Genomic DNA, 72,089 nt, shown 5'->3' with positions numbered 1-72,089 from the left:
TAGGGTGGGCGAGGACAGGTACACAGAGAATGACAAAGAGGTGTGTGAAGAACTCAACAAAAGGTTCCAGGAGGTCTTTTCAATAGAACAGGGAGAAGTCACGGCGCTAGGAGAGGTGGCAGCAAACCAGGTGACCTTGGATAGGTTCGAAATTACAAGAGATCAGGTCAAGAAGCACCTATTGGAGCTGGCTGTGATAAAAGCTGTTGGGCCAGACGGAATCTCACCATGGGTATTGAAAGAGTGTGCAGGAGCACTTTGCTTACCACTCTCCATAGTGAATAGTAGGTCACTGGAAACGGGAGACCTACCAGAGATATGGAAGACTGCTAATGTGATAGGAGCTGGTCGGCCGAGCGGACAGCACAATGGACTTGTGATCCTGTGGTCCCGGGTTCGATCCCAGGCGCCAGCGAGAAACGATGGGCAGAGTTTCTTTCACCCTATGCCCCTGTTACCTAGCAGTAAATAGGTTCCTGGGTGTTAGTCAGCTGTCACGGGCTGCTTCCTGGGGGTGGAGGCCTGGTCAAGGACCAGGCCGTGGGGACACTAAAAAAGCCCCGAAATCAACTCAAGATAATCTCAAGATAGGACCAATATACAAAAAGCGTGACAGACAAGAGGCACTGAACTACAGGCCAGTGTCCGTAACTTGTATACCATGCAAGGTGATCGAGAAGATTGTGAGAAAAAACCTAGTAACACATCTAGAGAGAAAAGACTTCGTGACAACCCATCAACATGGGTTCAGGGAGGGTAAATCTTGCCTTACAGGCTTGATAGAATTCTACGATCAGATGACAAAGATTAAGCAAGAAAGAGAAGGATGGGCGGACAGCATTTTTTGGGACTGTCGGAAAGCCTTTGACACAATACCCCATAAAAGGTTGATGCAAAAGCTGGAGAAACAGGCAGGAGTAACTGGTAGGGCGCTCCAGTGGATAAGGGAGTACCTAAGCAATAGGAAGCAGAGAGTTACAGTGAGGGGTGAGACCTCAGAATGGCGTGAAGTCACCAGTGGAGTCCCACAGGGCTGTGTACTTGGACCTATCCTGTTTCTGATATACGTAAATGATCTCCAAGAGGGTATAAACTCATTCCTCTCAATGTTTGCTGACGACGCCAAAATTATGAGAAGGATTAAGACAGAGGAGGACAGCTTGAGGCTTCAAGAAGACCTGGACAAGCTGCAGGAATGGTCGAACAAATTGCTGTTAGAGTTTAACCCAAGCAAATGTAATGTAATGAAGATAGGGGTAGGAAGCAGGAGACCAGATACAAGGTATCATTTGGGAGATGAAATACTTCAAGAGTCACAGAGAATGACCTGGGGGTTGATATCACGCTAGACCTGTCCCCTGAAGCTCATATCAAGAGGATAACATCAGCAGCATATGCCAGGTTGGCTAACATAAGAACGGCCTTTAGAAACTTGTGTAAGGAATCTTTCAGAACATTATATACCACATATGTTAGACTAATCCTGCAGTATTCGGCTCCAGAATGAATTCCATATCTAGTCAAGCATAAGACTAAACTGGAAAAAGTTCAAAGGTTTGCCACAGGACTAGTACCCGGACTGAGAGGTATGAGCTACGAGGAGAGACTACGGGAAATAAATCTCACTTCGTTGGAAGACAGAAGAGTTAGAGGGGACATGATCACCACATTCAAGATTCTCAAGGGAATCGACAGGGTTGATAAAGACAGGCTATTTAACACAAGGGGCACACGCACTAGGGGACACAGGTGGAAACTGAGTGCTCAAATGAGCCAGAGATATTAGAAAGAACTTTTTTAGTGTCAGAGTGGTTGACAAATGCAATGCATTAGGAAGTAATGTGGTGGAGGCTGACTCCATACATTGTTTCAAATGTAGATATGATAGAGCCCAATAGGCTCAGGAACCTGTACACCTGTTGATTGACGGTTGCAAGGCGGGACCTAAGAGCCAGAGCTCAATCCCCGCAAGCACAACTAGGTGAGAACAACTAGGTGAGTACACACACACACAGAAACTGCAAAAAGTCCAAAGGTATGCCACTAGACTAGTTCCAGAACTACGAGGCATGAGTTATGAGGAAAGGCTGCGGGAAATGCGCCTTACGACACTGGAAGACAGAAGAGTAAGGGGAGACATGATCACAACCTATAAAATTCTCAAAGGAATCGATCATGTAAACAAGGATAAACTATTCAACACTGGTCGAACGCGATCAAGGGGACACAGGTGGAAACTGAGTACCCATATGAGCCACAGGGACTGTTTTAGTGTCAGAGTAGTTAATGGATGGAATGCATTAGGCAGTGATGTGGTGGAGGCTGCCTCCATACACAGTTTTAAATGTAGATATGATAGCGCCCAGTAGGCTCAGGAATCTGTACACCAGTTGATTGACAGTTGAGAGGCGGGACCAAAGAGCCAAAACTCAACCCCCGCAAGCACAAATAGGTGAGTACAAATAGGTGAGCACACACACACACAAACACACACACACACACACACACACACACACACACACACACACACACACACACACACACACACACACACACACACACACACACACACACACACACACACACACACACACACGAGAAGATTCAGCAGTATGCTACCAGACTCGTCGCGGAACTGAGAGGAATGAGCTACGAGGAAAGGCTAAAGGAGGTGAAATTCACGTCCCTGGAAAACAGAATAGACATGGGTGACATGATAGCCACCTACAAAATTCTCAGTGGAATTGACAGGGTGGACAAAGACAAACTCTTCAGCACGGGTGGAACACGAACAACGGGACACAGGTTGAAACTTGGTACCCAGATGAGCCACAGAGACGTTAGAAAGAATTATTTAAGTGTAAGAGTTGTTAATAAATGGAATGCATTAGGAAGTGATGTGGTGAAGGCAGACGCCACACACAGTTTCAAATATAGATATGATAGAGCCCAATAGGCTCAGGAATCTGTACACCAGTTGATTGACAGTTGAGAGGCGGGACCAAAGAGACAAATCTCAACCCCCGTAAGCACAACTATGTGAGTACAACTAGGTGAGTACACACACACACACATAGTGTCGTTTCCAGGTGATAGATGTTAGCGAGTGGGGGGGGGGGGGACCTGTTAGGGTCTAATGATGACTGAGAGTCCTAGTTCCACGCTCGGAGACTGCTTCAACAGTCTCAAAAACAGGCTCGCCATGAGACCCGCCTGTTTTTAAATGTTTTAAATAAAACATTTACAAAAATATAACATAGTAGTATATTACAAAATATTAAAGCAATATAACATATACAAAATAATAATAATATTAATAGATTACAAAATATTCATTGAAAAGAACATTTACAAAATATTAATTCAATAGGACATTTACAAAATATTCATCCAATAGGACATTTACAAACTCATAATAGAATAGTATTGTATTTACATAAGAATCCCAGAGGAGGAGATGCAAGTAAATGATTCAGTACATAAACACAAGGAACTCACAATAAAGTGATATATCTATGAGAACTTCGTTGGAGGAGAACGGGTATCGACCCAGCGTGCTGGGTAGCCCCAGACGCACGCCTTAACCCATGGACAACGACATGTTAAAAGTTATTTAACCTGCCATCCGCCCGAATCCCTTAGGAGTCAGTCCCGGAATGACACCAGTGATAAGTCAAACTACCTGACCCATCCAGCTAAGGACAGTCTCACACTACCAGGTCGCCTCACTCTACCTGAGCGCCTCACTCTACCTGGGCGCCTCACACTAATTCGGCGCCTCACAGTAACTTGAGGGAGGAGGGAAAGGAAACGGGAGAGTGTGTTTACCAAAAATGCTTCGTGTATTGTTTCCTGGTCCTTTTGCAATCTTGGTAGTAAAAGTGCATTGAAGGTGCACTTTAGGTCGATATTCTTACAGGGAATAATTTCAACTGTCTGTTAGCGAGCGCTTTCCAGTCTCCTAAATTCTCCAGTGGCTTAGATTTCTCAGGAGGCAGGGAGGGAGAAGACTCCTCCACATCCTGGAAAGATCACTGACCAAGTCCATTTACGGGAACCACCCACATGTTGAAAGGATTTCCTTCCCTCGCTACCAGGAGCTCAAGCACCATTACTATGCTCCAAAGCCAAATAAACATCGATCGACAAACATTGCTTGCGTTTGCGAGAGTCTGAAGGAAGATGTTTCGATGTTTCAGGCCAACATTTCTAGGTATTTTAAATAAGAACTTTGTGGAATTTATTATAAGTCATCCTTGGTATTTCAAGCAAATTTTTGAGTCATTAAGTGTTTCACTTTCTAAGTATTTAAATACAAAATATTTGAGTATTTCGATATTTAATAAATATGTTCCATATGTAACATTTTGTATTTTTTTATGATTATTCTATTTTGCTTTGGGTAATTGACATAATATGTCAATTGCAGACGAGGAGTCACAATAACGTGGCTGAAATATGTTGACCAGACCATACACTAGAAAGTGAACAGACGAAGACGTTTCGGTCCGTCCTGGACCATTCTCAAGTCGATTCCCATTCTCACAATCAACTTGAAAATGGTCCAGGATGGGCCGAAACATCGTCTTCTGTTCACTTTCTAGTGTGTGGTTTGGTCAACATATATTTCACTCACTATATTCCAGGCGTTTCAGGCAGTGTGGTAAGGCGTTTCGTGCACCATATCCCAATTGTTTCAGACCATATTCCCCAGTAAATTCAGGCATTCTACCCCAATCATTCTAAGTACAATGTCACATACTTTTTTCGACACAATATCCCAAGTATATCAGGTATTAAAAGTTATAATGAAATTATAATTCATTAGTATTAAAAATCCTTAAGATTACCATCATCCCTCTGGGTACAAGTCTCAGGTCAGGCAAAATTCTTTACGTGCTTCAGGTACGACCTCCCCCCCCCCCCAGAGCTTCAGAAATTACCCCAAGTATTAATCTTAATATGTTCCTAGTAAATCGGGAAATAATAGCATGTTATGAAGGCATTATAAATAAGTTGTTTTGGGCATAATTCCGCAAATGAGAGAAGTCATATTCAAAGGGTGGTTACAGGCACTATTCCCAGTATGTTTCAGGCATCATACTCTATGTCTCTGGAGCACTATACCCCGAACATTCAGGCAATTAAACCCAGATGCTTTAGGCACTATACACAAGGTTTTTCAGGCAATAAATTCCACGTGTTTCAGACAATGTTTCTTCGATGTTTCAGACAATGTTTCTTCGATGTTTCAGACAATGTTTCCTCGATGCTTCAGACAATGTTTCCTCGATGCTTCAGACAATGTTCCCTCGATGTTTCAGATAATGTTCCCTCGATGTTTCAGACAATGTTCCCTCGATGTTTCAGTCAATGTTCCCTCGATGTTTCAGACAATGTTCCCTCGATGTTTCAGACAATGTTCCCTCGATGTTTCAGACAATGTTCCCTCGATATTTCAGACAATGTTCCCTCGATGTTTCAGACAATGTTCCCTCGATGTTTCAGACAATGCTCCCTCGATGTTTCAGACAATGTTCCCTCGATGTTTCAGTCAATATCTAGCAGGTGTCTGAAGCACTACACCCAAGAGGTTTTACATACTATTTCCCATGTGTGTACCAGGCAAGACACCTCAGTTCTTCCAGGATATACACCTACAATATGTCAGACACTATTAGCCACATCTTTCAGGCGCTATAACCAAGATGTTCCAGGAAATATCAGTAATTTGTTTTAGGTCACAACATCCGACGTGTTTCAGGTACTATATATGAAATGTTTCAGGCACAATATCCATGGGGTTTCAGGCACTGAACCCCAGGCGTTTAATGCACCATACCTCAGGTGTTTCAGGCACTATTCCACATATGTATTTGGTACTATCCCCCAGGAATTTCGGACACTTAACCACAGATGTTCCAGGCACAATAATCCAGGTGTTTCATGTACTATGATCCACAGGTGTTTTAAGCGCAATGCATATCCTATATCATTCACTCTCCCCCATGTGATTTAGGCACATATGCCAAGTATTTCAGGCACTATATCCCAGGTGTTTCGAACCCTAAAGTCATGTGTTTCAGTGAAAACGTTCTGGGTATTTTGGGCAATATTTTCAGGTATTTGGTAAAATACCAGAAAATATTAGTTCCTTCAGACTACACTCTGTGGGGGTAGTCAGGGAGGCGACAACTCCCCGCCAGGAGGTACGTTATGGGGCCGCGTACCTCTCCCGCCTCGATTCCAGTGTCTTCCAGCCCAGAATTGCAGATGTCTGGCAACATTTGTGGAGGATCTTCTCGTCTCCTCGTTCCACAGTTATTTTGACGGTGAACCTTATTGAAAACTGGAGCGCTCCGTCCACCATTTAGGCCAGTATATCAACTTGGCGCGCGGGGTGCGAGGTTGCATGTTTGGCTTGTAAGATTACACACAAAAAACACGTTTGTGTGTGCATACACTGGGAGTCACATGTATACACTGGGAGTCACATGTATGTCCCTATTTAGGATGAGATTTTTTTTTTTGTCCACGAAGACGCCGCAAAATTCTAAGGCAATAATTGTAGAGTTAAGTTGTAGTTACCTTGTGGTGGTTCCGGGGATCACTGTCCTCGGGGCTCGGTCTCTGACTAGGCCTCCTGGTTGTTGGTCTGGCCAACTACGCTGTTGAACGCAGCTGCTCACAGTCTGACCATGAATCACAGCCCACTTGATCAGGTATCTCTTGATGGTGTTTACAAGCTCTCACTTGAACTGTGGGCTATTTATGACCAGGATGGGTAGAGAGAGTGTTGACTAGTCTTGGGTCCTTGACGAAGGTAGAGGGAGAGTGTTGACCAGTCTTGGGCCCTTGACGAAGGTAGAGGGAGAGTGTTGACCAGTCTTGGGCCCTTGACGAAGGTAGAGGGAGAGTGTTGACCAGTCTTGGGCCCTTGACGAAGGTAGAGGGAGAGTGTTGACCAGTCTTGGGCCCTTGACGATGGTAGAGGGAGAGTGTTGACCAGTCTTGGACCCTTGACGAAGGTAGAGGGAGTGTTGACTAGTCTTGGGCCCTTGACGAAGGTAGAGGGAGTGTTGACCAGTCTTGGGCCTTAGACGAAGGTAGAGGGAGAGTGTTGACCAGTCTTGGGCCCTTGACGAAGGTAGAGGGAGTGTTGACTAGTCTTGGGCCCTTGACGAAGGTAGAGGGAGTGTTGACCAGTCTTGGGCCCTTGACGAAGGTAGAGGGAGTGTTGACCAGTCTTGGGCCTTAGACGAAGGTAGAGGGAGAGTGTTGACCAGTCTTGGGCCCTTGACAAAGGTAGAGGGAGTGTTGACTAGTCTTGGGACCTTGACGAAGGTAGAGGGAGTGTTGACTAGTCTTGGGCCCTTGACGAAGGTAGAGGGAGTGTTGACCAGTCTTGGGCCTTAGACGAAGGTAGAGGGAGAGTGTTGACCAGTCTTGGGCCCTTGACGAAGGTAGAGGGAGTGTTGACCAGTCTTGGGCCCTAGACGAAGGTAGAGAGAGTGTTGACCAGTCTTGGGCCCTTGACGAAGGTAGAGGGAGTGTTGACCAGTCTTGGGCCCTAGATGAAGGTAGAGGGAGAGTGTTGATCAGTCTTGGGCCCTTGACGAAGGTAGAGGGAGAGTGTTGACCAGTCTTGGGCCCTTGACGAAGGTAGAGGGAGAGTGTTGACCAGTCTTGGGCCCTTGACGTGGGTAGAGGAAGTGTTGACCAGTCTTGGCCCTAGATGTGCGTAGAGGGAGATTGATGACCAGTCCTGGATTCTAGATATGAGTAGAGGGAGTGTTGACCAGTCTTTGGCCCTTGATGTGGGTAGAGGGAGTGTTGACCAGTCTTTGGCCCTTGATGTGGGTAGAGGGAGATTGATGACCAGTCCTGGATTCTAGATGTGGGTAGAGGGAGTGTTGACCAGTCTTTTGCCCTTGATGTGGGTAGAGGGAGATTGATGACCAGTCCTGGATTCTATATGTGGGTAGATGGAGTGTTGACCAGTCTTTGGCCCTTGATGTGGGTAGAGGGAGATTGATGACCAGTCCTGGATTCTAGATGTGGGTAGAGGGAGTGTTGACCAGTCTTTGGCTCTTGATGTGGGTAGAGGGAGATTGATGACCAGTCCTGGATTCTAGATGTGGGTAGAGGGAGTGTTGACCAGTCTTTGGCCCTTGATTTGGGTAGAGGGAGATTGATGACCAGTCCTGGATTCTAGATGTGGGTAGAGGGAGTGTTGACCAGTCTTTGGCCCTTAATGTGGGTAGAGGGAGTGTTGACCAGTCTTTGGCCCTTGATGTGGGTAGAGGGAGATTGATAACCAGTCCTGTACCCTCTATGTCGGTAGAGGGAGTATTGACCAGTCTTTGGCCCGAAATGTGGGTAGAGGGAGAGTGTTGACTAATCTTGGACCCTTGATGTGGATACAGGGAGTATTGACCGGTCTTTGGCCCTAAATGTGGGTAGAGGGGATATTGATGACCAATCCTGGACCCTTGATGTGTATGGAGGGACTGTTGACCAATCTTGGGCCCTTGATGTGGGTAGAGGGAGTGTTGACCAGTCTTGGACCTTTGATGTGGGTAGAGGGAGTGTTGACCAGTCTTGGGCCTTAGACGAAGGTAGAGGGAGAGTGTTGACCAGTCTTGGGCCCTTGACGAAGGTAGAGGGAGTGTTGACTAGTCTTGGGCCCTTGACGAAGGTAGATGGAGTGTTTACTAGTCTTGGGCCCTTGACGAAGATAGAGGGAGTGTTGACCAGTCTTGGGCCTTAGATGAAGGTAGAGGGAGAGTGTTGACCAGTCTTGGGCCCTTGACGAAGGTAGAGGGAGAGTGATGACCAGTCTTGGGCCCTTGACGAAGGTAGAGGGAGAGTGTTGACCAGTCTTGGGCCCTTGACGTGGGTAGAGGAAGTGTTGACCAGTCTTGGGCCCTAGATGTGCGTAGAGGGAGATTGATGGCCAGTCCTGGATTCTAGATATGAGTAGAGGGAGTGTTGACCAGTCTTTGGCCCTTGATGTGGGTAGAGGGAGATTGATGACCAGTCCTGGATTCTAGATGTGGGTAGAGGGAGTGTTGACCAGTCTTTGGCCCTTGATGTGGGTAGAGGGAGATTGATGACCAGTCCTGGATTCTAGATGTGGGTAGAGGGAGTGTTGACCAGTCTTTGGCCCTTGATGTGGGTTGAGGGAGATTGATGACCAGTCCTGGATTCTAGATGTGGGTAGAGGGAGTGTTGACCAGTCTTTGGCCCTTGATGTGGGTAGAGGGAGATTGATGACCAGTCCTGGATTCTAGATATGGGTAGAGGGAGTGTTGAGCAGTCTTTGGCCCTTGATGTGGGTAGAGGGAGATTGATGACCAGTCCTGGATTCTAGATGTGGGTAGAGGGAGTGTTGACCAGTCTTTGGCCCTTGATGTGGGTAGAGGGAGATTGATGACCAGTCCTGGATTCTAGATGTGGGTAGAGGGAGTGTTGACCAGTCTTTGGCCCTTAATGTGGGTAGAGGGAGTGTTGACCATTCTTTGGCCCTTGATGTGGGTAGAGGGAGATTGATAACCAGTCCTGTACCCTCTATGTGGGTAGAGGGAGTATTGACCAGTCTTTGGCCCGAAATGTGGGTAGAGGGAGAGTGTTGACTAATCTTGGACCCTTGATGTGGATACAGGGAGTGTTGACCAGTCTTTGGCCCTAAATGTGGGTAGAGGGGATATTGATGACCAATCCTGGACCCTTGATGTGTATGGAGGGACTGTTGACCAATCTTGGGCCCTTGATGTGGGTAGAGGGAGTGTTGACCAGTCTTGGACCTTTGATGTGGGTAGAGGGAGTGTTGACCAGTCTTGGACTGGATATCGTCAGAGCCGGTAAGTGACCCAGAAACACGGGTACCACGAGCCGAAGGAACCGACGTCAGGACGGCAGCAGCCTCTACCACAGGGGGAACCGGGCCACACACAGCAGGGGGCTCCGCAGCCACCCCAGCACCAAGCACATCCGGGACCCGAGTCACGGACACAGGGCCAGGCGCAGCATCAGAAGACGAGGGAGAAGACAGCGACGTCACACAGGGAGCTTCAGGAAGGCCCACGGGAGCAGCTGGGACAGCGACAGGATCAGGCAGACCAACCGACAGTACCTCAAGAACCGGAGGAGGGACGGCAACAACCGGAGGAACGGCAGGCGCCGCCGGGGAAGCTGCAGCAGCAGACGGGACGCGCACCACCTTATCAACATCACCGGAGACTGCCTCCAGAGGGAGCAAGAGGAAATCCTCGTTGCGGAACAAGTTGACAGGAGCAGCAGGGGCCGCAGAGCACCCGGCAGCCTGATGCCCCAACAGGCCACACCGGAAACAGGTACGAGGCTGCCGGGCATAATACACCCGGACGTAGTACCCCATAAGCCGGACAGAAGAAGGTATATCCGACCGCAGGCGCATCCCCAACGTGCGAATGTTTGTACGCCTCCCAGCATACCGCCCCGAGGAGAGCGTGTTCACCCGCACGCTGACAACAGTACCAAAACCCCCGAAGTAACGCCGGAGGAGGTTATCAGGGAATTCCAAGGGCGCACCATGGATACTGACATGTCAGGGCACCGCTGCGGTCCGAAATCGCCACAGAGCCGGCATCGTCTGGCAACGGCAACGTACGCCCCCCGTACCGACGGAGAAAGTCCCGGTACTCGTCCTCCCCCACGAACTTAATAACAACCCGATGGGCCGTAACTAGCTCCACACTGTAAACAGCTTCCACCGGGACACGAAGCATGTCACACATCACCATCTCGATGGTCGGATAACCAGCCTTACAAGTGAACTCCAGGCCCACGGAGTTCACACGCTGAACAGGAGGAAGACGGCCCCCCATGTCAGAACTGCCACGTCAACGCAGCCAGGCAGGCAGCAAAATTGGTAGGGCAGGGACGCCCACACCACCTGCCGACCAAAACAGCAAGCAACTCCAACAGCCACGGAGGGTCGAGAAACGTCCTCACTCCACGGCTGCTAGCCGTCGACCTTCTTCAAAGATTGCTTTGAAGTTCTGACACAACGTTCCATTCGAATATGCACATGTTTGTATATATCTACTATATAGATGCCACACCTGTGACAGATAAAACATTTTTTTTTCAAAAACAGCGCCATCTGTTACAAGTAATAGCAACACATTTGCAATACTAAATATGGTATGAATTCCATTTCAATGTTTCCGATTGCATTTATTAATTTAATTTTCATAGATTTCGATATATTTTAAATTGTATTGAATTATTTTGTGTGACATTTTGCTGGAATTGAGCTGTGTTGTTTAACATACCGTTCATTTCATAAGTAACTGTATAAATGCCACACCTGTGAAAGGTAAAAATATTCTCCTTTTGTATGTTCTCCTTAAAAATATGTTCCTTAATGGAGCCCTGTTGCTTATGCATCGTTAAACGCCTAGAAAGAGATGTTGTTGTCTTGCCTATATACTGGGTTTTTTGGAGCTTACAGTCCCCAAGTGGGCATTTGAAGGCATAGACGACGTTAGTCTCTTTTAAAGCGTTCTGTTTTGTGTCTGGAGAGTTTCTCATGAGTAGGCTGGCCGTTTTTCTGGTTTTATAGTAAATCGTCAGTTGTATCCTCTGATTTTTGTCTGTAGGGATAACGTTTCTATTAACAATATCTTTCAGGACCCTTTCCTCCGTTTTATGAGCTGTGGAAAAGAAGTTCCTGTAAAATAGTCTAATAGGGGGTATAGGTGTTGTTAACACCTATACCTAACTAAAGTCTTTGAAAATGTAACAAGTTTTACGAAACGCGCTCAAGTGTCACGTCAGACTAGAAATAAAAATGAAATTTGGAGAATTGATTTTTGAATTACCACCAACAGTGAAAAGAAATGTACGAAAGATCGAGAAAATTCGTGTTAGAATTATTAATCTTACTTTTTCGGTCATATTTAATAATATATGTCTACAGGAAAGACTGCTATCAAAATATACTAATATTTAAACGCACGAACCAGCAGCAAGGAATCAAGCCTTCACGATAAAATATCGCCAGGATCTGATTCGTGATCAGAAATACAAGGCGGAAAATGAAATCAAAGACAACAAAACGCAACTACTTCATGCTACAAACGAACGGAGAAATAGCAACATCGACGAAAGTCTCCGTACCCGCATTGAACAACACCTCGACATCCTCACAGACCGACATCACCTCAGCACTGAAACAAAGGATTATCAAGAAACTAACAACGTTATATGGAGGACCTATGGCAATTCCACGACAAAGAGATGGCTTCCTGAACGTTGCAGGAATTAACCTCACTGAAGACCAAATCACTCTCCTAAATCTGGGTATAAACTGTCACGTTATGTCCAGACCGAGTGAGATGGCCCGGAAAGTGGAGTTGGAAATTCTGTTGGACAACATATTCGACCTCGAGACACAAAAGGTCACTACCAAAGATACCTTACAAGCAGAACTTATTGCGGAAGGAGGAAAGAATCGAGACAACTACAGAAGCACCATGCTGTCCCCCGAGCTCAAAGCGGCAGCTAAGAGCCTTCGTGAGAACAAGGAAATAGTGTTCAGGAGATGTGACAAGTCGGCAATATACGTCATTCTTAAAAAAGACGAATATCTGGCGAAAATGAACCTACTCTCTGACCAAACTAAATTCCAAAGGGTAACGAAGGACACTACAGCCGAATTGAAAGCAAAGGTCAACAAATGGATCGAAACTGTGAACGCCAAGAAATCTGGACTCCACCTGCCAAAGATTATTGGGGAATATAAACCTGGATATGCGTATGGAAATGTCAAGACACACAAGCCTGGAAACCCACTTCGGCCAATCATTAGCCAGATACCCACACCCACGTACAGACTGGCGAAGTGACTCAACGGCCTGCTGACTCCTTATGTCCCTTGGGCCTTCAGCCTGAAGTCTCCAAAGGAATTTGTTGACTTACTGTGGGGCACACGGTCCACAGGGATAAGAGCCTCGTTGGACGTAGAATCACTGTTTACCAACGTACCTGTGGACGAGACAATCGGGATGATAGCTGACAGAGTGTATCGTGATCCAGCCTGTACTCCTCTTGACATACCCGAAAATATTCTAAGGAAACTACTCCAAGCTTGTACTAAAGAGGCACCCTTCTTGAGCCCGAATGGGCACATGTATAAGCAAGTAGATGGGGTCGCCATGGGTTCTCCCCTAGGTGTCCTGTTTGCAAACTTCTACATGGGTACCATCGAGCAGAAAGTCTTAGTCGACATGAACTTGAAACCAGCCATATACTGCAGGTATGTTGACGACATTTTTACACAGGTACCTGATGTCAGACATCTGCAGGAGCTGAAGGAGGCATTTGAGAGGAGTTCCGTGCTGCGTTTCACTTACGAGATGGAAAAGGATGGGAAGCTGCCCTTTCTAGATGTAACAGTCATGGAAAAGAGCGGAGGTTTCCACACTGCAGTCTACACTAAGGAAACGAACATAGGAATGTGCCTAAATGCCAACAGCGACTGCCCAGACAGGTACAAGAGGAGTGTTGTTAACGCATATGTCGACCGTGCTCTCAGCCACAGCTCAGAATGGAAGCAAGTCGACGATGAACTCTGTAGGGTAAGGCAGGTCCTAGTCAATAACGGCTTCTCCAATGGTTTCGTCGAAGACATCATAAGAAGGAAAGTGAAAAGCCATGCAACCTCTGAAGAGACAACTAACACAACACCTATACCCCCTATTAGACTATTTTACAGGAACTTCTTTTCCACAGCTCATAAAACGGAAGAAAGGGTCCTGAAAGATATTGTTAATAGAAACGTTATCCCTACAGACAAAAATCAGAGGATACAACTGACGATTTACTATAAAACCAGAAAAACGGCCAGCCTACTCATGAGAAACTTTCCAGACACAAAGCAGAACGCTTTAAAAGAGACCAACGTCGTCTATACCTTCAAATGCCCTCTTGGGGACTGTAAGCTCCAAAAAACCCAGTATATAGGCAAGACAACAACATCTCTTTCTAGGCGTTTAACGATGCATAAGCAACAGGGCTCCATTAAGGAACATATAATCTCTTCCCACAACCAAACCATCGCCAGAGAAATCCTAGTAAACAACACAGAAATCATCGATAGATACAGCGATTGCAGGCGGCTTGACGTTTGCGAGGCAATACACATTAAAAAGTCAACACCAGCAATCAACAGCCAATTAATGCACAACTATATTCTACCCACCTCAAGACTCCGCTCCAATATAGAAGCATCAAGAAATATGGACCAATAGGCTTTCTACAATCACTTGCATTCAATACCCATTGTTTCATGGTCTGTCTTGTGTTGATGAATTTAATACCATATTAATACCACCTCACCCCATCCACCTCACTCAAATGTAGATATAAACAAATTGGAGATGTGTGAGTTCTATTTAGTTGGTATGTGTAAACTAAAGTCTTTGAAAATGTAACAAGTTTTACGAAACGCGCTCAAGTGTCGCGTCAGACTAGAAATAAAAATGAATTTTGTAGAATTGATTTTTGAATTACCACCAACAGTGAAAAGAAATGTACGAAAGATCGAGAAAATTCGTGTAAAATTATATATATATATATATATATATATATATATATATATATATATATATATATATATATATATATATATATATATATATATATATATATGTCGTACCTAGTAGCCAGAACGTCGCACTCGGCCTACTATGCAAGGCCCGATTTGCCTAATAAGCCAAGTTTTCCTGAATTATTATATTTTCTTAATGTTTTTTCTTATGAAATGATAAAGCTACCCATTTCACTATGTATGAGGTCAATTATTTTTTATTGGAGTTAAAATTAACGTAGATATATGACCGAACCTAACCAATCCTACCTAACCTAACCTAACCTATCTTTATAGGTTAGGTTAGGTTAGGTAGCCGAAAAAGTTAGGTTAGGTTAGGTTAGGTAGGTTAGGTAGTCGAAAAAACATTAATTCATGAAAACTTGGCTTATTAGGCAAATCGGGCCTTGCATAGTAGGCTGAGAAGTGCGTTCTGGCTATTAGGTACGACATATATATATATATATATATATATATATATATATATATATATATATATATATATATATATATATATATATATATATATATAAATATATATATATTATTAAATATGACCGAAAAAGTAAGATTAATAATTCTAACACGAATTTTCTCAATCTTTCGTACATTTCGTTTCACTGTTGGAGGTAAATCAAAAATCAATTCTCCAAAAATCCTTTTTATTTCTTGTCTGACGCGACACGAGCGCGTTTCGTAAAACTTATTACATTTTCAAAGACTTTAGTTCACAAATACACAACTGAATAGAACTTACGCATCTCCGTTTTTATATCTACATTTGAGTGAGGTGGAAGGGGTGATGTGGCATTAACACAAGACAGAACAAGATGTGGTATTAATAGGGTATTAATTTCATCAACACAAGACAGAACAAGAGTATTAATAGGGTATTAATTTCATCAACACAAGACAGAACACGAAACAATGGATATTGAATAGAAGTGTTTGTAGAAAGCCTCTTGGTCCATATTTCTTGATGCTTCTATATTGGAGCGGAGTCTTGAGGTGGGTAGAATATAGTTGTGCAATAATTGGCTGTTGATTGCTGGTGTTGACTTCTTGATGTGTAGTGCCTTGCAAACGTCAAGCCGCCTGCTATCGCTGTATCTATCGATGATTTCTGTGTTGTTTACTAGGATTTCTCTGGCGATGGTTTGGTTGTGGGAAGAGATTATATGTTCCTTAATGGAGCCCTGTTGCTAATGCATCGTTAAACGCCTAGAAAGAGATGTTGTTGTCTTGCCTATATACTGGGTTTTTTGGAGCTTACAGTCCCCAAGAGGGCATTTGAAGGCATAGACGACGTTAGTCTCTTTTAAAGCATTCTGTTTTGTGTCTGGAGAGTTTCTCATGAGTAGGCTGGCCGTTTTTCTGGTTTTATAGTAGATCGTCAGTTGCATCCTCTGATTTTTGTCTGTAGGGATAACGTTTCTATTAACAATATCTTTCAGGACCCTTTCCTCCGTTTTATGAGCTGTGGAAAAGAAGTTCCTGTAAAATAGTCTAATTGGGGGTATAGGTGTTGTGTTAGTTGTCTCTTCAGAGGTTGCATGGCTTTTCACTTTCCTTCTTATGATGTCTTCGACGAAACCATTGGAGAAGCCGTTATTGACTAGGACCTGCCTTACCCTACAGAGTTCTTCGTCGACTTGCTTCCATTCTGAGCTGTGGCTGAGAGCACGGTCGACATATGCGTTAACAACACTCCTCTTGTACCTGTCTGGGCAGTCGCTGTTGGCATTTAGGCACATTCCTATGTTTGTTTCCTTAGTGTAGACTGCAGTGTGGAAACCTCCGCCCTTTTCCATGACTGTTACATCTAGAAAGGGCAGCTTCCCATCCTTTTCCATCTCATAAGTGAAACGCAGCACGGAACTCTGCTCAAATGCCTCCTTGAGCTCCTGCAGATGTCTAACATCAGGTACCTGTGTAAAAATGTCGTCAACATACCTGCAGTATATGGCCGGTTTCAAGTTCATGTCGAGTAAGACTTTTTGCTCGATGGTACCCATGTAGAAGTTTGCAAACAGGACACCTAGGGGAGAACCCATGGCGACCCCATCTACTTGCTTATACATGTGCCCATCCGGGCTCAAGAACGGTGCCTCTTTAGTACAAGCTTGGAGTAGTTTTCTCAGAATATTTTCTGGTATGTCAAGAGGAGTACAGGCTGGATCACGATACACTCTGTCGGCTATCATTCTGATTGTCTCGTCCACAGGTACGTTGGTAAACAGCGATTCTACGTCCAACGAGGCTCTTATCTCTGTGGCCCGTGTGCCCCGCAGTAAGTCAACAAATTCCTTTGGAGACTTCAGGCTGAAGGCGCAAGGAACATAAGGAGTCAGCAGGCCGTTGAGTCGCTTCGCCAGTCTGTACGTGGGTGTGGGTATCTGGCTAATGATTGGCCGAAGTGGGTTTCCAGGCTTGTGCGTCTTGACATTTCCATACGCATATCCAGCTTTATATTCCCCAATGATCTTTGGCAGGTGGAGTCCGGATTTCTTGGCGTTCACAGTTTCGATCAGTTTGTTGACCTTTGCTTTCAATTCGGCTGTAGTGTCCTTCGTTACCCTTTGGAACTTAGTTTAGGAACAGGGATAAGAGCCTCGTTGGACGTAGAATCGCTGTTTACCAACGTACCTGTGGACGAGACAATCGGAATGATAGCCGACAGAGTGTATCGTGATCCAGCCTGTACTCCTCTTGACATACCAGAAAATATTCTGAGGAAACTACTCCAAGCTTGTACTAAAGAGGCACCCTTCTTGAGCCCGGATGGGCACATGTATAAGCAAGTAGATGGGGTCGCCATGGGTTTTCCCCTAGGTGTCCTGTTTGCAAACTTCTACATGGGTACCATCGAGCAAAAAGTCTTAGTCGACATGAACTTGAAACCGGCCATATACTGCAGGTATGTTGACGACATTTTTACACAGGTACCTGATGTTAGACATCTGCCGGAGCTGAAGGAGGCATTTGAGCAGAGTTCCGTGCTGCGTTTCACTTATAAGGATGGGAAGCTGCCCTTTCTAGATGTAACAGTCATGGAAAAGGGCGGAGGTTTCCACACTGCAGTCTACACTAACATAGGAATGTGCCTAAATGCCAACAGCGACTGCCCAGACAGGTACAAGAGGAGTGTTGTTAACGCATATGTCGACCGTGCTCTCAGCCACAGCTCAGAATGGAAGCAAGTCGACGAAGAACTCTGTAGGGTAAGGCAGGTCCTAGTCAATAACGGCTTCTCCAATGGTTTCGTCGAAGACATCATAAGAAGGAAAGTGAAAAGCCATGCAACCTCTGAAGAGACAACTAACACAACACCTATACCCCCTATTAGACTATTTTACAGGAACTTCTTTTCCACAGCTCATAAAACGGAGGAAAGGGTCCTGAAAGATATTGTTAATAAAAACGTTATCCCTACAGACAAAAATCAGAGGATACAACTGACGATTTACTATAAAACCAGAAAAACGGCCAGCCTACTCATGAGAAACTCTCCAGACACAAAACAGAACGCTTTAAAAGAGACTAACGTCGTCTATGCCTTCAAATGCCCACTTGGGGACTGTAAGCTCCAAAAAACCCAGTATATAGGCAAGACAACAACATCTCTTTCTAGGCGTTTAACGATGCATAAGCAACAGGGCTCCATTAAGGAACATATAATCTCTTCCCACAACCAAACCATCGCCAGAGAAATCCTAGTAAACAACACAGAAATCATCGATAGATACAGCGATAGCAGGCGGCTTGACGTTTGCGAGGCACTACACATCAAGAAGTCAACACCAGCAATCAACAGCCAATTATTGCACAACTATATTCTACCCACCTCAAGACTCCGCTCCAATATAGAAGCATCAAGAAATATGGACCAAGAGGCTTTCTACAAACACTTCTATTCAATATCCATTGTTTCGTGTTCTGTCTTGTGTTGATGAAATTAATACCCTATTAATACTCTTGTTCTGTCTTGTGTTGATGAAATTAATACCCTATTAATACCACATCTTGTTCTGTCTTGTGTTAATGCCACATCACCCCTTCCACCTCACTCAAATGTAGATATAAAAACGGAGATGCGTAAGTTCTATTCAGTTGTGTATTTGTGAACTAAAGTCTTTGAAAATGTAATAAGTTTTACGAAACGCGCTCGTATCGCGTCAGACTAGAAATAAAAATGAATTTTGGAGAATTGATTTTTGATTTACCTCCAACAGTGAAACGAAATGTACGAAAAATTGAGAAAATTCGTGTTAGAATTATTAATCTTACTTTTTCGGTCATATTTAATAATATATGTCTACAGGAAAGACTGCTACCAAAATATACTAATATATATATATATATATATATATATATATATATATATATATATATATATATATATATATATATATATATATATCATGCATTATAGAGTATTATTTCCTATTAAGCATATATTTCCGGAAAAGTAGGAGTGGCCAGTAATAAGTGAGTACCTGAAAAAAAGAGAGCTGAGTGGGTTAAATGTTTGGGTGATTTTAGACACAAATAATTTTATTAGCTTATGAATTATTTTCTCAAGTGTGAGTGCGAACATCAAGCCGCATAGAAGATTGCAATGAGTGCGGGGAGGGACACTCACGATATGTCTAGAGCATTTCCTCCACTCAAAATGAAGCTTGCCAAGGTCAACATCTTGCAGGCTTCATAGTACACAGCCATTCAAGCGTAGACATTGTTCAATAACTTTACTTTCGACCAGGTATCACAATGACCAAATTCACTAATGCAATTTGTTCTGACCTTCAGATTTTTAACTGCATCAGAAAAATGGACAAGTGGTCTCTTCGCAGATATAATATGCCCCAGACACATTTCAGAAGATTGCTAGAATCGACTTAACAATAGAATCAACAATCAATAGAAGCTGCTTAACTAGAATATGCCGATAAAGTGATTGATTGGGATCTCGATAAAACTACTCCTCTGAGTTAAAGGCAAACACAGAATTTTCTTCACAGCGGACATTACTTCATTTCAAAGCTAACTCGCCTACCAAATATGAAATACATAAATATCTAACGATAACAGAAAATAATTTTCTGCTTGGCATGTCTCTTAAAAAGTTTGGGCTGTTCTTCTCTGTTGATGCTTCTAAAGTTTTTGATTGAGAAAACAGAAGTACCTTGTGAGTTATAGCACTGAATAGTTTACGGCACCACGAAACTACAGAGTGGTGGGAAATAATCAGTTTTGTATGTTAACTAAAACTCAGAGGTGTCCAGTTCGTCAGCTAGTAAGTCATTAAGTACATAATTAAATACAATGTTTAATAGTGTGTTTAGGGCAAAAGCTCCACGGTTATCAGAGGAGGATATAGAAGGTCTTTGGTATGGGAGTAAGTTCAGAGGTGTTTATTACAGATGGCGTGGGAGAGACACACCGTAAGGCACATAGAGATATAGGTGTTGTAGCATGGGAGAGACAGTCTGTAAGGCACATACACATACAGGTGATGTACCATGGGAGAGACAGTTTGTAAGGTACATAAACATACAAGTGATGTACCATGGGAGAGACAGCCTGTAAGGCACATAAACACACAGGTGATGTACCATGGGAGAGACAGTCTGTTAGGCACATAAACACACAGGTGATGTACCATGGGAGAGACAGTCTGTAAGGCACATAAACACACAGGTGATGTACCATGGGAGAGACAGACTGTAAGGCACATAGACATACATGTGATATACCATGGGAGTTCCAAGGGGTTGTCATAACCAGCGGGTGGTAATGGGGGACGAGCTCCCATGACCTTTAAAAAGCTCCCGTACGGCGTGCGTCTCAAATAGCTCTGACAACCAAGTCCAATGCTAATGTCTTTAAGTCCGGTGGAACTGCTTTTACCAACAGGAGAAATGCAGGGAACTGAAGCAGCCACTCTTCGTAGCCTTCATAGATCTGACGAAGGCCATCGACCTTGTCAGAAGGGATAGCTTGTTCAAGATCCTCCCCAAAACCGGATGCCCACCCAGGCTCCTCAGCTTCATCAGATCCTTCCACAAGAACATGAAGGGCACCGTGATCTTTCATAGCTTAACTTCAAATGCCTTTGACATCCGAAGTGGAGTAGAGCAGGGCTGCGTCCTGGCTCGAACCCTATTCGGGATTTTCTTCGCAGTTATCCTGCGGCACGCCTTCGGATCTGCCACGGAAGACATTTACCTCTAGACCAGGTCGGATGGAAAGATCTTTAACTTCGCCAGGCTGAGAGCTAAGACGGAGGTACGGCGGAAGTGTCTGCGTGACTTCCTTTTTGCCGACGACGCAGCAGTCACTGCCCACTCAACCGAAGATCTCCAACGACTCATGACCCACTTCAGCGAGGCTTGTTAGACTTTCGGACTCGCCATCAGCTTGAAGAAAACTCAGGTCATGGGACAAGGAGAGGACTCCCCACCTGACATCGGCATCTTCGATTCCAAACTGGAAGTTATTATAGACTGTGGGTTGGTTGGTGTTGTCGTCGTTGATCCTTCTCTATGGACAACCCAACCCACAACTCGGTAGAGTGCTTATACTAGGAGATCACCCTTGGCGCTTCTGGCTCTTGGAGAGGGGCTCAACGTCACACGTTTAGGGGATGCGGCTCCAACACTTAGCCTCGTTGTCACGTGCACACACCCACTCGAGCCGCTGTGACTCCCCACTCTCTCCTTATGAGATATGATCTCCTCACTCCCCTATGACTTACTAGTATTACCTCCTACCCTGTCCACAGCAGTGGTTCTTGGTTCTTTCTCTCTCTCTCTCCTTCTTTACTACTTCCTGGGAAGCCTCACTAGGACAAGGGCAAACACCAGCAAATTGGGATACATTTACTGGACAAAGCACATACACGATACATACACACATATAATAATAATGAATCCTATACTCTATAATATTACAATCAGGTTGCACTCCAACACCATCAGAACTCTATCACCAGCTTATCAAGTGGTATCCTATCTCTTGGTTCACCACCTGATACTATCAACCTCCTCAAGTTGATCAAGTCTACATACACTGTTGCACCATCAGCAAGATAATATATATATATATAGAATATCAGCATTTAAATGCAATAACATATATCAGTATAAATGTTCATTGATACACAACAATGATTAATCGATCACTGTCAGTCCTCGAGCACATACATCTGTAGGTAATCAAGCCTACGACTGCAACTCTAAGCTTCAGAATAAATCACTCCTTGACATAAGAATGCAAACAGTCACTCACCTCTCACTGCGTCTTGCACGCTAATGACAACCAAACACTATCAACTCCCTACTAGTAATCCACCAGAACTTCCCCTTCCACCTCTGGAAGTTCACTACCCTAATATCCTTAGGTTCTTCCGGGCTTCACTACCAGGATCCTCTGCAGCTCCTCCAGGCTGCTATCATGAAGTTTCCTTGAGCAACTACGGTGCTTCACCCTTCTGCTAGGGTCCTCCACAGCTCTCTTGGCTGCTACACCATGAAGTTTCCCCGAGCAACTATGGTGCTTCTCCACCTCTACAGAAGCACGTGACACTCCTCTTCACTGCTGCTTCTCCTCACAGCTCGAGGTCATCTGCTCCACTACCTTGGAGTCTCATCAGCTACTTCATCTGCTGGCTTCGAAGTTCTCAGCAACTTCTTCCCCAAAGACAAACCTGCAACCCATCGACACTCCAATAAAATGTTCCCCTTTAACACATAAACAAAAATAACCACACAATATGCTTGCCTCAAACCTCTATCTGTCCTCTACATACAGTGAGAGTGGACTCCCCCGCTTTGGGCGGGTCCATACTCCACCTCGCCTGGCGGCGGTCCTCACTCGCTGGGAGGGTCTTCCTCCCTCAGTCGTCCGTCAGAGCTCAGAGAGGACGGACGTCGCTCCGTGTTCCTCCCTCTTCACTCTCCTATTTCAGGCCTTCTGCCTTATTAAAACATGTCTAACTTATAAATAAACATTGCTACTGTCGCTGGGCACACGACCAACTACAAGCAATCACTATGAACTGGCGTATATCGTGCTTACCACAGATTAACTGATCGAGGGCGCTTTCCCTCTGACGGCGTCTGGTCAGGGCGCTCCACACAGCCCACGAAAATGCCTCTGAGTAGCTTATTAAACTCTGCTCGTCGACCAGGACTTGATACCACAACGTTCCCAGCTCGGTTCCACAGCTGGCACGTCTACACACTTCTCTTCTCTTCGAGATATATCACTAGGGGTTCCCTTCTGACGGGAGCTCAAACGAAGCGCGGCTTCCCCCTGCGATGTCTGGCACTCAAGTGAGGTCAAGGTCCTCCGGAAGCGAGCCTCACGCCTCCAGCAAAATGTCCACATCTCCTCGCCAGTCATTTATCTGTTTTCTTCTTCATTGCCCATAATCTCAAACTGTTACACATATCCAAGCAACTATTTTACATATGCGTTATCACCTCAATATTCGCTAGACCTTCTAATCAGGTCAGGCTTGACGAATAACTCTCAAGGAGGGAGACTCGTTTCTCCTGTAGGCTGAGATCATAACAAAGTCGTTCACGACTTCGTGTACCTGGGCTCCACAATCTCTGACTCCCTCTCTCTTGATACGGAGCTAAACAAACGCATCGTTAAGGCATCTACTACCATGTCCAGACTGACAAAGAGAGTGTAGGCCAACACTAGGCTGACTGAGTATATTTATGATGTTGCTGATGTTGGTTATCCATCCTTCCTTTCAGACAACACAACCCAATACCCGGAAAGTGCTTATTTTGACCAGGAGATCACCCTGGGCGCTTCTGGCACATGGAGAGGGGTTCAACGTCACACGTTAAAGGGGTTGCGGCTCCAATTCTGACCTCGTTGTCACGTGCACACACCCACTCGAGCCGCCGTAACTCCCCACTCTCTCCTTATTTGGTATGATCTCCTCAATCCCTTTTCTGATATATTACTCTGTACTACCCTGTCCACAGCTATGGTTCTTGGTTCTTTCCCCCTCTCTCTCTCTCTCTCTCTCTCTCTCTCTCTCTCTCTCTCTCTCTCTCTCTCTCTCTCTCTCTCTCTCTCTCTCTCTCTCTCTCTCTCTCTCTCTCTCTCTCTCTCTCTCTCTCTCTCTCTCTCTCTCTCTCTCTCTCTCTCTCTCTCTCTCTCTCTCTCTCTCTCTCTCTCTCTCTCTCTCTCTCTCTCTCTCTCTCTCTCTCTCTCTCTCTCTCTCTTTCTCTCTCTCTTCTACTTTCTGGGAAACCTCACTAGGACAAGGGCAAACACCTTCTAGTTTTAAACATTTAATATACAGAGAACATATACAACCATACACAAGATACAATAATAACTCCAACACTCTATGCTATTGCAATCAGGATGCATCCAATCCCATCGAGACTCTATCTGCTGTTTATCTCAAGTGATAGTCTAACTGCTGTCTCACCACTTATACCACCAACCTCACCAAGTAGGTAAAGTCTCATAGGACAATATTGCACTATCAGCAAGAAAATATATATACATATATATTTGGGAGCCGGTCGGCCGAGCGGACAGCACGCTGGACACGTGATCCTGTGGTCCCGGGTTCGATCCCGGGCGCTGGCGAAAAACAATGAGTTTCTTTCACCCTATGCCCCTTTTACCTAGCAGTAAAATTGGTACCTGGGAGTTAGTCAGCTGTCACGGGCTGCTTCCTGTGGGGGGGAGGTGGAGGCCTGGTCGAGGATCGGGCCACGGGGACACTAAAGCCCCGAAATTATCTCAAGAATATAAGACATAAACACATACAAGGAAAACCAGCCTATGACTGCAATAACATAAATATCAGTATAAATATTCCTTGATACACAGTTGTAACTCTATACTTTAGTATAAGTACTCCTTGGCACAAAAATGGTAATCAATCACCTACCTTTCACTGCATCTTGCACGCTAATGACATCCAAACACTCTACCAACTCCCTACAAGTGGTCAATAAGATCTTCCTTTCCACATCTCGAAATTCACTACCATGACATCTTCAGGTTTTCTTAAAATCGTCTACCAGGGTCCTGCACAGCTCTCCCGGCTGCTACACCATGAAATCTTCCTTGAGCAACAATGGTGCTTTACCACTGATATCACAGAAGCATATGAAACTTCATTCCACTGCTCCTCTTCTCACAGCTTGAGCTCCTGCTCCTCACTGTATGGCTGCTCTTTCACAGCGCTCGGTACCTTCCACAATCTTGGAGTCTCATCCACTACTCCCTCTCTTCTGGCTTCGAAGTTCTCAGCAACTTCTTCTCCAGACAAACCTGCAACCCATCCATATGCCAATAAAAAATGTTCCTCTTCAAACACATAACGTAAATGAATCACACACAAATAAATGTTTCACTTGACATCTTCCTGCTTTCTACATGCTGTGAGGACGGACACCCCCATCCAGGACTAATCCATCTTCCGCCCTCCAGCTGGGTGGTTCCTCTGCCTGCCGCTGTGGGGCAGCCTCTTTGTCAGGTGCTAAGTCTCCTCAGTCACCTGCCAGCAATTGGAGGGGATGAATGTCGCTCCTCCCTCCAGGACGCTCCTCCATCTTTACTCTCTTATTTAGGCATTCTGCCTTATCAAAGCATACTTAACATATCAACAGACACTTGCTACGATCACTGGGCACACGATCAACTATAGGCAATCACTATTAACTGGTTAAAATTGTGCTTACCACAAAAAGTCTCTTGCAGGGCGCTCTCTGACGGGGCGGTGACACTCAGAGTGCCTCAGGCTACCCACAGAACTGCTTTAACTGCCCCCTCAACACCATCTGCAGTTCACGACTCGAGCTGGCACGTCCATAAACGTATTCCACAGTCGAAACGTCTGTCCACTCCCTTCCTCTTGAAGGTATATCAAATAGGGGTTCTTCTTCACCAGGGGCTCAGACGGAGCACGCCCTCAAGAGTTCTTCAGGTCAAGTGCTCAAGCTCCTCTGAAAAACGAGCCTCACGCCTCCAGTAAACTTTCAACATCTCATAACTAGTCATGTATCTATATCCTGATTCACTGCCCATATTCTTAAACTGTCTGTCAAATTTAACCAATTGTTTTACGTATCTATCTTCATGTCTATATTTCTTTGACTTCCTAGTCATGTCAGGCCTGAAAGAATAATTCTCAAAGGGGAGACTCGTTTTTCAGCTACCTGGGATCATAACAGTATACAAAGATTCAGGTTTACAGAGCCTGTGTTCTGAGCACTCTCCTTTATGGCAGTGAGTCTTGGGCATCTCCGCACCAGTTAGGAAAGACAGCTGATTACCTACCACATGCGCTGCCTTCGACACATCTTGGACATCACCTGGCAGGACAATGTGACCAACAACAACGTACTGGGGAGAGGTAAACTCACCAGCATGTACGCAATGCTGAAACAGAGATGAAAGCGCTGGCTCGGCCACGTGGTGCGAATAGGCGCCGGCTGTATCCCCAAGGATCTCTTGTAGGGAGAGTTGAAGCAGGGAAAGCGTCCAATAGGCAAGCCTCAACTACGGTACAAAGACGTATGCAAGAGGGACCTGAAAGCCATAGACGTCTACCTTGCTACGTGGGAGACACTGGCTGCAGACCGTTCAGCCTGGGGGCATTCTGTTCAGAGAGGTCTCTCCAAGTTCGTGGAGTCACTTGCCAAGAAATCGGAGGCAAAGAGACAGAGAAGGATTGCCGGTAGACAGGAAAACAGACCAGAATCAGACTTCGTTTGTGCTCAGTGTGGGATGGACTGCCATTCTCGGATTGGCTTCATCAGTCACCCCAGACGCTGCACCAGGATTGACAACCAGGGCGCAACTCCATAGTCTCCCGGGACTGAAGGATGCCTACTACTACTAACCATGGGAGAGACAGTCTGAAAGGCACATAAACATACAGGTGATGTACCATGGGAGAGACAGTCTGAAAGGCACATAAACATACAGGTGATGTACCATGGGAGAGACAGTCTGAAAGGCACATAAACATACAGGTGATGTACCATGGGAGAGACAGTCTGTAAGGCACATAAACATACAGGTGATGTACCATGGGAGAGACAGTCTGTAAGGCACATAAACATACAGGTGATGTACCATGGGAGAGACAGTCTGTAAGGCACATAAACACACAGGTGATGTACCATGGGAGAGACAGTCTGTAATGCACATAAACATACAGGTGATGTACCATGGGAGAGACAGTCTGTAAGGCACATAAAAATACAGGTGATTTAGCAATAGAGAGACAGTCTGTACACATACAGGTGATGTACGATGGAAGAGACAGTCTGTAAGGCACACACACACACACACACATATATATATATATATATATATATATATATATATATATATATATATTTATATATATTAGTATATTTTGGTAGCAGTCTTTCCTGTAGACATATATTATTAAATATGACCGAAAAAGTAAGATTAATAATTCTAACACGAATTTTTTCAATCTTTCGTACATTTCTTTTCACTGTTGGAGGTAAATCAAAAATCAATTCTCCAAAATTCATTTTTATTTCTAGTCTAACGCGACACGAGCGCGTTTCGTAAAACTTATTACATTTTCAAAAACTTTAGATTTGTAAACCAAAGTCTTATTACAGTCTTATTATGTAACTTATTACATTTTCAAAGACTTTAGTTCACAAATACACAACTGAATAGAACTTACGTATCTCCGATTTTATATCTACATTTGAGTGAGGTGGAAGGGGTGATGTGGCATTAACACAAGACAGAACAAAATGTGGTATTAATAGGGTATTAATTTCATCAACACAAGACAGAACAAGAGTATTAATAGGGTATTAATTTCATCAACACAAGACAGAACACGAAGCAATGGATATTGAATAGAAGTGTTTGTAGAAAGCCTATTGGTCCATATTTCTTGATGCTTCTATATTGGAGTGGAGTCTTGAGATGGGTAGAATATAGTTGTGCAATAATTGGCTGTTGATTGCTGGTGTTGACTTCTTGATGTGTAGTGCCTCACAAACGTCAAGCCGCCTGCTATCGCTGTATCTATCGATGATTTCTGTGTTGTTTACTAGGATTTCTCTGGCGATGGTTTGGTTGTGGGAAGAGATTATATGTTCCTTAATGGAGCCCTGTTGCTTATGCATCATTAAACGCCTAGAAAGAGATGTTGTTGTCTTGCCTATATACTGGGTTTTTTGGAGCTTACAGTCCCCAAGTGGGCATTTGAAGGCATAGACGACGTTAGTCTCTTTTAAAGCGTTCTGTTTTGTGTCTGGAGAGTTTCTCATGAGTAGGCTGGCCGTTTTTCTGGTTTTATAGTAAATCGTCAGTTGTATCCTCTGATTTTTGTCTGTAGGGATAAGGTTTCTATTAACAATATCTTTCAGGACCCTTTCCTCCGTTTTATGAGCTGTGGAAAAGAAGTTCCTGTAAAATAGTCTAATAGGGGGTATAGGTGTTGTGTTAGTTGTCTCTTCAGAGGTTGCATGGCTTTTCACTTTCCTTCTTATGATGTCTTCGACGAAACCATTGGAGAAGCCGTTATTGACTAGGACCTGCCTTACCCTACAGAGTTCTTCGTCGACTTGCTTCCATTCTGAGCTGTGGCTGAGAGCACGGTCGACATATGCGTTAACAACACTCCTCTTGTACCTGTCTGGGCAGTCGCTGTTGGCATTTAGGCACATTCCTATGTTTGTTTCCTTAGTGTAGACTGCAGTGTGGAAACCTCCGCCCTTTTCCATGACTGTTACATCTAGAAAGGGCAGCTTCCCATCCTTTTCCATCTCGTAAGTGAAACGCAGCACAGAACTCTGCTCAAATGCCTCCTTCAGCTCCTGCAGATGTCTGACATCAGGTACCTGTGTAAAAATGTCGTCAACATACCTGCAGTATATGGCCGGTTTCAAGTTCATGTCGACTAAGACTTTTTGCTATAAAACCAGAAAAACGGCCAGCCTACTCATGAGAAACTCTCCAGACACAAAACAGAACGCTTTAAAAGAGACTAACGTCGTCTATGCCTTCAAATGCCCACTTGGGGACTGTAAGCTCCAAAAAACCCAGTATATAGGCAAGACAACAACATCTCTTTCTAGGCGTTTAACGATGCATAAGCAACAGGGCTCCATTAAGGAACATATAATCTCTTCCCACAACCAAACCATCGCCAGAGAAATCCTAGTAAACAACACAGAAATCATCGATAGATACAGCGATAGCAGGCGGCTTGACGTTTGCGAGGCACTACACATCAAGAAGTCAACACCAGCAATCAACAGCCAATTATTGCACAACTATATTCTACCCACCTCAAGACTCCGCTCCAATATAGAAGCATCAAGAAATATGGACCAATAGGCTTTCTACAAACACTTCTATTCAATATCCATTGCTTCGTGTTCTGTCTTGTGTTGATGAAATTAATACCCTATTAATACTCTTGTTCTGTCTTGTGTTGGTGAAATTAATACCCTATTAATACCACATTTTGTTCTGTCTTGTGTTAATGCCACATCACCCCTTCCACCTCACTCAAATGTAGATATAAAATCGGAGATACGTAAGTTCTATTCAGTTGTGTATTTGTGAACTAAAGTCTTTGAAAATGTAATAAGTTTTACGAAACGCGCCCGTGTCGCGTCAGACTAGAAATAAAAATGAATTTTGGAGAATTGATTTTTGATTTACCTCCAACAGTGAAGCGTAATGTACGAAAGATTGAGAAAATTCGTGTTAGAATTATTAATCTTACTTTTTCGGTCATATTTAATAAAATATATATATATATATATATATATATATATATATATATATATATATATATATATATATATATATATATATATATATATATATATATATATATATATATATATATATATATATATATGTCGTACCTAGTAGCCAGAACTCACTTCTCAGCGTACTATTCAAGGCCCGATTTGCCTAATAAGCCAAGTTTTCCTGAATTAATATATTTACTATAATTTTTTTCTTATGAAATGATAAAGCAACCATTTTCTCTATGTATGAGGTCAATTTTTTTTTATTGGAGTTAAAATTAACGTAGATATGTGCCCGAACCTAACCAACCCTACCTAACCTAACCTAACCTATATTTATAGGTAAGGTTAGGTTAGGTAGCCAAAAAAAGCTAGGTTAGGTTAGGTTAGGTAGGTTAGGTAGACGAAAAAACATTAATTCATGAAAACTTGGCTTATTAGGCAAATCGGGCCTTGAATAGTAGGCTGAGAAGTGCGTTCTGGCTATTAGGTACGACATATATATATATATATATATATATATATATATATATATATATATATATATATATATATATATATATATATATATATATATATATAATGTCGTACCTAGTAGCCAGAACGCACTTCTCAGCCTACTATGCAAGGCCCAATTTGCCTAATAAGCCAAGTTTTCATGAATTAATGTTTTTTCGACTACCTAACCTACCTAACCTAACCTAACCTAACTTTTTCGGCTACCTAACCTAACCTAAACTATAAAGATAGGTTAGGTTAGGTTAGGTAGGGTTGGTTAGGTTCAGTCATATATCTACGTTAATTTTAACTCCAATAAAAAAAAATTGACCTCATACATAATGATATGGGTAGCTTTATCATTTCATAAGAAAAAACTTAGAGAAATTATATTAATTCAGGAAAACTTGGCTTATTAGGCAAATCGGGCCTTGCATAGTAGACTGAGAAGTGCGTTCTGGCTACTAGGTACGACATATATATATATATATATATATATATATATATATATATATATATATATATATATATATATATATATATATATATATATATATATATATATATGATATTAGTTACCGATGTTTGTGCAAGAGGTTAACTGTGTGGTGTGTGTGTTCAGCAGGTACTCTGGTGGCGGTGACAGCTGTCAGAGGGTCCACAGCCAAACTTCCCTGCAACATTAACTCCGTCAACCCCGAGGACCCGGTGCTCCTGGTCCTCTGGTACAAGAACGCTTCCGTCACCCCCGTATACAGGTACTGTCTTTTCTCATAAAGAATTGTCTATCCGTTTGGAGGTGCACTTCCTGTCTCCTTCCCTGACTAGTTAGAGTGATTGCGGGTAAATGCGTTTTTTCTTCTCCGTTTGTAAATTGATATGTGCAGGACGTCTGCTACTTGTATAACTTGTATAGGTGCGATCTTCTCCTGCTCTCGTTGCAACCAAGAGTCATGTCACTACTCCAGTATAAGCACCAGAGTGTTCACGTTACGTGGAACTGTTCTGTAGGATGTTGGCGGGAATAAATATCGAGTTGCCATAGCACTGTGTTAACTATAGGCAAGCTGAACTCTACTTCAATTAGCAGGATTCAACCCCAGGGAAATGTTGACCGTTGGAACAAAACGGAATACCGTAGGATTATTGTCGAGTCATTTACCTGATGAAATGAGTTCGTTGACTAGATATGTGACATCAATATTTATAACGGTATTACTAACATGACCCGTTTTCCTGAAAGAAAAGTATTACAGGACGTATCGAGGTACCACTATATATATAGTGTGACGGTAACGCGTTGGTGTTCGGCTGTTTAAGGCTAGGGGTATGGCCTCGTCACATAGTTATAAAAAAAAATAGAAAACTGGAACTTCGTCTGTGGTAAGGTAAGGAGAAGACACACAAAACACAAGTAAATTTTAACAATGAAATTTTAATTACGTTAAATAAATCAAAACATGAAAAAATGGACAAACCAATTCTTATAATAAAATCAATCAATCAAAATAGTAAGAATAATTAAATGACACAATGAAAAGTTACGTTAAGGTAAAATAACAAGAAGTGCAACACAAAATTAAAGGGAAGGTGCTGGAATATTGGCTTTAAGCTACCACCTCTCTCAGTACACGCTAACGTCTAGCCGGGAGGAGTGGTAACCACGAAAGCACTGAACATTCTGAGGTCTGAGGTCGTGGCGACCCCAGACATCAAGTAGTATGGGGGGGGCGAGTGCAGGTGCAGCCAGACCGGCGACCAATCAGCGGGGCCGGTAGCGATCAACAGGTAGTTTGGCGGTTTGAGTCTGAACAGGTGTCTCTGGCTGCAACGTTTTGCGCTCTGGCAAACCTTGCTGGTGTTGTTGTCGTTGTTGGACATTTCTTCCATAGTAGTATTATATAATTTCAACGATGTAATTATGGAGGGAAGAGCAGGCTCAATCTCTTGAAGGAGATTATCGTCACAACTCTCCCCCGAAGCCTGCGGTTCTGGAAGAAGTACGTCGTTATGTGGTGGAGTAATGGATGGAGTCGCTTCTACTTCATAAACTCTGGAGAGATCATGGGCTAAGATGTTGTCAGACTCTTGGTATAGCGTGTCTCCAGGTTGAATTTCTGCAGGTAGCAAGCCCATAGTAGAAGACGTTGAGATGAGAAGTGGGCGTGCTGCAGGAGGTGTAGGGTGGTGTGGTCCGTGTTGATGGTGGACCGAGCACTTTTCAGGTGTGGAGTGAAGTGCTGAAGCTTCAGGATGATGAAGAGTAGCTCCTTGCCAATTGTTCCGTAGTTCCTTGTAGCAGTAGTCGCTGACAGGTGTATTCTTCTCGCCTCGTTGCTGCATCACGACACCACCAACGTCGGTACCATTGGCGTCGACATGGAGGATGAAGGGCTTATCTGACGAGGTGAGAGTGGAATTAGAAGAGGGCAAAGGAGCACGATTATTATCCTGAAAGCATTTGGGAAGATCATTAAGGATTTCGGAATTAGAAAGCGCTGACTCCTTGTCAGTGCTTTCGGGAGGAGAAGCTGGGAAGGTCTCACTGTGGATGTAGGGTTCTGTGAAGGTAGAACAATTAGTCAAGACAGTGGGAGGAGTACCATTATATTGCTTCAGGAGGTTGACGTGGCACAGCTGGGTCTTCCGCCGCCTATCTGGAGTCTCTATCACGTAGTTGTTATTATTCCTGCACTCTTTGACGCAGTAGGGTCCTGAAAATCTGTTTTGTAAAGGTGAACCTGGGATAGGGAAATAGGCAAGGACGAAGTCTCCCGGCTTGAATTTTCTTACTTTGCTGGTCTGGTCGTAATGAGTCTTCATTCTCACCTGGGCTTTCAATAGATTATCATGGGCAAAACGGTGGACTCTCTCTAGAATGTGTTGAAGGTTTTGAAGAAACTGGGGCACATTCTGATGCTCACTGAAGGTGGCATCTCTGAGAGAGTCTTTGAAAGCCTTAAGGGGAGTACGGCACTTACGGCCGTAGAGCATTTCATAAGGAGATACTCCTAGGGACTCATTGGGGAGACTTCTGAAAATACACATTATAAGGTCAATCTGCTTATCCCAATCCTTCGAGGTTTCACTACAAAACTTTTTCAAGAGTGCTTTGATGGTCTGATGACTACGTTCAAGAGAACCCTGTGAAGCAGGATGATAGGGGCTGGACAATACCTGTTTGATGTTGAACTCCTCCAGTGTCCTTTTGAAGAGATCACTGGTGAAGTTGGTACCACAGTCACTTTGAATCTCCCTGGGAAATCCGTATTGAGTGAAGATCTTCAATAGATGTTTTATAACCGTAGCAGCCGTGATGTTCTTCACTGGAACTGCTATGGGAAATCTGGTGGTAGGACACAGGATGGTTAGGATGTAGGCGTTACCTGAACTGGTCCGAGGTAAAGGACCAACACAGTCTATTATGAGTCTGTGGAAAGGTTCCGCAGGCACCTGTATGGGAATCAGTGGTGCTCTGGGAATGGAGACGTTCGGTTTGCCTGCCATCTGACATGTATGACACTGTTTTACGTACTGTTTGACGTTATTTACCATACCTGGCCAGTAGTAGTCTTGACGAATCCCATGGTAAGTCTTGTTGAAGCCGTAGTGGGAGAATGCTCCGTGGGCCAGGTGTAGAATAGTGGGCCGCAGGCTGGTGGGAATCACAAGTTGTTCGATGTTGGCCCAATCGTCCTCCTCCTTCAGTTTACTGGGTCTATATCTGCGGTAGAGCAAGTCGTTCTCTAGGAAGAACCCAGGAATACTGTCGGGTTGAGTCTCAGCCTGGAAAAGCAATGGTGTTAAAGTAAGATCTTCCCTCTGCAACTTACGGAACTCCAACTTGGTCAGATGCGGGGGTAGTTTCTGAGGGTCTTGAGGGACAGCGGTAGCAGTAGAGTCAGCTGGCTGTGGACGTGCGGCTTGTGCACGGGTGGTCACGAGAACCGGAGGAGAAACTTCATCACTCTCTTGAACCTCTGCTGGAACATACTCTAGAATAGGGTTTATTGGCACAGAGTTACACACCTGGGGTTTGTCCATGACGATCAGGTTGGTCGGTTGCAGGTCTTCTGCCAAGTCGTTGCCTAGGAGAAGTTACACTCCAGGCATGGGAAAAGGCTTTTCCCTGACGGCGACTTGGACTTCCCCGTTCACGTAGGGACAATCCAGGTGGACTCTGGCGAGAGGGTATGGAGTGGTAGCAGTGAGGTCAGTGATGAAGACGGTTTCTCCGGTGTAGACGATGTTGGGCACAGCCGACTTCAAGATGATCGATTGTAGAGCCGCTGTGTCCCTCAAGATCCTCAATTTGAAACGTCCCTCCGGATTTGAACCGTTGGCAGAGACAGTTCCAGTATACAGGTGGTTACTGAAAAGAGAAAGATCATTAACATCAACACCAACATTCATCACAGGCTTACCGGACTTAGGAGGAGTTGGTTTGGGTCTTTGTTGGTCGGTGGTTAACTTGTATTGAGACTTACCACACTTGTCTATGGTATGTCCATAGAGTCTACAATACTTGCAGTACAGTTGTGAACCAGCTTGATCGGGGCTCACCTTCTCGTAACTGTACCACGACTTCTTACTGGAGGATGGTTCGGGTGTCAGCCGGTGGATGAGGCTGTAAGTGTCAGCCGACTTAGCACACTTCAGGTAGTCGGTTTCTTCTTTATCTGCTAAGTAGAGGCGGACAGGAGGTGGCACACGTCTCAAGAATTCTTCAACAAGCATCAGGTTGACGAGTTCTGTAAAAGTAGAGACATGTGCTGCTTCCAGCCATTTCATGAAATACCTCCGTTTCGTGTTAGCAAACTCGAGGAAGGTAGTGGTACTTGCCTTCAGGTGGTCACGGAATTTCCTTCTATAACTTTCAGTAGAGAGGAGGTAGGCGTCCAACACTGCTTGTTTCAGAGTGTGGTAGTCATTCTCAGACGCCAAAGTACTGAGTGTGACTGCAGCTCTACCTGTAAGATGGACTCTGAGAAGTGTGGCCCATTGGTCGACAGGCCAACTGAGTTGATTAGCAAGGGTTTCAAAGGTGGTAAAGAACACATCAACTTCTGCTTCTACAAAGGATGGCATTAACTTTCTTGCATGTGATATATTAAAACTGACGGGAAGATTGGCAGTAGCTTGCTGGCGTTGAGTGAAGTGTGAAGTTTCCAAGGCGATTTCGCGTTGACGACACTCTAGAGCCAGAGTCGCTTGTTGCTTGTCATGTTCGCGTTGTATTTCCAACTCGCGTTGTTTGGTTTCAAGCTGTACTCGTTCACGTTCACGGAGTAATGCGACCTCACGTTCGTGTTCTTCTCTCCTCAAAGCAGCTTCGCGTTCTTGTTCGTCTCTCCTCAAAGCAGCTTCGCGTTCTCTGAGGGTGATTTCTCGTTCTTGTTCTTCCCTCCGTATGGCAGCTGCTCGTTCTTGTTGTTCGAGGGCTTCCCTTTGCTGCTCACGTTCAATCTTGGCCAGTTCCAATTGGAGTTTCATCGTTGCCAAATCAGTTTTTCCTGCAATATAGTAAGTTTCATGAGTTTCAGAGTCTATCTTACCTTGCTCTAAATAGTAATCCAGCAACAGGTTGTGTAGGTCATTTTTGTTGGCTTGGTAGGGAACTTCTAGTTGATACTCATGTGCAAGAGTTTGTAATTCAGTCTTCTTGGCACGACTTAAAGTCCCTATTTCACCCTAGATTTGTACGGAAAGCTTGGAGACGAAACATGGTGAAATTAGCAAATAAAGGTACACGAATATTCAATAGTGAATGTCAGAAACAGGACAACGTGGCAACTGGTACCTATCCTGTGAGATCTTTAACAATTAAAGTTAAGTAAAAGATGTTAAATGATTAAATTAAATCCAAGGCGCAGGAAATCTTGTACCCGGTACTCATGTAAGAGGATAAGGGCAAGAAAATCCTACTAACAAATGAAACAGAGTTTCGAAAACAAATGAAACAGTTAAATGCTTCAAAAGTAAAATTGGTAGTCCAAGGATGTAGGCATACCTTGCCACGTCTCTATAGGACATAAAGCAAGTTTTTCCTACTGAATTTAATATGATACTTACAGAATTAGCGAACTTTTGTGCTCTGAAAAAATAAGCTAATTCCCTACCGTTGTATGTATCATCATCTCTGACTGACGTGTAGGGGTGCGAGGTGTCAACTCGTGACGAGAACTGCTGCTGAGGTCCCAATTCAGCAACTAAAGTTCGAGCTAGAGGAACTATGGCCCTCTTTGTCCTCCTACAGTCAGATTGCAGAAGATTGGGTACTCTTGACCCGGGGCAGACCACAGTACCAGGGTACCAATATGATGATCTGTCAAAATGAGAAATATTCAAGGGACATAGATGGTAAACACGAGTAATAACAAGGAGGGAGAGATGACCAATTAAGAGTATGACTGCGGCCTACAGTCACCACGTAATCCAAAGTTGTCTCACCTTCACTATATGTTACTCTCGTAATGCACAATACACCGCACCTTATAAAAAATGAAATTGAATATGAAAAATAGTAAAGCTACGTTAACAAAGTTAAATACGCTTACCATAAATTACCACTTGGCACCAGTACCTGAGTGAAGCTCCTAGGACAGGCCCCCATATAACTTGTGACGGTAACGCGTTGGTGTTCGGCTGTTTAAGGCTAGGGGTATGGCCTCGTCACATAGTTATAAAAAAAAAATAGAAAACTGGAACTTCGTCTGTGGTAAGGTAAGGAGAAGACACACAAAACACAAGTAAATTTTAACAATGAAATTTTAATTACGTTAAATAAATCAAAACATGAAAAAATGGACAAACCAATTCTTATAATAAAATCAATCAATCAAAATAGTAAGAATAATTAAATGACACAATGAAAAGTTACGTTAAGGTAAAATAACAAGAAGTGCAACACAAAATTAAAGGGAAGGTGCTGGAATATTGGCTTTAAGCTACCACCTCTCTCAGTACACGCTAACGTCTAGCCGGGAGGAGTGGTAACCACGAAAGCACTGAACATTCTGAGGTCTGAGGTCGTGGCGACCCCAGACATCAAGTAGTATGGGGGGGCGAGTGCAGGTGCAGCCAGACCGGCGACCAATCAGCGGGGCCGGTAGCGATCAACAGGTAGTTTGGCGGTTTGAGTCTGAACAGGTGTCTCTGGCTGCAACGTTTTGCGCTCTGGCAAACCTTGCTGGTGTTGTTGTCGTTGTTGGACATTTCTTCCATAGTAGTATTATATAATTTCAACGACGTAATTATGGAGGGAAGAGCAGGCTCAATCTCTTGAAGGAGATTATCGTCACAATAGGTTTATTTAAACGATGTTCTGCTTACTTGACTTGCTTTACTGCTTATTCATTCTACTTGGAACTTTTTGTTCCTAGTAGCTGAATCTTAAAGAACAACACGAAACAGTTTGAAGCCTTATTAGACGTTGAGATGTAAGTCTCGTCCTAATCGCACATTCAGATCTTGACAAAGCACTCAGGAGAGAGCGAAAGTCTCCTGTAATTCTTTACATAAAATTCTCAAATACATCCTTGTGAGTTTTTATTCCATGGTATTATGTCTGTGAGATGTGTTATGACCCGTCATGTAGCCTGGATGGAACGAGTTATTGTTTAGTGAGAGTTATTCTGTCTTCCGGACCTGATTGAGAGGTCAAAGGAAAGATGTATATATTAAATATTTGAGTAAACGTCAGTGAGTAATCTCAGGATACTAGCAGGGGATGGGCGTTGGTAATAAGTGACATGAAATGAGATGTCGATACTTTGGGGACGTGAAGTGACGCTAGCAGGAGGTGGTGACCTTACTTGAGTTGCAACTTTCGTCAGAGATGGTTGTACTTCGTTGATTCTCCCGGAATAAAGAAGAATAAAGTTCCCTGTGTTAGTGCTGGAGTGAAGACTATTTGTCTGCAAATATGAGGAGGTTGTTGAGGGACATAGAAGATCATTTCTCTGTGACTTTGGTAAATCAAGGGCGACCTGCAAATGAGTGTTGGTCGCGCCTTGGTGAACCTTTTATTGTTGTACCTTCAAGAGGAAGGAAGTAAACAGATGTTTCTGTTGTGGAGCCTGCCAGGCGACGTTGTGAACTGAAGTCGTGGACAGGAGGAAGCCTTGTGAGGCAGACCTGAAGCATTTTTGTTGGGGGTCTATGTGAGTACCATGTTTGAGCTCCAGTCAGTGAGCATCCTAACATCAGAGATTTCAGTGGTATGCCAGTTTAATCATTTGTTAATTTAGCCACTTGTGTTTGATCGTGTGCCCAGCAATCATTGTGAACATATGTGTATGTAGAATAATTTTTTTATTAAGACAGTGAGCTAAAATAAGTAGTTGGCATTGGGAGGACATGCTAGAGGGAGCGGTGGTACGTCAGCCCTTGATGGAGGTCAGTGGATGACTGAGGGGGAAAGACCCAGCGTCTTGGCAGTCGGCAGCAGCTCCAGCGACACGTCGAGACATGATCCCAGGTGGACCCGCCCAAGATGGGAGGACCCATATCGGCGGAGCCGTAGTGCCGGCATCAGGAGGTCGAATGGAGGAGTTTATTTTCTGTGAATACATTTAATTATGTTTTGTAAGGAAAACATTTTTATTGGCGTGGTAATGGAATTGCAGGTTTGTTTGGTAAGGGTTTCGCGGAGAAACTTCGAGGTTAGAGAAGAAATTGATGGAGGAACTTAGAGGCTGGAGAAGAAGTGTAAGCTGAACTCTATGGTAGAGATGGACTCCATAGTGGGGAGGAGTTGATTTCAAGCAGTGTAGAGGAGCCACACGTGTTTCCGTGCAATCGGTAGTTACCTAGTTGTACATTTCTAGTTGTGCTTGCGCGGGTTGAGCTCTGGCTCTTCGGTCCCGCCTCACAACTGTCAATCAACTAATGTACTGGTTCCTGAGCCAATTGAGCTGTATCATTTCTACACTTGAAACTGTATATGGAGTCAGCCTCCACCACATCACTTCCTAATGCATTCTATTTGCCTACTACTCTGACATTGAAATAAAATATTTCTAATGTCTTTATGGCTCATTTGGGCTGTCAATTTCCACCTGTGTCCCCTAGTGCGTGTGCCACTTGTGTTAAATAGTCTGTCCTTATCTATCCTACAATTCCTCTCAATATCTTGTACATGGTGATCATGTCCCCTCTAACTCTTCTGTCTCCCAGTGACATGAGGTTTAATTCCCGTAGTCTCTCCTCGTAGCTCATACCTCTCAGTTCAGGTACTAGTCTGGTGGCAAACCTTTGAACTTATTCCAGTTTAGTCTTAGGTTGACTAAATATGGACTGTATACTGGAGCCGCATACTCCAGGATTGGTCTGACATATGTGGTATACAAAGTTCTGAAAGATTCCTTACACAAGTTTCTAAACGCCGTTCTTATGTTAGGCAACCTGGCATACGCCGCTGATGTTATCCTCTTCATATGGGCTTCAGGGGACAGGTCTGGCGTGATGTCAACCCGCAGGTCTTTCTCTCTCTGACTCTTGAAGTATTTCATCTCCCAAATGATACCTGGTATCTGGTCTCCTGTTTCCCTAAACCTATCTTCATTACATTACATTTGCTTGGGTTAAACTTTAACAACTATTTGTTCGACCATTCCTGCAGCTTGTCTAGGTCTTCTTGAAGCCTCAAGCGGTCCTCTGTCTTGATCCTTCTCATAATTTTAGCGTCTGCAGCAAACATTGAGAGGAAGGAGTCTAGACCCTCTAGGAGATCATTTACGTATATCAGAAACAGGATAGGTCTGAATACAGAGCCCCGTGGTACTCCACTGGTGACTTCACGCCAATCAGAGGTCTCGCCCTTCACTGTAACTCTCTGCTTCCTATTGCTTAGGTACTCCCTTATCCACTGGAGCGCCCTACTAGTTACTCCTGCCTGTTTCTCCAGCTTATGCAGGAGAAACAGGCAGAAACTTATCATCCTCTTACTGGGAACTGTGTCAAAGGCTTTCCGACAATCCATGAAAATGCAGTCCGCTCAGCCTTCACTTTCTTGCTTAATCTTTGTCACCTGATCATAGAATTGTATTAAACCTGTATGGCAAGATTTACCCTCCCTTAACTCATGTTGGTGGGTTGTCACGAAGTCCATTCTCTCCTGATGTGTTACTAGGTTTTTTTCTCACGATCTTCTCTATCACCTTTCATGGTATACACGTTAAGAACACTGGTCAGCAGCGTGATACATCAAATGAACAAATCCACAAGAGCCGTGATGAAAGTTCGAACCTACGTCCGAGAGAATCCCAGACGCGCCTTAATCGACTGTGCCACGACATGGTAAAAGAATTGGATTTGTTCATATGATGCATCACGCTATTGTAATTTCTGTGTGTAATGAAGTAAGGGCGAAGAGGTAGAATAGCTTATTGACAGAGCTCGAGTGGATGAGGGAATTGTGTAAAACTCTGGTTTGTGTCTCGGAGAGGCTGCAGGGTCCGTGTGAGGTCAGTAGAACTCCCGGTTGCAATTCTTTTACTATATCGTGATTAAGGCGCGTCTGGGATCCTCTCGGATGTAGGTTCCAACTTTCATCACGGCACTTGTGGATTTGTTCATTTGATGTATCACGCTATTGTGATTTCTGTGTGTATTCCAAGAAAAGCTCAATTGTTTCTTCAGACATGAAAAGGTGAACGGGTGAAGGTGGCTGCCAAAAGCTTGGAATAGTGTGGGATTAAGTATTCGCAGCTGTACACGGCTTAACTATAGTATACATAGGGTTCACGTGGTAATACACGGCGTAGCTATGGTATACTTAGGATTCACGTGGCCATTGACTACGTGAACATTATGACTAATGACCATTACACATGAGTTTCTGAAAGCACCATCCCTAATGACTAATACACGCTAGTTCCTTCAACTCCGATGTATTAGCCATATATATCAATATAAAGTGAGTTTGGGTACACATAAAAAGAAGCCGCCTTTTATGACCTGACCTTTTATTTTATTGATGGGAGCCGGTCGGCCGAGCGCTGGACTTGTGATCCTGTGTTCGATCCCAGGCGCCGGCGAGAAACAATGGGCAGAGTTTCTTTCACCCTATGCCCCTGTTACCTAGCAGTAAAATAGGTACCTGGGGTGTTAGTCAGCTGTCACGGGCTGCTTCCTGGGGGTGGAGGCCTGGTCGAGGACCGGGCCGCGGGGACACTAAAGCCCCGAAATCATCTCAAGATAACCTCAAGACCTCACCTGCCGTTTCCATTATAATTATTTTCTACTGTCCACATAAAAGGATATTGCACTTAAGGACAGTTACCTTAAATGTTTCTGGCCAAAACTGTTTCAACAAAATAGATAATAGCTTTAATAAAGCTGTTTTATAAGATAACCGCCGGAAACGCACTTAGTAAAGCTGTTCTAACAAGATAACAAGTTCAACAGTGTAGTTCTTTTTTATTTATTTTTACATGCAGGTGATGCTAAGCAGTACATAAAAAGAAAACCAAAGGAAACACCTTTAAGTACAAAATCATAGGCCTGAAGGGCATACAACAAGACATAAAATCCGAACATATTACATAGAACAGGATAGGTAGACAAAAACCCAAAAGTAAAAAGAAAAAAGACACCACCATGGGCCTGACGAGCCCATAGCAAACACCTGAAAGGAATTTTTCCGGAAACTGGTCTTTGGGAAACCGGACACAGAACGCCTCCCAGTGCAGCCACAGATCAGGATACTCATCTTGACGCTTAGTATAGGGGAGCCCCTTCACATCCGGAACCTCGGACACGAAGACATGCACACGGGAGACCCAAATATTTGCAGGGCACAGGGAAAGCGGCGCCACCCACTCCCACAAGACGGGCAGCCAGGGGCGCATTCAAATCCTCAACAGGAAGAATCCTAACACCGGGTACGGTCTCCCCTCGAACGAGCAACCGCACGCCTGAAACGGAGTGGCTGCATAGGGGCCGGCAACACAGCCAGCAGGAGCACAGCAAGAGGCACCACAGGAGGCGACAGGTGAGGGAGCAACACCACAGTGGCCCCCCCTCCGGAACATCCACAGGGCCGGGCACAGACCCCCCACGATGGACATCCTTCTTCGAGAACACCACAAGGCCTTGGCTCGCACCAGCACCTTCACCATCAACCTCAGCAGGAGGAACCACCCCCATTGCCGAGAAACCCCTGCAAGAGAAAAAAAACAGATGTCAATTCAGAAACACTACCACCAGCAGGAGGCGCGTGAAGCTCTGCCACCATCATCGCAGTAGACACCAACTCCCCAGAAAACACCCCAGTAGGGGACTCGCTATCGTCAAAGTCACCCACGTCGGCCCAGGCAGAAGAAGAACGCCATGAACGCTTGGGATCCAGCTGGACGTCGAAACAGCCGGAGGCGGAACCAGAAGCACAGATAACACAGGGCGTGCGCATCGGCGCACGACGCAAGACGTCAGCATCCTCAACTACTTGGGGGACCGGCCCCAACACCGCAGGAGGCCCCACATCGACACCATCCTCCAGCACGGCCGGGAGAGGCATCGTAGATGGAGAGACAGGAACTGGAGAAGCTGGAGGCAACTAGGGAAGCATCCGGAAGATCCACATCAGCATCAGGAACACCATCCGGAACAGGACGTCCAACGGAGGACTTCACAACCTCCGTAGGACAAGCCCCAGCAACATCAGGCACACCGGTCGACAAAGGACGCGACCCATCAGCCAAAGGGTCGTCCACAACCCCACAAAGAGAGTCCTCCTCCACAGCGAGCGGCGGGAAATCCTACTCACGAAAGAGATTCAAAGGCGCGACGACATCCGCCGAGCACCCAGCAGTCATATGGCCCAACAACCAACAACGAAAGCAGGTTCGTGGCTGTGATGCATAGTACACGCGGACATGAAAACCCATAAGCCGCACAGAGGACAGGATGTCCGACCACAGCCGCATCCCCATAGTGTGAATATTCTTCCGAACTCCCTTAAATTTCCCAGAGGAAAGCATATGCAATCTGACAGACACAACAGTGTCATACCACCCGAAATTCCTCCGTAGCAGCTCCTCCGGGAACTCAAGGGGCGCACCATGCACACTGACGAAGGTAAGGGCAACCACTACGGTCGGAGATAACAACCGTACCAGCAGCGTCCGGCAGCTGATACACCGCTCCTCGTAACGGCACAAAAACACCCTGTAGTCATCCTCGGTGGCAAACTTCACGATAGCCCGATGGGAAGAAACCAACTGCACCCCATAAATCGCAGTCACATCAACGTGATGATGTCACACATCACCAATTCCACCGCTGTTTAATCAGCCTTGTCGGTGAACTCCAATCCGACCGAATGAACCTGCAACACAGGGGGGAGGTCACCCCCTCATCACGCAGGGTACGTCAGCACACGACCAGCCGTCCGCCAACCACCCCGGAGAAGCAACAACTGTGCAGCAGGACAGGAACGACCGCTCGTCACGCCACCCAGTGTGCCACTCACAGTGTAGTCGTCACCAGGGAGACATTAACTGTACTCTTTAAGGCGTCATTGCACACTATATCTATACCTAGACGGCTTTTACCACCCTGGATTTTAGCGAGATCCTCCCCCCACTCTAAGAGAGCGACTTGGTTAGAGCCGCGTACTTATTCCTCTCGATCTTCTAAATGAAACAATTATCCTTATGTTGGTCTATTCCTTCCTTCTGGTGATATACACAGTCGTTCGTGTGACAGCTTAATGATGCTAGTAAATGCTAAGTTGTTTAAGTAGTGAGATATGGAGAGGGTAGCTGGCGGTGTTTGGGTGGGGGGGGGGGCCTTGAGTACTCACCTAGTTGTTGGGTGTGTGTATCTGTATTCACCTAGTTCTGCTTGCGGGGGTTGAGCTCTGCTCTTTCGGCCCGCCTCTCAATTGTCAATCAACTTTTTTTACACACACACACACACACACACACACACACACACACACACACACACACAGAAGGGACAGAAGAAAGTGAGCCTCAAAGCGATGTACACTAACATAGATGGAATTACAAATAAAGCAAATGAGCTTGGAGAACTGGTACTAGAGGAAAACCCAGACATAATAGCCCTCACAGAAACAAAGATCACGAAAACAATAACAAATGCAGTGTTCCCACAGGACTATTATGTTATGCGGAAAGAGAGGGAAGGAAGAGGTGGGGGTGGTGTAGCTCTGCTGGTAAGAAAAGGCTGGGATTTTGAGGAGATGGATATTCAGGGCTGTGAAGGTTTCAGTGACTACATAGCAGGTACTGTAACAAATGGAGGGAAAAAAATTATAGTCGCAGTCATATATAATCCACCACCAAATGACAGAAGACCTAGACAGGAATATGATAGAAACAACATGGCCACCATTAACATAATAGAAAGAGCAGCTTCTGTTGCTAGCAGGAATGGATCTGGACTACTAATTATGGGAGACTTCAACCATGGGAAGATAGATTGGAAGAACAGAGACCCGCATGGAGGACCAGAAACATGGAGAGCTAAGCTGCTGGACGTGGCAACAAGAAACTTTCTAAGCCAGCATACCAAAGAGCCAACAAGAATGAGAGGAGAAGATGAACCAGCAATGCTTGATTTGATATTTACCCTAAATGAATGGGATATAAGGGAAGTTAAGATGGAAGCGCCCTTGGGAATGAGTGACCACAGTGTATTGAACTTTGAGTACCTGGTAGAGCTAGGACTTATCTCCCCCCAAAAAGAACTAGGAATCAAAAGGCTGGCATACGAAAGGGGAATTATGAACAGATGAGAAGTTTCCTAAGTGAAATACCTTGGGACACAGACCTCAGAGACAAGTCTGTACAGGGTATGATGGACTATGTTACCCAAAAGTGTCAGGAGGCAGTAAACAGGTTCATCCCGGCCCAAAGGGAAAAATCCGAGAAGCAACAGAAGAATCCATGGTATAATAGGGCATGTATGGAAGCGAAGAAACTGAACAAAAAGGCGTGGAGGAACTTCCGGAATAACAGAACACCAGACAGCAGGGAGAGATACCAGAGAACCAGGAATGAGTACGTCAGGGTGAGAAGAGAAGCAGAGAAAAATTTTGAAAATGATATAGCAAACAAAGCCAAGACCGAACCAAAGCTACTCCACAGTCACATCAGAAGGAAAACAACAGTGAAAGAACAGGTATTGAAACTTAGAACAGGCGAGGACAGGTATACAGAGAATGACAGAGAGGTGTGTGAGGAACTCAACAAGAGGTTCCAGGAGGTCTTCACAATAGAACAGGGTGAGGTCACTGTGCTAGGAGAAAGGGAGGTAAACCAGGCGGCCTTGGAGGAGTTCGAAATTACGAGAGAGGAGGTCAAGAGACACCTGCTGGATCTGGATGTTAGAAAGGCGGTTGGTCCAGATGGGATCTCACCATGGGTACTGAAAGAGTGTGCAGAGGCACTTTGCTTGCCACTCTCCATAGTGTATAGTAAATCACTAGAGACGGGAGACCTACCAGAAATATGGAAGACGGCGAATGTGGTCCCAATATACAAAAAGGGCGACAGACAAGAGGCACTGAACTACAGGCCAGTGTCCTTGACTTGTATACCATGCAAGGTGATGGAGAAGATCGTGAGAAAAAACCTGGTAACACATCTGGAGAGAAGGGACTTCGTGACAAATCGCCAACATGGATTCAGGGAGGGTAAATCTTGCCTTACAGGCTTGATAGAATTCTACGATCAGGTGACACAGATTAAGCAAGAAAGAGAGGGCTGGCCGGACTGCATTTTCTTGGATTGTCGGAAAGCCTTTGACACAGTACCGCATAAGAGGCTGGTACATAAGCTGGAGAGACAGGCAGGTGTAGCTGGTAAGGTGCTCCAGTGGATAAGGGAGTATCTAAGCAATAGGAAGCAGAGAGTTACGGTGAGGGGTGAGACCTCCGATTGGCGTGAAGTCACCAGTGGAGTCCCACAGGGCTCTGTACTCGGTCCTATCTTGTTTCTGATATATGTAAATGATCTCCCGGAGGGTATCGATTCATTTCTCTCAATGTTTGCGGACGATGCTAAAATTATGAGAAGGATTAAAACAGAAGAGGACTGTTTGAGGCTTCAAGAAGACCTAGACAAGCTGAAGGAATGGTCGAACAAACGGTTGTTAGAGTTTAACCCAACCAAATGTAATGTAATGAAGATAGGTGTAGGGAGCAGGAGGCCAGATACAAGGTATCATTTGGGAGAGGAAATTCTTCAGGAGTCAGAGAAGGAAAAAGACTTGGGGGTTGATATCACGCCAGACCTGTCTCCTGCAGCACATATCAAGCGGATAACATCAGCGGCATATGCCAGGCTGGCCAACATACGAACGGCATTCAGAAACTTGTGTAAAGAATCATTCAGAACTTTGTATACCACATATGTCAGGCCAATCCTGGAGTATGCAGCCCCAGCATGGAGTCCATATCTAGTCAAGGATAAGACTAAACTGGAAAAGGTTCAAAGGTTTGCCACCAGACTAGTACCCGAGCTGAGAGGTATGAGCTACGAGGAGAGACTACGGGAATTAAACCTCACTTCGCTGGAAGACAGAAGAGTTAGGGGGGACATGATCACCACATTCAAGATTCTGAAGGGGATTGATAGGGTAGATAAAGACAGTCTATTTAACACAAGGGGAACACGCACAAGGGGACACAGGTGGAAACTGAGTGCCCAAATGAGCCACAGAGATATTAGAAAGAACTTTTTTAGTGTCAGAGTGGTTGACAAATGGAATGCATTAGGGGGTGATGTGGTGGAGGCTCACTCCATACACAGTTTCAAGTGTAGATATGACAGAGCCCGATAGGCTCAGGAATCTGTACACCTGTTGATTGACGGTTGAGAGGCGGGACCAAAGAGCCAGAGCTCAACCCCCGCAAACACAACTAGGTGAGTACAACTAGGTGAGTACACACACACACACACACACACACACACACACATACACATACACATACACTCACACACACACACATTTACATCTACATTTAAAACTGTGTATGGAGTCAGCCTCCACGACATCTCTGCCTAATGCATTCCACATGTTAACTACTATGACATTGAAAAAGTTCTTTCTAACGTCCCTGTGGCTCATTTGGGTACTCGGTTTCCTCCTGTGTCCCCTTGTTCGCGTACCGCCAGTGTTGAATACTTTATACTTGTCTATCCGGTCAATTCCCCCTGAGGATTTTGTAGGTAGTGATCATGTCTCCCCTCACTCTTCTGTCTTCCAGTGTCGTAAGGTGCATTTCTAGCAGCCTTTCCTCGTAACTCATCCCTCTTAGTTCTGGGACTAGTCTAGTGGCATACCTCTGAACTTTTTCCAGCTTCGTCTTGTGATTGACAAGGTACGGGCTCCATGCTGGGGCCGCATACTCCAGGATTGGTCTTACGTATGTGGTGTACAAGATTCTAAACGATTCCTTACACAGGTTCCTGAAGGCTTTTCTGATGTTAGCCAGCCTCGCATATGCCGACGACATAATTCTCTTTATGTGTGCTTCAGGAGACAGGTTTGGTGTGATATCAACCCCTAGAACTTTCTCTCTTTCCGTTTCATTAAGTACTTCATCTCCTATTCTGTATCTTGTGACTGGCCTCCTGTTTCCACCGCCTAGTTTCATTACTTTGCATTTACTCGGGTTAAACTTCAGCAGCCATTTGCTGGACCATTCATTCAGTCTGTCTAGGTCGTCCTGTAGCCTCCTACTATCATCCTCTGTTTCAATCCTCCTCATAATTTTTGCATCATCAGCAAACATTGAGAGAAACGATTCTATACCCTCTGGGAGATCATTTACATATATCAGAAAAAGTATTGGTCCAAGGATTGACCCCTGCGGGACTCAACTTGTGACATCACACCAATCCGAGACCTCACCCCTCAAAGTGACTCGTTGTCTTCTGTTACTTAGGTACTCCCTTATCCAATGAAGTACCTTCCTTTTCACTCCAGCCTGCATCTCCAGCTTTTTCCCTAACCTCTTGTGTGGTACTGTACCAAAGGCTTTTTGACAATTGAAAAATATGCAGTCTGCCCACCCCTCTCTTTCTTGCCTGATTTTTGTTGCCTGGTCGTATAATTGAATCTACCCTGTGAGGCAGGACTTGCCGTCTCTGAATCCATGTTGATGCTGTGTTACAAAGTTCTTTCGCTCCAGATGTTCCACTAACTTTCTTCGCACAATCTTCTCTATCAGCTTGCATAGTATGCAGGTTAGAGACACTGGCCTGTAGTTCAGTGCCTCCTACCTATCACCTTTCTTGTATATTGGAACTACGTTAGCTGCCTTCCAAATTTCTGGCGGTTCCCCTGTTGCCAGTGATTTGTTATACACTATGGAGAGTGGCAGGCACAGTGCTTCTGCTCCTTCACTTAGTATCCAAGGGGAGATTCCATCTGGGCCTATTGCCTTTGTCACATCCAACTCTAGTAAACACTTCTTTACTTCCCCACTTGTAATCTCAAACTCTTCTAGTCGTTCCTGGTTATCTATTTCCTCTCTTATCTCTGGAATCTCTCCCTGCTCTAAGGTGAAAACCTCCTGGAATTTCTTATTCAGTTCCTCACACACTTCCTTGTCGTTTGTAGTGAATCCTTCTGCCTCTATCCTTATATTCATTACCTGCTATTTACTGTTGTTTTTCTCCTGATGTGGCTGTGCAGCAATTTAGGTTGAGTCTTTGCCTTGCTTGCGATGTCATTTTCGTATTGTCTTTCTGCCTCTCTTCTCATCCTGACATATTCATTCCTGGCATTCTGGTATCTTTCTATGCTCTCATGTGTCCTGTTATTCCTATAGTTTCTCCACGCTCTTTTACTTTGCTGCTTAGCTAGCCTACATCTCTGATTAAACCATGGGTTTCTCATCTTCATTTCATTGGTTTCCTTTTGGACTGGGACAAACTTGTTTACTGCTTTCTTGCACTTGTGCGTGATGAAGTCCATCATGTCTTGGGCCGTCTTTCCCCTGAGCTCTGTTTCCCATGTTATATCTGTTAGGAATTTTCTAAACTCCTCATAGTTTCCCTTTCGGAATGCCAGTTTTTTGTTTTCAGTGCCCCTCCTCGAGTTCAATAACCCTTCCTCAACCAGATACTCAAACGCCAGTACACTGTGGTCGCTCATTTCTACTGGGGCCTCCTAGCCGATTTCCCTTATGTCAGAGTCGTTCAGCGTGAAGACTAGGTCGAGTCTCGCTGGTTCATCGTTTCCGCTCATCCTAGTGGGTTCCCTGACATGTTGGCTTAGAAAGTTTCTTGTCGCCACCTCCATTAGTTTGGCTCTCCATGTATCCTCTCCTCCATGCGGTTCCTTGTTCTCCTAGTCTATCTTTCCATGATTGAAGTCGCCCATGATGAGCAGGTGGGATCTATTTCTACTGGCAGCAGAGGCTGCCTTGTCAATTATAGTGTTAACTGCCATGTTGTTGTTGTCATACACTTGCCTTGGTCTTCTGTCATTTGGTGGAGGGTTATATATCACTGCTACTACTACTTTTGGTCCTCCCAATGTCATGGTGCCTGTTATGTAGTCTCTGAATCCCTCGCAGCCCGGGATGACCATCTCCTTGAAGTTCCATTCCTTTCTCATTAGTAGGACCACTTCACCCCCTCCCCATCATTCCCTCTCTTTCCTTATTACAGTGTAGTTCTGGGGAAACACCTCATTTGTTATGATGCCTGAGAGTTTGTTTCTGTGAGTCCTATTACATCTGGGTTCACTTTTTGTGTTCTTTCCTGTAGTTCACTTGCCTTGCTGGTGATCCCATCTATGTTCGAGTACATCACCCTGATGCTGACTCTCTTCTGTCCTTTCTCAGATCCTATTGCTTCCCCTGAAGCAGGGAAACAGGGAGGGACCGGGATTGGAGGGCCTATGAAGGGGGACCTGGGGGGTCTAGAGTGTGCGGGGGCTAGGAGGATCTGGTACGGGGAGGGTGGTGTAGGGGGGAGGGCTTGGGGGATTTGGGGAGAAAAGAGGGCTTGGGGGGTGGGTGAGCGGGGGAGGTTTGGGGGGGATGGGTGAGAGGGGGAGCCTTTGGAGATTGTGGGAGGAGTGGACGCTTGGTGGGGGGGTATGGGAGGAGGGAGAGCTTGGGGGAATGGGGGGCTTGCGGGGGGAGGTTGGGGGTTAGGGAGTGCCAATGGGGATGAGGAAAAAGGGAGGACTGAGGAGAGTGGGGGAGAAGGGAGGGCTCAGGAGGGTGGAGAATACTGGAGGGTTAGGGGGGGGGGCAGGCGAGAATGAAGGGCTTGGGGGTGGGGGAGAAGGGAGGGCATGGAGGATTAGGTAGGGCTTGGGGGGGTGGGGGAGAAGGGAGATCCTTGGGAGGGGGGGGGGCATAGGGCATCTATTCGGTGGAGGATGGGGGAGGTGCTTCTCTCATTGTGTCTGTTGATTCGATTGTGGAGGGTTCCCAGCTCCCCTCTGGGATTGTAGGGCTCGGGGTTGTGGCTCCCTGATTCCTTTCTTTCTTCCTGCGCTCCCTCCTTTTGGCTGCTGCCCTCTCTCTCTCTCTCGTCCCTTGTCATATCCCTCTGCAGGAATACCTTTTTGAACCTCTGTACATTTGCTAGTCCACTCTTCCTTGCTAGCAAGTCCTCTTTTGTTCTCTAGCTCTTGAATACCACCTTTATCACACAGTCCCTGTCCTTGTTGTACTGACCAATCCTGAAAACTTTTTCAATATCTTAGTCAGCCCTCTCCATCTTTATCCCTTTAAGGATTTCATCATCTTCATTTTTGTCCCTGTCTCTCCTTTCCACTCGACTGGTCCCTGCTTGCTCTCTAATGCCTACTATTACTACTACTCTTTTTTGCTCTATCATCTTGCTAGTACATCTAGCTGCTTCCTGAGAAGAAGCCACTTCCATTGCAACTTCCCTAACTGCAGACCTAGCTTCAGGGCTCTTTTTAAGCATTTCTGCAAATGAGGACTGTTGTGTAGAAATCCGCTCAACAGTAGTATCACCAACTTCCTGAGGGACGGTCTGTGTCTGGTAATGTGGAGGAGTCTCCTTCAGGCTTCTTATCTCCTCTTTTGCTGCCCTAAGTACATCCTGCAGGTTGGCTACTGTCTCCCTCATTACCCTCAGTCCTTCATTGAATTCCTCCCACATGTACTGGAATGTTACCCTAATCCAGGCTTCCTGTTCCTCTCCATCCTCTGAGTATGTCCCTCCCATGTTTGTCTCCCTGCGATTGCTTCCGCGAGTTAGTATCTTATCTCTTGTCATGTTTTCTCCCTATGAGAGAGATAGAAGGGGGGAGGGAGAGAAATATGATTGCGTGTGTGTGTGTTCTGGATGCGTGGGGGACGTGTGTGTGCGTATGGAGGAGGTGGAAGGGAGGGCGGGGAAGAATGAACAAAGGAAGGAATGTAGGAGGGAAGGAAGAAGGGTAGGATAGAGTGAGGGAAGTTAGGAGTACGTAGAGGGTGAGAGAGGGGTGGAGATGGTCCTTTGGCCCAGTGGGGTAAGAAGGAAGGAGGGGGGCATGATAAGGCACTAGCTGGTCACTAGTCACTGAGATGTGAAAAGCCCTGAGCCCTGAGGGGTGGGAGGAAATAGAGTGAGAGGAGTAGAGTGGTGTGTGTGTGAGTGTGAGTGTGAGTGTGAGTGTGTGTGTGTGTGTGTGTGTGTGTGTGTGTGTGTGTGTGTGTGTGTTTGTGTGTGTGTGTGTGTGTGTGTGTGTGTGTGTGTGTGTGTGTGTGTGTGTGTGTGTGTGTGTGTGTGTGTGTGTGTGTGTGTGTGTGTGTACTCACCTAGTTGTGTTTGCGGGGGTTGAGCTCTGGCTGTTTGGTCCCGCCTCTCAACCGTCAATCAACAGGTGGACGGATTCCTGAGCCTATTGGGATCTATCATATCTACACTTGAAACTGTGTATGGAGTCAGCCTCCACCCCACACTTCCTAATGCATTCCATTTATCAGCCACTCTGACACTAAAAAAGTTCTTTCTAATATCTCTGTGGCTCATTTGGGCACTCAGTTTCCACCTGTGTCCCCTTGTGCGTGTGCCCCTTGTGTTAAATAGCCTATCTTTATCTACCCTATCAATTCCCTTCAGAATCTTGAATGTGGTGATATATTGGTAAGATGTCCCAATTTTTCACCTGAATGTGGTGATATATTGGTAAGATGTCCCAATTTTTCACCTGAATGTGGTGATATATTGGTAAGATGTACCAATTTTTCACCTGAATGTGGTGATATATTGGTGAGATGTACCAAAATGTGTAAATTATTGGTAAAAACTCAACACATAATATTGTAACTTTGCACACAGTTCAGAGCTTGATAGAGATATTCTATTCTCCATAACTTCCTGTTGCTCTTTGTGTCATAGCTGGAGAAAACAGAGCAATATTGTACTGTTAAAAGGTTTACAACCAGAAATAACTCATTGCTAGAAGCGCAACATATCTCATGCAGTACGACCATGTGTCTTGAATATCATTCAAGCGTGTCCAGTGCAGCATTGTCTTCATGAGACAGTTTCAGTCGTACCAAATTTACAAAGATGTTTTGCGCTTAAACCGACGCGCGTAAATAAAAATATGGAAGGTTTCTATGCAATATCCGTAGGGGTTTATGAAGGAAAAATATTGGATAGAGTATGATTCCATACGCGTGCCACATGCCGCCCCGGCTGCCACATGCCGCCCGAGCTGCCACATGCCGCCCCGGCTGCCACATGCCGCCCAGGCTGCCACATGCCGCCCCGGCTGCCACATGCCGCCCCGGCTGCCACATGCCGCCCCGGCTGCCACATGCCGCCCCGGCTGCCACATGCCGCCCCGGCTGCCACATGCCGCCCCGGCTGCCACATGCCGCCCCGGCTGCCACATGCCGCCCCGGCTGCCACATGCCGCCCCGGCTGCCACATGCCGCCCCGGCTGCCACATGCCGCCCCGGCTGCCACATGCCGCCCCGGCTGCCACATGCCGCCCCGGCTGCCACATGCCGCCCCGGCTGCCACATGCCGCCCCGGCTGCCACATGCCGCCCCGGCTGCCACATGCAGCCCGGGCTGCCACATGCCGCCCCGGCTGCCACATGCCGCCCCGGCTGCCACATGCCGCCCGAGCTGCCACATGCCGCCCCGGCTGCCACATGCCGCCCAGGCTGCCACATGCCGCCCCGGCTGCCACATGCCGCCCCGGCTGCCACATGCCGCCCCGGCTGCCACATGCCGCCCCGGCTGCCACATGCCGCCCCGGCTGTCAAAACTGAGGAATTGTGAAATGCAGTTCGCTGAAATGTTGTGCGGCTTGCGCTCTCCCACATACAACAGCTGAAACAAGCTAACATGGCTCCTCTTCCCCAACCCTCACTCCCCCCGTCTCGCTCCAACTTTTAGCCAAACTTCAAAATAGAAAAATGGATTAAGCACTTTATATACAGATGAAAGAAGGAGGATATTTGCCAAGCTAATTTGAAAGGGAGTTTTCGTTCCACCGATTAGACAAAACTCACTGTAAATATGGTTGACTTCATTCTCATATACAGGATCGAATGTTTTTTTTTTTGAATTAATGATAACCTACAACAGAAATTCGATTATTTAATGCAAATGGTTTGACAGTGTATATAATGAGAGGAAACGTACCAGGCGTGGCCTTATTCATCCATCTATGTATCTATCCATCCATGTAGTCAACCATTTCCCCATCTATCCATCCAACTAACTATCTTTCCATCTATCCATCTAATTATCTATCTATCTCCCCATGTATCTAACTTGCTATTCCTCTTTAGAATAGATCATTACATAATAACAAAGTACACTATGAAAACAATTATATATCCCGAGTGCATACTAGGCAGCCCAGCAAGTCTTCCATAGAAAGTGGGAAGAACAAAAAATGCATTAAAAACTAACATGACATATAAAAACTATAATATTCCTACTCTAATGGTAAAATTCAATTCAATAAAGGAACGGTAAATAGTATACCTAGGTGGGACATATATAAACATCTGCTGGGTACTGCATGACCCCCAGCCAACCTATAAGTTGTACAGTTATAAAACATGGTAGAAATATAAAACAATTGACATGAAAAACACTTACAAAATATCAGACTAACAAATACATGCGGGCCTTCCATCCACCCCACAAGACAATGCCAGGGTCAATCTCTCTGCACCCTGCACGTACTTTTAGTAAGAATACTCCCTATCACCAAAGGTGAAATTGGAAAATTACAATATATATATATATATATATATATATATATATATATATATATATATATATATATATATATATATATATATATATATATATATATATATATGTCGTACCTAGTAGCCAGAACGCACTTCTCAGCCTACTATGCAAGGCCCGATTTGCCTAATAAGCCAAGTTTTCATGAACTAATTGTTTTTCGACTACCTAGCCTACCTAACCTAACCTAACCTAACTTTTTCGGCTACCTAACCTAACCTAACCTATAAAGATAGGTTAGGTTAGGTAGGGTTGGTTAGGTTCGGTCATATATCTACGTTAATTTTAACTCCAATAAAAAAAAATGACCACATACATAATGAAATGGGTAACTTTATCATTTCATAAGAAAAAAATTTGAGAAAATATATTAATTCATGAAAACTTGGCTTATTAGGCAAATCGGGCCTTGCATAGTAGGCTGAGAAGTGCGTTCTGGCTACTAGGTACGACATATATATTTGTATATATATATATATATATATATATATATATATATATATATATATGTCGTACCTAGTAGCCAGAACTCACTTTTCAGCCTACTATGCAAGGCCCGATTTGCCTAATAAGCCAAGTTTTCATGAATTAATGTTTTTTCGTCTACCTAACCTACCTAACCTAACCTAACCTAGCTTTTTTTGGCTACCTAACCTAACCTTACCTATAAATATAGGTTAGGTTAGGTTAGGTAGGGTTGGTTAGGTTCGGTCATATATCTACGTTAATTTTAACTCCAATAAAAAACAATTGACCTCATACATAGTGAAAAGGGTAGCTTTATCATTTCATAAGAAAACAATTATAGTAAATATATTAATTCAGGAAAACTTGGCTTATTAGGCAAATCGGGCCTTGAATAGTAGGCTGAGAAGTGAGTTCTGGCTACTAGGTACGACATATACAAATATATATATATATATATATATATATATATATATATATATATATATATATATATATATATATATATATATATATATATATATATATACAAATATATATATATATATATATATATATATATATATATATATATATATATATATATATATATATATATATATATATTATTACTATTATTATATATATATATTAATACACAAAGACATATAAATAGTAACTATATGTAACCATACAATGGTAAAAAATAGAGATCCTGGACACTCTTAATCAAGACAGACTTATTACACAGAGACATGAATGAACAAACAAAATTGTCCAGATAGTTTGTGCTAGAGACCCAAGCTTTCTCGCTATAATCATTGTCTAGGACCACTTTTCTTGCCCAAGTTACTTTACATCCCCATAATTGTTTCAAAGACTTTTCAGCCGATTAGAAATATTCATTCGACACCTTTAATAATACAGTTTTTTCTCTTAACCCGCATTTATGAACCTTTCCACTAAATGTCCATGTTGATATACGCGATTTCTTTCATGCATCCGTTGTACTCTCGGTTGTTGACCTGATGATGGTGACTGGTTCAGCGTCTGCCCATCCATGATGCCTGCATATTCCCTGAGATCTTCTTACAAAAGCTCCGAGGTACGTCTGGTGACAGACTTCTCGTCAAGCTGCCCAAGTGCTCGAAGGAGGTGGTGTGAAGAGCAGCGGCGAGTGACAGCAGGCGAGGACTTGGCCGGTCACATGTGAACGGTGTTAGGAGAGGTGTATGCAAGCACATCTCACAACCAGCTGCTTGACGCCGAAGGTCGATGTGTGACAGCAGCTACATAGCACTCGTCGGGACAGCAGGGCGGAGAAGGTGATGTCAACGATGTCTTGCATAAGAAGTAAGCAGGTGCAGGTGTTGAGACGTGTGTGGCGGGGTGGCAGACCAGGTGGATCACGTCTTCAGCTCCTGGGACCCATCACTGTACAGTCGTGGCGTGTGTCACATTCTACTGAGCCGGTACGCTTTATCGCGCACGCTCTAATGTGTCTGACCTTGGGCCGATGGTGAGAAACGTGCACATTTTTGGCGAGTCAAGCACACTCGGTAGGGAGGTGCCGTTGGAATGTGACCACCTCGTTGATCATCTTGATGGAATCAGTGATGTGGCAACCAGAAGGTCGAGGGGAAACTGGTAGGTTCCAAGCCGGCATACCCGCCTGTTGACCTCGCGCCTCCACTTCAGGTGTGCCTGCACGATGTGGCGAATATATGAAATAATTCATTATTGCCTACATATATATTAGGTTTATATTAGAGAGAGGTAATAGAAAAATATATTATTTGAATATTATTTTGTGAAGATTAGTAAATAATTGCATGAACAGCATGTTTGGGTGTGAACCACTGGGCAATAAAAGGACTTATAATATGTGTGTTTATATATATATATATATATATATATATATATATATATATATATATATATATATATATATATATATATATATATATATATATATATGAATAGGAATACCAGGGATATACTGAATATCTTGTTTCAGATTCTTTACTTTAAAATGCATAACGTTTCGAATACTTCTCGTATTCATCATCAGATCTAAAAGAAAAACAGAAATCACAATCAAATAACTGGTAAACAAAGAACTCATACTGAATATAATTGTCTATCAAAGAAAGGAAAATGCTTAAAAAACAAAACACTTAAGCTTACTTAAAGCGATCAATACAAATAAAACTTATTAACTGTCACATAGATAAAAGCTAATTTAAAAATCCATTAAATTACAATTGGAATTTTATAACTACTAAAACAAACCATTCTATTAAACTTACGCGAAGTGATCAGAAGTGAAACTTGATAACTAACACATAGATACTAAACACTATAGCAAATATTCATATAATGACTACAAATCTATAAAAAATGTATATAAAATACAAACAGAATAAACGACAATTATAAAGTGCTAACCAAAATCTTATAAAAACTCAAATATTAAATAAAACTAAACACCAAAAAATTTATTATATATCCTAAATAAAAGATTATAATAATGTACAATGTCAAGACTTGAAATAAGTAAGAAAAGGCAAAGGCATGATAAACTAAACAAAATTATAATAAAATTAAACTACCAGATTGAACTATAAATCAAATTACAGGGCCTACGGTGCACTATACAGTGTACAATTGAACAGCCGAAAGGTTGTTATTTAACAGAGGCCGCAGCTCCTATATATATAAGGATTCCATTACTCTCAAATCTGACTGGCCATTCATACAAGTGTCCACAATTTTAAAATCAGATTCCAGCAGAGAATGATCAAACTCATAACAATGGTTTCTAGTCTCCGAAAATGCTGGTTTAGACAATGGTAATTCAGTCCTAAAAGATACTCCCCGGTGCTCAAGTCTCCTAATCTTAAAGTTCCGAATGGAACTCCCGATATATCCAGCATTACAGCTTGAACAATTATACATATATACGAAACTTGAGCAAAAGGAGGTAGGCACTTTATCTTTAAATTTAAAATAAGAGCCTGTAGGGATAACATTTCTATCAATAATGTCTTTCAGGATCCTTTGCTCCATTTTATGAGCCGTCGAAAAGAAGTTCCTGTAAAACAGTCTAATAGGGGGTATCAGTGTTGTGTTAATTGACTCTTCAGAGGTTGCATGGCGATTCACCTTTCTTTCTATGACGTCTTCAACAAAACCGTTAGGGACGCCATTGTTGACTAGGACCTGCCAACCCTACAGAGTTCTTCATCGACTTGCTTCCATCCTGATCTGTAGCTGAGAGCCCGGTCGACGTAAGCGTTGACAACACTCCTCTTGTACCTGTCTGGGCAGTCACTATTGGCATTGAGGCACATTCCTATGTTTGTTTCCTTAGTGTAGACTGCAGTGTGGAAGCCTCCATTCCTTTCCGTAAATGTTACATCAAGAAAAGGCAGCTTCCCATTATTCTCCATCTCGTACGTGAAACTCAACACAGAATTCTGCTCGAATGCCTCCTTCAGCTGCTGCAGACGTCTGACATCAGGTACCTGCATAAAAATGTCGTCAACAAACCTGCAGTATATAGCGGGTTTCAAGTCCATGCCAACTAAGACCTTCTGCTCGATGGTACCAATGTAGAAGTTCGCAAACAAGACACTTAGGGGAGCACCCATGGCGACCCCATCTACTTGCTTATACATGTGCCCATCTGGACTCAAGAAGAATTCCTCTTTAGTGCAGGCTTGGAGCAGCTTCCTTAGTATGTATTCTGGTATGTCAAGAGGAGTGAAAGCCGGATCACGATACACTCTGTCCGCTATCATCCCGATTGTTTCATCCAGAGGTACGTTGGTAAACATTGACTCTACATCCATCGAGGCTCTTGTCCCCGTGGACCGTGCTCCCCGCAGTAAATCAACAAATTCCTTTGGAGACTTCATGCTGAAAGCAAAGGGTACATAATTGGTCATCAAACAGTTGAGTTGCTTCGCCAATCTGTATGTGGGTGTGGGTGGCCGAAGAGGGTTTCGGCTGATGATTGGCCGAAGAGGGTTTCCAGGCATGTGGGTCTTCTCATTCCCATACGCATAACCAGGTTTGTATTCCCCAATAACCTTTAGTAGGTGGAGTCCGGATTTCTTTGCGTTCACAGTTTCAATCAATCTGTTTACCTTCGTTTTCAATTAGCCTGTAGTGTCCGTCGTTATCCTGTGGAATTTTGTTTGGTCGGAGAGTATGAGGATCATTTTTGCCAGATATCCGTCTTTTTTAAGAATAACATATATTGGCTACTTGTCACCTCTCCTGACGACTATCTCCTTATTCTCACAAAGACTTTTGGCTGCAGCTTTGAGCTCGGGGGAGAGTATGGTGCTTCTGTAGTTACCTCGAGTCTTCCCATCTTCTGCAATAAGTTCCGCTTGCAAGGTGTCTTTGGTGGTAACCTTTTGCGTCTCGACCTCGAATATGTCAACCAGTAGGATCTCCAACTTCACTTTCCGGGCCATCTCACTTGGTCTGGACATAACGGGACAGTTTATACCCAGATTTAAGAGTGATTTGGTCCTCAGTGAGGTTGATACCACTGAGGACCAAATCACTCTCTTCAAGACCCCGTGATAAGGTACAAAACCCTATCACCTCACCAAATAGAGTATAAATACGATGAATTTGTGTGTAAATTAAGTATTTGAAAATGTAATAAGCCATTACGAAACACGTTCAGGCGTCAGACCACAAATGAATATATATATATATATATATATATATATATATATATATATATATATATATATATATATATATATATATATATATATATATATATATATATATATATCGTATCTAGTAGCCAGAACGCACTTCTCAGCCTACTATGCAAGGCCCGATTTGCCTAATAAGCCAAGTTTTCCTGAATTAATATTATTTCTCTAATTTATTTCTTATGAAATGATAAAGCTACCCATTTCATTACATATGAGGTCAATATTTTTTTATTGGAGTTAAAATTAACATAGAAATATGACCAAACCTAACCAACCCTACCTAACCTAACCTAACCTAACCTATCTTTATAGGTTAGGTTAGGGTAGGTAGCCGAAAAAGTTAGGTTAGGTTAGGTTAGGTTAGGTAGGTTAGGTAGTCGAAAACACTTTAATTCTTGAAAACTTGGCTTATTAGGCAAATCGGGCCTTGCATAGTAGGCTGAGAAGTGCGTTCTGGCTACTAGGTACGACATATATATATATATATATATATATATATATGTCGTACCTAATAGCCAGAACGCGTTTCTCAGCCTACTATGCAAGGCCCGATTTGCCTAATAAGCCAAGTTTTCATGAATTAATTGTTTTTCGACTACCTAACCTACCTAACCTAACCTAACCTAACTTTTTCAGCTACCTAACCAAACCTAACATATAAAGATAGGTTAGGTTAGGTTAGGTAGGGTTGGTTAGGTTCGGTCATATATCTACGTTAATTTTAACTCCAATAATAAAAAATTGACCTCATACATAATGAAATGGGCAGCTTTATCATTTCATGAGAAAAAAATTTGAGGAAATATATTAAATCAGGAAAACTTGGCTTATTAGGCAAATCGGGCCTTGAATAGTTGGCTGAGAAGTGCGTTCTGGCTATTAGGTACGACATATATATATATATATATATATATATATATATATATATATATATATATATATATATATATATATATATATATAAATATATAAATATATATATATACATATTATATATTATAACAATAACAGAGTTGTTAGAAAACCACAGAAAACTCCAGAGCGCGTCTGAAAGTAACTCCATTTCCTCTGTCCAAAATCAGTTCGTTCAAGCGATTCACTGAAAAAAATTCTCTTGTAACAAAAAACAGTGCCAGAGCACTTTTTTTTTTTGGCCCTAGTTAAAAAATAGAGATAAACTTTATTTTTTGGGGCCATGTTCAGTGGCATGGGAACCTGGGGCCCCTCTCCCATAGTACCTGGGGCCTTCTCCCATGGTACCCGGGGCCCTCTAATATGGAACCCGGGCCCCTCTCTCATGGTACCTAGTACCCTCTTCAATGGTACCCGGGGGCCCGCTCCCATGGTACCCAAGACCCTCTCCCATGGTACCCAGGACCCTCTACCATTGTACCCGGGGCCCCTCTCCCATGGTACTCGGGTACCTCTCCCAGGGTACCTGGGACCCTCTCCCATGGTTCCCAGGACCCTCTCCCATGGTACCCGGGACCCCTCTCCCATGGTACCCGGGCCCCTCCGCTATGGTACCCGGGGACCTCTCCCATGGTACCCGGAGCCCTCTCCCATAGTACCCGGGGCCCTCTCCCATAGTACCCGGGGCCCTCGCCCATGGTACCCAAAACCTTCTCCCATGGTACCCGTGGCCCTCTCCCATGGTACCCGGGGCCCTCGCCCATGGTACCCAGGACTCTCTCCCATGGTACCCGGGGCCCTCTCTCATGGTACCCGGGGCCGTCTCCCATGGTACCCGGGGCCCTCTCCCATGGTACCCTGGACCCTCTCTCATGTTACCCGGGACCCTCTCCCATGGTACCCAGGACACTCTACCATGGTACCCAGGACCCTCTCTCATGGTACCCGGGGGCCCTCTCCCATGGTACTCGGGGGCCTCTCCCATGGTACCTGGGGCCCTCTCCCATGGTACCCAGAACCCTCTCTCATGGTACCCGGGGCCCCTCTCCCATGGTACCCGGGGCCCTCTCCCATTGTACCCAGGGCCCTCTCCCATGGTACCCGGGGCCCTCTCCCATGGTACCCGGGGGCCCTCTCCAATGGTACTCGGGGGACCCTCTCCCATGGTACCCAGGGCCCTCTCCCATGGTACCCGGGGCTCTCTCCCATGGTACCCGGGGCCCTCGCCCATGGTACCCGGGGCCCTCTCCTATGGAACCCGGGCCCCTCTCTAATGGTACCTAGTACCTTCTTCAATGGTACCCGGGGGCCCGCTCCCATGGTACCCAAGACCCTCTCCCATGGTACCCAGGACCCTCTACCATTGTACCCGGGGCCCCTCTCCCATGGTACCCGGGGCCCTCTCCCAAGGTACCCGGGGCCCTCTCCCATGGTACCCTGGACCCTCTTTCATGGTACCCGGGTACCCTCTCCCGTGGTACCCAGGGCCCTCTCCCATGGTACCCGGGACCCTCTCCCATGGTACCCATGACCCTCTACCATGGTACCCGGTGCCCTCTCCCATGGTACCCTGGACCCCCTCTCATGGTACCCGGGACCCTCTCTCATGGTACCCGGGGCCGTCTCCCATGGTACCCGGGACCCTCTCCCATGGTACCCAGGGCCCTCTCCCATGGTACCCGGGGGCCCTCTCCCATGGTACCCAGGACCCTCTACCATGGTACCCGGGGCCCTCTCTCATGGAACCCAGGGCCCTCTCCCATGGTACCTGGGGGCCCTCTCCCATGGTACCCAGGACCCTCTACCATGGTAACCGGGGCCCTCTTTCATTGTACCAAGGCCCTCTCCCATGGTACCCGGGGCCCTCTCCGATGGTACCCGGGGACCCTCTCCCATAGTACCCGGGCCCCCCTCCCATGGTACCCGGGGCCCTCTCCCATGGTACCCGGGGACCCTTTCCTATGGTACCCGGGGCCCCTCTCCCATGGTACCCGGGGCCCCTCTCCCATGGTACCCGGGGGCCCTCTCCCATGGTACTCGGGGACCCTCTCCCGTGCTACCCGGGGCCCCTCTCCCATGGTACCCGGGGGCCCTCTCCCATGGTACTCGGGGACCCTCTCCCGTGGTACCTGGGGCCCCTCTCCCATGGTACTCGGGGCCCTCTCTCATGGTACCCGGGGCCCTCTCCCGTGGTACCCGGGGCCCTCTCCCGTGGTAAACGTGGGGCCCTCTCCTATGGTACCCGGGTCCCTCTTCAATGGTCTCTACTCCCTGGAGAAGGACAGTCTCGCATTTTGGCTTCGAAATTTGTTGTATATATTTTGTCCTATACACTGTTGTGGTTAGATATTTTGGGAACAGATAGCGGGAAAAAAGAGTAGAGAGGCAAGTTACCTTACGAGTGAGCAGCAGCAAACCTTCAGTGACAGTCTCAACGATAAAATGGAAAAAGTTGACATAAGGAATTAAATAACAAGTAAAAAAAATAGTAATAAAATTAGAGGATGATTAGCATATAATCCAATTGTTTCACCCTTTTCTAGATTCCATAATAAAACATTGTTAAAAATTGCTGATAACAAAAAAGAAAAATGCATGTAAGAATACGTCAGCAGATGTTGTTAGACATAAGGTGGGATCACTTAGCGTCAAGGAGGAGACGATCCCTCATCACACACGTCAGATATTCAAGAAATTAAAAGCACATTGAGACTCCACCGTAAATCCTTAAAACTATCTTGTGTGGGGGGGGGTCGTCCCAAGAGCCAGACTGTCTTGTGTGTGAGGGTCGTCCCAAGAGCGTGACTGTCTTTTGTGTGAGGGTCGTCCCAAGAGCCAGATTGTCTTGTGTGTGAGGGTCGTCCCAAGAGCCAGACTGTCTTGTGTGTGAGAGTCGCCCCAAGAGCCAGACTGCCTTGTGTGTGAGAGGGTCGTCCCAAGAGCCAGACTGTCTTGTGTGTGAGGGTCGTCCCAAGAGCCAGACTGCCTTGTGTGTGAGAGTCGTCCCAAGAGCCAGACTGTCTTGTGTGTGAGAGTCGTCCCAAGAACCAGACTGTCTTGTGTGTGAGGGTCGTCCCAAGAGCCAGACTGTCTTGTGTGTGAGGGTCGTCCCAAGAGCCAGACTGTCTTGTATGTGAGGGTCGTCCCAAGAGCCAGACTGTCTTGTGTGTGAGGGTCGTCCCAAGAGCCAGACTGTCTTGTATGTGAGAGTCGTCCCAAGAGCCAGACTGTCTTGTGTGTGGGGGTCGTCCCAAGAGCCAGACTGTCTTGAGTGTGAGAGTCGTCCCAAGAGCCAGACTGTCTTGTGTGTGGGGGTCGTCCCAAGAGCCAGACTGTCTTGTGTGTGAGAGTCGCCCCAAGAGCCAGACTGTCTTGTGTGTGGGGGTCGTCCCAAGAGCCAGACTGTCTTGAGTGTGAGAGTCGTCCCAAGAGCCAGACTGTCTTGTGTGTGAGGGTCGTCCCAAGAGCCAGACTGTCTTGTGTGTGAGGGTCGTCCCAAGAGCGTGACTGTCTTGTGTGTGAGAGTCGTCCCAAGAGCGTGACTGTCTTGTGTGTGAGAGTCGCCCCAAGAGCCAGACTGTCTTGTGTGTGGGGGTCGTCCCAAGAGCGTGACTGTCTTGTGTGTGAGAGTCGCCCCAAGAGCCAGACTGTCTTGTGTGTGGGGGTCGTCCCAAGAGCCAGACTGTCTTGTGTGTGAGGGTCGTCCCAAGAGCCAGACTGTCTTGTGTGTGAGGGTCGTCCCAAGAGCCAGTCTGTCTTGTGTGTGAGGGTCGTCCCAAGAGCCAGACTGTCTTGAGTGTGAGAGTCGTCCCAAGAGCCAGACTGTCTTGTGTGTGAGGGTCGTCCCAAGAGCCAGACTGTCTTGTGTGTGGGGGTCGTCCCAAGAGCCAGACTGTCTTGAGTGTGAGAGTCGTCCCAAGAGCCAGACTGTCTTGTGTGTGGGGGTCGTCCCAAGAGCCAGACTGTCATGAGTGTGAGAGTCGTCCCAAGAGCCAGACTGTCTTGTGTGTGGGGGTCGTCCCAAGAGCCAGACTGTCTTGTGTGTGAGAGTCGCCCCAAGAGCCAGACTGTCTTGTGTGTGGGGGTCGTCCCAAGAGCCAGACTGTCTTGAGTGTGAGAGTCGTCCCAAGAGCCAGACTGTCTTGTGTGTGAGGGTCGTCCCAAGAGCCAGACTGTCTTGTGTGTGAGGGTCGTCCCAAGAGCGTGACTGTCTTGTGTGTGAGAGTCGTCCCAAGAGCGTGACTGTCTTGTGTGTGAGAGTCGCCCCAAGAGCGTGACTGTCTTGTGTGTGAGAGTCGCCCCAAGAGCCAGACTGTCTTGTGTGTGGGGGTCGTCCCAAGAGCGTGACTGTCTTGTGTGTGAGAGTCGCCCCAAGAGCCAGACTGTCTTGTGTGTGGGGGTCGTCCCAAGAGCCAGACTGTCTTGTGTGTGAGGGTCGTCCCAAGAGCCAGACTGTCTTGTGTATGAGGGTCGTCCCAAGAGCCAGACTGCCTTGTGTGTGAGAGTCGTCCCAAGAGCCAGACTGCCTTGTGTGTGAGAGTCGTCCCAAGAGCCAGACTGCCTTGTGTGTGAGGGTCGTCCCAAGAGCCAGACTGCCTTGTGTGTGAGAGTCGTCCCAAGAGCCAGACTGTCTTGTGTGTGGGGGTCGTCCCAAGAGCCAGACTGCCTATTTGCTCTAATCCTTGTCATTAACGAAGATGTAAGCCAGTGGCCGTAATTGTCGGAGGATATAAACCAGCATCAGAAGGAGAAAAAAAAAAGCTTTTCTGACGCATGAGTTATATAAAATATATATTTTCTTGTAGTAACATGTAACAAGTATCGAACATGGAAGCTAAGTTGGGGTAGTGGTAGGCGTGGGGGGAGGGGGAAGAGTTGATTGGGTAGTATGGTGAAGGATGGATGGGTGAGGGGGAGGGATAGGCACTTGGGATGAAGTGGGGGAAATAGGTATATAGGGAGATGAGGTAGGCGTATGGGTGGTTACCCAGGGGCTTAGCGTCCCCGATAATTTCAGGGCTTAGCGTCCCAGCTGCCCGGTCGTCGACCAATGTGGGAAAATCCTAGCAGGCAATTATTTCTTTTTATTCTATTTTTTGTCAATATTTGCTTGTATTTATTTAGTTGACTTTAATATTGTATTATATCTCTTCTGAGTTAGTTCTTAGTTAATGGACTGTATAAATTCATTCAGCCTGTTAAAATATTTCTGCACACAGTTGGAGGGACATATGCTACTTGTACCACCTTGTAATGAATATGGTGCAAGCAGTACTGGTTTACCTTATCTTCAAATATAAATTGCACCACATATGGTGGTCTAATCTACTATTATTTAATTATGAACACTACAACTTTATCTACAGTTTTGCAAAAATAAAGGCCTTAACTGATAATGTAGGTGTGGCTTTAATAGGCTGGCATTCTCCAAACATCTGCTAAAGGTGTGGCTACATTTACTCAGGGTGCATAAAATGGTTGCCTAGGCATGCTGGAAGCATGTTATACACAGTTATGTTGGGGGCCAACTCAACTTGCAACTCCAGAACCAAATATTACCTGCCGAATGAAAGGAATTAATAATGGTTCCCTAAACATAAGTACAGGTATGACATAAATATTTGTTCATGTAGTAGAGCTGAGTAAACGTACTTGTTTTGAGCTTTAAGCTCTCAGTATATCCGGCTACCTAACTAATATTAACTAGTGCACCATTAATAAAAGTATATAAGGCAGTCGGATACTTAGCTCTTCGCTTTGCTAATGAGATCTTCGGTTGGTCAGATCGTAGAGGATCCAATGTCGAAGCTCGGAGAAAGAAATGTTGTGTTTTTTAAAATTTGTCAGGGAGTGCTTCCTGACTCGAGTATTTACAAGTTGGTGTGTGTAGGTGACAGCAGCTCCTCTTCCTGAGGGTGACGGTCCTAAATTATTTGGTTGGTTCTATATGTGATTAAAAATTGGGAGTTAAGCTATATTATTGTTGTATTTAATTACATACAGTCTTAGTGAATACTATTTTATTAAGTTTAAATACTAGAATAAGGTTTAAAAAGAAATGAGAGTTAATATATACACGTCTGTTGTGATAACGTCACGGAATCACACGTTCTCTTAGCTTTAAGGGTAACTGTATTATGTTGACGTGTGTGTCGGATTTCCGACAACCAGGCCTCCTGGAGGTAAAGTGGGAGGTTGATGTTTGTGTGTGTGTTTGGAAATAAGTTGTTAGAGAGACTGGTGTAAGTGAGGGAGAGTGTGGGGGATGCATAGATAAACAAAGGAGTAAGGCGGGTGGATAGGGACAACGCTTGAGAAAATAAACTTGGAGTAAAGTTTGCTTTAAACCCACAAGAAAACAGAACCAGGTTACCTGGGAACTGTGTAGGACGTCACAGAGCTCACAGGAAGGGATGACGTAGGCCCCTCCCCACCCCTTACCCCCAAGAAAGAAAATAAAAGAAAGATGAGTATTTAGCGAGCCCAGGAAGGCAATGACTGGAAGACATCAGTGATGGCGGGAAGCGGCAACCGTTTTTCTGCCAACAGTCAGGTTCATTGTTAGTTTTCTTGCTGCTGGTGCTTCTGTTGTCTTTGATGTTAAAGCATCGTGGCTTTTGTTTCTGCGTCTGCTGCTCCTCCGGCCTTTTCTTCAACAACATTTGGTATTGGGTAAAGATACATCCATACACACACACACACACACACACACACACACACACACACACACACACACACACACACACACACACACACACACACACACACACCTCCCCCCCCTCTCTCCCTCACCCGCTCTCTCCCTCTTCATCTCTCTCCCTCTCCTCTCTCTCCCTCTCTCCCTCCCGCCTCTCTCTCCATCTCCTCCCCCCCTCCCCTTCTACTTTCTTCTCACTTCAGTGGAAGGGTCGGATAACCCCCACCCACCCATTTATCTCTCCCTTTATTACTCCCTTTCTCTCTCTCTCTTTCTCTCTCTCTTCCTCTCTCTCTCTCCCTTCCCCATCCCGCTCTGCCCTCCTGACAAATCCTATCATGGCACAACTATAGGAACAGGGTCAAGCATGGCAGCCAGAGATACCAGGGGAACAGGGAAGAGCCAAGGTGACGAAATGAAGGACATGTTCGCCCAGTTTCTGGAGGACATCAAGAGTGAGATGCAAGAAATGATGCAGGAAATGAAGAACGAAATAAGGAACCTGAAAAGAGAGCTGACAGCAGCAAAGGAGAAGATAAGAGCCCTCAAAGAGAATGGTATCGAGGCTGAGAATCAGAAAACCATCCAGGCAGAAGGTGGTAATAGATTTTTGGATGAGAACGCCACAATAAAAGCAACATTTTCAGAAATACTAAAAAAAAATAACTCTGAAGTAATGACTGCAGTGATGGAGGTGGCCATGAAAGCAGCCACCTCGCAGGAGGCGGCACGCTCCACTAGCCAACTGCTGGAAAGGAACAGATCAGTGATTGCTGTGGGTATTAAAGAGCAGGAAGGCTCTAATAGGACAGAGTGGAATGACAAGGACAAAGCAGCAGTGAATGAAGTACTAAAGGCACTAGACATGGAAGGGGCTGAGTATAGCATTGAGAAGGTTTTTAGGCTAGTTTGGTACAACAAAGACCGAGACCGAATGATAAAGATAGTGCTTGCAAACGAGAGCACAAAGGAGAAGATCCTATCAAGGAAGAGCTCCCTGAAAAACGTGGGAAAATTAAAAAATGTATTCCTTCAGAGAGACATGACAAGGGAGGAGAGAGCCGTGGCGGCAGAAGCAAGGAAGAGGCGCAGGGCGAGAGGGGAAAACCAGGATGTCACAGCTCCCAACACAACACCCCCAGAGGCGAGGGGGGAACCCACAACCAGCTACCCAGTAACACCGGAAGGGAGGACAACCCCGCCTCCCTCCTCTGCATAGAAAACCCCCCTACCCCAAACCCTCCCTGCCCCCACTCAAATGTTCAGCCAAATCTCCCTCCCCCCACACCCAATCCCCACCCTTCTACCCCTCCCCTCCTCCTGAGTCCTCCCTCCCCCCCCTTTCCTTCCCGTCCTCCTTCCCCTTTCACCCCATACCCTCCCTGTCCCTCCCCCTTCAATGGATACCCCGCCCCTCATCCCAGTATCCTCTGAGACCCTGTTATCCACCTCACAGGTCCTCACACCTATGGAACAGCCTCCCCCACCAGCAGAACACTCATCAAGGAGGCGATTTGAGAAGGGACAGAAGAAAGTGAGCCTCAAAGCGATGTACACTAACATAGATGGAATTACAAATAAAGCAAATGAGCTTGGAGAACGGGTACTAGAGGAAAACCCAGACATAATAGCCCTCACAGAAACAAAGATCACGAAAACGATAACAAATGCAGTGTTCCCACAGGACTATTATGTTATGACGAAAGAGAGGGAAGGAAGAGGTGGGGGTGGTGTAGCTCTGCTGGTAAGAAAAGGCTGGGATTTTGAGGAGATGGATATTCAGGGCTGTGAAGGTTTCAGTGACTACACAGCAGGTACCGTAACAAATGGAGGGAAAAAACTTATAGTCGTAGTCATATATAATCCACCACCAAATGACAGAAGACCTAGACAGGAATATGATAGAAACAACATGGCCACCATTAACATAATAGAAAGAGCAGCTTCTGTTGCTAGCAGGAATGGATCTGGACTACTAATTATGGGAGACTTCAACCATGGGAAGATAGATTGGAAGAACAGAGACCCGCATAGAGGACCAGAAACATGGAGAGCTAAGCTGCTGGACGTGGCAACAGGAAACTTTCTAATCCAGCATATCAAAGAACCAACAAGAATGAGAGGAGAAGATGAACCAGCAATGCTTGATTTGATATTTACCCTATAGTAGGCATCCTTCAGTCTCGGGAGACTATGGAGTTGCGCCCTAGTTGTCAATCCTGGTGCAGCGTCTGGTGTGACTGATGAGGCCAATCCGAGAGTGGCAGTCCATCCCACACCGAGCACAAACGAAGTCCGATTCTGGTCTGTCTTCCTGGTTACCGGCTTTCCTTCTCTGTCTCTTTGCCTCCGATTCCTTGGCAAGTGACTCCTCGAACTTGGAGAGACCTCGTTGAACAGACTGCCTCCAGGCTGAACGGTCTGCAGCCAGTGTCTCCCATATAGCAAGATCGACGTCCATGGCTTTCAGGTCCCTTTTGCATACGTCTTTGTACCGTAGCTGGGGCTTGCCAGTGGACGCTTTCCCTGCCTCAGCTCTCCATACAGGAGATCCTTGGGGATCCTGCCGTCGCCCATTCGCACAACGTGCTCGAGCCAGCGCATTCGTCTCTGTTTCAGCATTGTGTACATGCTGGTGATTCTTGCTCTCCCCAAGACGTTGTTGTTTGTCACCTTGTCCTGCCAGGTGATGTCCAAGATGTGTCTAAGGCAGCGCATGTGGTAGGCACTCAGCCGTCTTTCCTGACGGGCGCGGAGTGTCCAAGACTCACTGCCATAAAGGAGAGTGCTCAGGACACAGGATCTGTAAACCTGAATCTTAGTATACTCAGTTAGCCTATTGTTGGCCCACACTCTCTTTGTCAGTTTGGACATGGTAGTAGATGCCTTACCGATGCGTTTGTTTAGCTCCGTATCAAGAGAGAGGGAGTCAGAGATTGTGGAGCCCAGGTACACGAAGTCGTGAACAACTTCCAGTTTGGAATCAGAGATGCCGATGTCAGGTGGGGAGTCCACTCCTTGTCCCATGACTTGTGTTTTCTTCAGACTGATGGTGAGTCCGAAAGCCTGAGAGGCCTCGCTGAAGCGGGTTATGAGCCGTTGGAGGTCTTCAGCTGAGTGGGCAGTGACTGCTGCGTCGTCGGCAAAGAGGAAGTCGCGCAGACACCTCAGCCGAACCTTTGTCTTGGCTCTCAGCCTGGCGAGGTTAAAGAGCTTTCCATCCGACCTGGTCCGGAGGTAAATGCCTTCCGTGACAGATCCGAAGGCGTGCCGCAGCATAACTGCGAAGAAAATCCCGAATAGGGTTGGAGCCAGTACGCAGCCCTGCTTTACTCCACTTCGAATGTCAAAGGCGCCTGATGTTAGGCCATCAAAGACCACGGTGCCCCTCATGTTCTCATGGAAAGATCTGATGATGCTGAGGAGCCTGGGTGGGCATCCGATCTTGGGGAGGATCTTGAACAGGCCATCCCTGCTGACGAGGTCGAAGGCCTTCGTCAGATCTATGAAGGCTACAAAGAGTGGCTGCTTCTGTTCCCTGCATTTCTCCTGCAGTTGTCTGAGGGAAAAGACCATGTCGATGGTGGACCTGTCAGCTCTGAATCCACATTGTGATTCTGGATAAACTCTCTCTGCAAGTACTTGGAGCCTCTTCAATGCGACTCGAGCAAACAGCTCTCCGACAATACTGAGGAGGGAGATTCCACGGTAGTTGTTGCAGTCGCCCCTGTCACCTTTATTCTTATACAGTGTGACGATGTTGGCATCCCTCATGTCCTGTGGCACCTCTCCTTCTTCCCAGCAGAGGCAGAGAATTTCGTGCAGCTCCATGAGCAGGCTACCTCTGCAGCACTTCAAGGTCTCAGCAGGAATGCCATCTTTGCCAGGAGCTTTACCAGAAGCAAGGGAGTCTAGGGCATCGCTGAGTTCTTCCAGAGTCGGTTCACTGTCGAGCTCCATTAACACAGGCAGAGAGTAGTGCTCGAACCAGCGCTTCAGCTACAGTGTCTGGTCCTGAATCACCTCGCCAGTGGCAGATTTCAGAGGAGCGGTCTTCCTCTGGATTGGGCCGAGGGCCTGCTTGATGCCGTCATACATTCCCCTTACATTGCCTGTATCCGCTGCAGTCTGTATCTGGGAGCAGAGCTGGAGCCAATAGTTGTTGGCACATCGCCTGGCGCTCTGCTGCACTTTGCAGTGGACGGCCCGAAGGAGCTGTAAGTTGCGCTGACTTGGGCAGGCTTTGTAGGCTGCCAAGGCGTTTCTCTTCTCTTCGATTACAGGTGTCATCTCTTCCGAGTGAGCCTCGAACCAGTCTGCCGACCTGCTGGTCTTCTTGCCAAAGGTGGAAATGGCAGCGTTGAACACAGCGTCTCTGAAGTGCTCCCATCTTTTACAGGCAGTGACCCCAGCTGGGCCAGGGAGAGCTTCCTCGAGCACGTGTGCAAAATCTTCCACCTTGTCCTGGTTGCGGGTCTTGGTGGTGTCGATGCGAGGTCTGCCCGCCTTTTTCGAGTGATGAATCTTCTTTGGTTGCATCTTGACCCTGCTACATACCAGGCAGTGGTCGGTGTCACAGACAGCACTCTGGTAGCTACGCGTAATCTTGACGCTGGGTAGACTTGCATGCCTGGTAAGAATCAGGTCAAGCTGGTGCCAGTGCTTGGATCTGGGGTGTCTCCAAGATACTCGGTGTTGAGGCTTTGTGCCGAAGAACGTGTTGGTGACACAAAGACCATGAAGGCAGCAGAGTTCTAGCAGACGTTGCCCGTTCTCATTCATCCTTCCTATGCCGAATTGACCCAGGCAAGTGGGCCAAATGTTGTGCTCGGCACCCACTCTGGCGTTGAAGTCGCCGAGGATGAACAGTGGCTCCTTTACAGGAATTCTCGCTATGACTCTGTTGAGGTCATCGTAGAATTTTTCCTTTGCCTCTGCTGGAGAAGTCAGGGTTGGTGCATATGCACTAATTACATTGACTGGTCCTGTTTGGGAGTACAGTTGCAGAGACAGAATTCGTTCGGTTTCCCCCATCGGTGGCATAATGTGTCCCAACAGTGCATTCCTGACGGCAAATCCCACACCATGTTCTCTGGTCTCATCT

At 45.5% G+C, this 72,089-nt stretch overlaps 2 protein-coding genes across 2 annotated transcripts; both read right to left on the bottom strand.

The window, feature by feature from the left end:
• Positions 1-52,489: 52,489 nt before the first annotated feature.
• Positions 52,490-53,167, bottom strand: LOC123748272 (spidroin-1-like). Its single transcript, XM_045730467.2, has one exon. It carries the CDS (start codon positions 53,165-53,167, stop codon positions 52,490-52,492), a length of 678 nt encoding a protein of 225 aa, XP_045586423.2.
• Positions 53,168-57,681: 4,514 nt separating this feature from the next.
• On the bottom strand, positions 57,682-59,136 carry LOC138358518 (uncharacterized). The gene is made up of 3 exons (XM_069316496.1): positions 58,904-59,136; positions 57,966-58,552; positions 57,682-57,725 (listed from the first exon to the last, which is right to left on the bottom strand). Exons 1-3 carry the CDS (start codon positions 59,134-59,136, stop codon positions 57,682-57,684), a joined length of 864 nt encoding a protein of 287 aa, XP_069172597.1.
• Positions 59,137-72,089: the final 12,953 nt, after the last annotated feature.

Source organism: Procambarus clarkii, chromosome 84, assembly GCF_040958095.1.
Source record: "Procambarus clarkii isolate CNS0578487 chromosome 84, FALCON_Pclarkii_2.0, whole genome shotgun sequence".
In the NCBI taxonomy this organism is placed as follows: Eukaryota; Metazoa; Arthropoda; class Malacostraca; order Decapoda; family Cambaridae; genus Procambarus; species Procambarus clarkii.
The sequence above is the reverse complement of the archived record's forward strand: the minus strand, read 5'-3'. Positions and strand labels throughout refer to the sequence as shown.

Coding starts and splice junctions, on each gene's coding strand:
- LOC123748272 (XM_045730467.2), bottom strand. CDS start 53,167: ATGTGGCAGCCGGGGCGGCATGTGGCAGCCGGGGCGGCATGTGGCAGC.
- LOC138358518 (XM_069316496.1), bottom strand. CDS start 59,136: ATGTCCAGACCAAGTGAGATGGCCCGGAAAGTGAAGTTGGAGATCCTA. Junction 58,553..58,903: donor GTCGTCAGGAGAGGTGACAA/GTAGCCAATATA, acceptor CTTTGCTTTCAG/CATGAAGTCTCCAAAGGAAT. Junction 57,726..57,965: donor AATGTGCCTCAATGCCAATA/GTGACTGCCCAG, acceptor ACTGTTTTACAG/GAACTTCTTTTCGACGGCTC.